This window comes from Typha angustifolia, chromosome 14, assembly GCF_048772165.1.
Source record: "Typha angustifolia cultivar Huaian chromosome 14, ASM4877216v1, whole genome shotgun sequence".
NCBI classification, from domain to species: domain Eukaryota; kingdom Viridiplantae; phylum Streptophyta; class Magnoliopsida; order Poales; family Typhaceae; genus Typha; species Typha angustifolia.
This window is the reverse complement of record NC_133252.1, coordinates 1458999-1516236: the sequence shown is the minus strand read 5'-3', so window position 1 is coordinate 1516236 and position 57238 is coordinate 1458999. Positions and strand designations below refer to the sequence as shown.

The 57238-nt window shown below is 38.0% G+C and overlaps 9 protein-coding genes across 10 annotated transcripts; 7 read left to right on the top strand and 2 right to left on the bottom strand.

The window, feature by feature from the left end:
- The first annotated feature begins 368 nt into the window (after positions 1–368).
- LOC140775902 (RING-H2 finger protein ATL2) lies at positions 369–1411 on the top strand. Its single transcript, XM_073119391.1, has one exon. It carries the CDS (start codon positions 423–425, stop codon positions 1257–1259), a length of 837 nt encoding a protein of 278 aa, XP_072975492.1. The 5' UTR covers positions 369–422; the 3' UTR covers positions 1260–1411.
- Positions 1412–2340: 929 nt separating this feature from the next.
- LOC140775872 (eukaryotic translation initiation factor 2 subunit gamma-like) lies at positions 2341–9476 on the top strand. The gene is made up of 9 exons (XM_073119348.1): positions 2341–2469; positions 3099–3235; positions 4168–4229; positions 5404–5516; positions 6222–6324; positions 7125–7352; positions 7439–7657; positions 7983–8243; positions 8950–9476. The coding sequence occupies exons 2-9, from the start codon at positions 3130–3132 to the stop codon at positions 9250–9252; spliced, it is 1395 nt and encodes a 464-aa protein (XP_072975449.1). The 5' UTR covers positions 2341–2469; positions 3099–3129; the 3' UTR covers positions 9253–9476.
- Positions 9442–11923, bottom strand: LOC140775871 (pectinesterase-like). The gene is made up of 2 exons (XM_073119347.1): positions 10888–11923; positions 9442–10263 (listed from the first exon to the last, which is right to left on the bottom strand). The coding sequence occupies exons 1-2, from the start codon at positions 11885–11887 to the stop codon at positions 9569–9571; spliced, it is 1695 nt and encodes a 564-aa protein (XP_072975448.1). The 5' UTR covers positions 11888–11923; the 3' UTR covers positions 9442–9568.
- A 5570-nt stretch (positions 11924–17493) lies between these two features.
- Positions 17494–21269, top strand: LOC140775384 (pectinesterase). The gene is made up of 2 exons (XM_073118648.1): positions 17494–18576; positions 20354–21269. The coding sequence occupies exons 1-2, from the start codon at positions 17568–17570 to the stop codon at positions 21043–21045; spliced, it is 1701 nt and encodes a 566-aa protein (XP_072974749.1). The 5' UTR covers positions 17494–17567; the 3' UTR covers positions 21046–21269.
- A 74-nt stretch (positions 21270–21343) lies between these two features.
- Positions 21344–27619, bottom strand: LOC140775382 (sucrose synthase 4). The gene is made up of 15 exons (XM_073118647.1): positions 27269–27619; positions 27052–27178; positions 26808–26959; positions 26521–26713; positions 26317–26435; positions 25751–25967; positions 25563–25658; positions 25185–25358; positions 24688–24804; positions 24447–24613; positions 23188–23412; positions 22407–22728; positions 22046–22290; positions 21799–21937; positions 21344–21649 (listed from the first exon to the last, which is right to left on the bottom strand). The coding sequence occupies exons 1-15, from the start codon at positions 27364–27366 to the stop codon at positions 21611–21613; spliced, it is 2430 nt and encodes an 809-aa protein (XP_072974748.1). The 5' UTR covers positions 27367–27619; the 3' UTR covers positions 21344–21610.
- A 4666-nt stretch (positions 27620–32285) lies between these two features.
- Positions 32286–36288, top strand: LOC140776209 (exopolygalacturonase-like). The gene is made up of 5 exons (XM_073119836.1): positions 32286–34701; positions 34761–35078; positions 35198–35487; positions 35585–35810; positions 35968–36288. Exons 1-5 carry the CDS (start codon positions 34558–34560, stop codon positions 36193–36195), a joined length of 1206 nt encoding a protein of 401 aa, XP_072975937.1. The 5' UTR covers positions 32286–34557; the 3' UTR covers positions 36196–36288.
- A 1235-nt stretch (positions 36289–37523) lies between these two features.
- LOC140776505 (uncharacterized) lies at positions 37524–39447 on the top strand. Its single transcript, XM_073120234.1, has 2 exons — positions 37524–39011; positions 39103–39447. The coding sequence occupies exons 1-2, from the start codon at positions 37701–37703 to the stop codon at positions 39274–39276; spliced, it is 1485 nt and encodes a 494-aa protein (XP_072976335.1). The 5' UTR covers positions 37524–37700; the 3' UTR covers positions 39277–39447.
- Positions 39448–42545: 3098 nt separating this feature from the next.
- Positions 42546–53274, top strand: LOC140775536 (putative GTP diphosphokinase RSH1, chloroplastic). 2 transcript variants are annotated; one of them, XM_073118891.1, is made up of 24 exons: positions 42546–42872; positions 42998–43191; positions 43879–44061; positions 45208–45273; positions 45413–45505; positions 45636–45767; positions 45866–45967; positions 46040–46117; positions 46192–46263; positions 47729–47836; positions 47941–48038; positions 49639–49699; positions 49804–49866; positions 49951–50007; positions 50360–50461; positions 50592–50750; positions 50869–51000; positions 51085–51171; positions 51244–51315; positions 51437–51523; positions 51617–52073; positions 52504–52565; positions 52651–52719; positions 52809–53274. In XM_073118891.1, the coding sequence occupies exons 1-24, from the start codon at positions 42848–42850 to the stop codon at positions 52911–52913; spliced, it is 2664 nt and encodes an 887-aa protein (XP_072974992.1). In that variant the 5' UTR covers positions 42546–42847; the 3' UTR covers positions 52914–53274. The 2 variants fall into 2 exon arrangements, with proteins under 2 accessions (XP_072974992.1, XP_072974991.1); XM_073118890.1 differs by having other exon boundaries at positions 42968–43191.
- Positions 53275–54468: 1194 nt separating this feature from the next.
- On the top strand, positions 54469–55404 carry LOC140776195 (ethylene-responsive transcription factor RAP2-3-like). The gene is made up of 2 exons (XM_073119817.1): positions 54469–54723; positions 54800–55404. The coding sequence occupies exons 1-2, from the start codon at positions 54618–54620 to the stop codon at positions 55195–55197; spliced, it is 504 nt and encodes a 167-aa protein (XP_072975918.1). The 5' UTR covers positions 54469–54617; the 3' UTR covers positions 55198–55404.
- The last annotated feature ends 1834 nt before the right edge of the window (positions 55405–57238 follow it).

The following is a 57238-nucleotide window of genomic DNA, read 5'->3' as shown; positions in this document are numbered from 1 at the left end:
TTTCCCATGATTTGTGTGATTTAAAACTTGTATTCGCAGCATTTGAATTCTCTACACATAATCCACTTTAGAAAGGGTAAGGTTGAATTTATTTCTGATGCTATTTGGTCAAACATGGTAGGTCAAAGGTCACTCACAAGTAACTGAGGAAGGCATGTTGGGAGGTCAAGTTTGGAAGAAAAATCCGAGATCATAAAATCAATAAATGTAAAGGTGTAATACGAAAATTTCCAAGATAATTACGGGAGCGTTGGACGAGTGCATTTTGGTAATTTGGAGGCACAAGAACGATAAGGCTACTCGGCTACGTTAAGAGCGCGTATCCGTATCCGTCCTGCTGCTTTATATAACTCGTATCCGCCCCCGTTTCCCAGACCGTCAACATTTGAAAGCAAAGGAGGAAGAAGAAGAAGAAGACTTACATGGATTCCAAGGGCGGCGCTGATCTGAACCCGGGGGATGGTGATGGTGGCGGCGCCACCGTTGCTCCGCCGCCAGGTTACGCCCTCAGCGGAAAGATCATGCTTATCGTCATCGTCGTCCTATTCGCCTCCGTCCTCCTCATCCTCTTCATCCACCTCTACCTCCGGTGGCGCCTCTTCCGCAGCCGCCGCTCCTCCTTCCGCCGTCGCCAACTTGTCTTCGCCGGCGAGGGCTCAACCCCTCCTACCGCCTCACGCGGCGTCGATCCTAAGGTGATCCGATCTCTCCCGGTGCTGGTCATCTCCGACTCCTCCGCCGCCAGTGACGACGCCGCCGTGGCGGAGTGCGCCGTCTGCCTGAGCGAGTTCGAGGCGGGGGAGAAGGTGCGCGGACTCCCGCGATGCGGTCACCGCTTCCATATCGATTGCATCGACATGTGGTTCCACTCCCACGCCACATGCCCCCTCTGCCGCGCCACCGTCGAGGCAGCGCCGGCGCCGGAGCAGGGACCCGCAGCACCATTGCCGGTTCCGGCGACGGAGAGCGCCGTCACCGCCGGAATCTTGGAGGGGAGCGGGCCGTCGTCGGCGTTGGATATCGATAGCGGAGAGCTCGCGATCGAGGTACCGATGCGGAGGGGATCGGAGGAGGAAGAGGTAGGGTTAAGGTTAGGTTTGGGAATGGGGTTGGGGTCACCGGCGGTGAAGTCACCGGGGAGCTGGTTGCTTCTCCTGAGGAGGCTTGTGAGTGGTAGGGATTTGAGGGTTAATCGAGGAAGCGAGCCGGATCTGGAAAGAGGGGAAGAGGCGGCGCCGGTGGTGGTGGTGGCTGTGTAGATCTGGGAGGAAAAGGACACGTGGCGGAATCGCAGACGTGGATTTGATCTGATTTTAGAAGATTGTATAGATTCTTTTGTAGTTGTCTTATACTGTTGATACTTGATATATATCGTTTTAAGACGATATAGAAAAGATTTTTATCTTAAAATCTATGGGTCGTTATCCAACTTGTTTAACTAAACGAGACCTTTCTTAAAAGAAAAAACAAAAACAAATAAATAAATAAAAATAGGAAATTTTATGCTTAACAATAAATTAATTTGCGCGTTAAGACAAAAGAGGTTAATCCCCACAGTTAAAGCGTCGAGAAAACGCAAAGAAAACAAAACAAATTAGTGAGGGTGAAAAAGAGATGGAGAAAAATAAATGAATTGCTTTAGACGAAGAGGAAAACTTCCAAAAAAAAAGAAGGAAGAAAAATAGCCCGAGTCTATGAATTCCTACGATGACATACTTAACACTGACAGACACTTCAAAGTATTTTTATTAGTTGGATAATGCGACGCATGCACAATGTATAGCATATTTAAAAGTTAAATTTATTTTTCTGGCCGCCCAAGTGCCGGGAGTTTTAATAATTTACCGTGCATATTTATTCACTAAAACTAGATTATGAAATATAGTTGTTCCTAACTCGAATTTTGGCGGAAGTTGGTTGAACTAGAATGTTTTATTTATTGGGGCACATTTATTTATGGTCTGATGGAAGTTGGAACAACCTGATAGGATTATTTCCCTTACCTAACAAGATAGCTATGTTATGTTGTTTTACACTTCAACGTGCTCACTTTCCCTTTTCCATTAGAACATATACCAAATTGTTTATCTATATAGGATATAGATACGGGATAGCATACGACTCGAATGCATATCCAAAACATTTATAGAGCATACAAAATAAAAATAATTAATTTTAATATTTGGATACGGGATAGCTGGATAGTGGATACTTTAGGGATACGTTTTGGGTCGGGCGGGTTTTATTTTTATAAACACTAACCCGTTCGTACCCGTTAACCCATTATCCGCCTTCCCATTTCGTTCTCCCTCTCTCTATAATAGACTCATGCCCTACCCACCCGCCTCTTTCGTTCTCCACCTCTCTCGACACTCGACAGCGACGACGCCGTTCTCCCCCTCTCTCTCGACACTCGACAGTAACGAGCCGAAGACGACGCCGATCTTCCTCTCTCACTCTCTGACGCTGGTATTTCTTCTCCCTCTTATTGTGTCTTTTTTTTTCTCAGTTTTCCTCAATTTCTTCTCTGAATTTTCTTCATCTGATTTCTTCCACTTTCCGCTTCTCAATTCTGTTTTCAGTTTTTTTTTTCTTTTTCTTTCCTCAGTTTTTCTCCCTTGTTCTCTAAATTTGTTTTTTTCTCTGAAATTGCGCAGATTTTCTTCTCAAATTTTCTGCATTTTGGTGGATTTACTTTATAAGCTTTAGTGCTATGAGCCTATCAGTTGCTCATGTTGAATGCAGTGATATCTACTACTCTTATTTTGGTCCATTAATTGTTGAATGTTGATGTATTCTTTGTCTAGTTGTCTTATATCTATTACTTTCATTTATGCTATTAAATGCTTATGTAGATAATTGATATATCGAATGCAATGTTGTGTGTAACTTGTCACTAGAATAAAAATTTTTGTGCACATAAACATGTATCGTTGTCATTAGAATGTAATTGTTTTATATATAATTTATTTATTTTCGTATCCTAGACATAACTTATTCTGTTTTTTGAGAATTTGCAGTATTCCTGTATCCATATTTGTATCCTGGCTTCATAGATAAGGATCTTTGGTTATAACCATTGTTATTTTCTCTTTCAGATTTCATTGGTGTATCACACTTCTACAGAAAATGTCTCGCAAAGGATTAATGGAGCAGGACCTAAGCAAGCTCGATGTGACAAAGCTGCATCCTTTGTCACCAGAAGTTATTTCCCGCCAGGCCACGATTAATATTGGTAAGTTTACTTTTTCGTAAAATCATTGTTTATCTTATTTCTGTCTAAGAGCATTATATACCTTTCTGAACTTTCTTGTGACTTGTCATTTGTCAAAGATTTCAAAATGTTAATTAAGAATTTGCCTGATTTTGATACCAGAGTATAAAAAATATTGGAAGCCATTTATGACTGATGCTAAAAAAGGATCCCACATTTTATCCGTGATGGTAATTTGAGAAACATTAGGAGGCCAAAATAGCGGTTATTCAGGATAATGACAATCTAATTCTTATCAAGTAAATATGCTCTCTTTTTTCTGTTATTTTTTATAATACCGATGTGCTAGCTCTCCAAATATGATTTGCGTATATCTATGCTTTGCCTAGATATCCACTCTGTATTTTTAACAATGTCACTTGGTAGAAAAGCAGTAGTTTATTTTTATTGATTTTATGTGAAATTAACTTCTGTAGCTATACTTCTATCTGTTTATTTCCGAACTGTCCTGGCTTCTAGGCCTTTGCCTAGGCACCCGCCTAGCGCTTGTGTATTAGATGTCCCTTTGCCCACCCGCCTATCACTTATAGTCTTTTATAATATGCTGCAAGATGAACTATTACAAAGGATATGTTTAAATTTTTTTAATGTTATTAAGTACATTTTTCTACTAATGGGCAACCCCAAAGGCCCAAACATAACATTTACATGTAATGGGGGAGTCATGTTGTCAAATCATATAAAGTTATTAGTTTTAGGCTACTTTTAGCATGTTTAGTTTCTCTAGATGCCGTTCTGTAGTGATTTCCAACAGTCCAACAACTTGTATCATGATTCATTTTTTTTAGTGGGTGAACAGTTGGTAAAACTATTTAATACTGTTCTTCTAACATCTATTGTGAGGCAGATAGTTTTGTGATTCCTTTGATTCACTGTATTTTCTTTATTTATAGGTACCATTGGTCATGTGGCCCATGGTAAATCAACTGTCGTGAAAGCAATATCTGGTGTTCAGGTATTATTTGAATTTAGATCTATATTGTTTGCAACCTTTTGATGCCTTTTCTAACCACTTAAGCATTTTGCTTCGAACATATCTGTGTCTTTGACAAACATTTTTGTTAGGTGCATGATAATGCTTCATACATAAGTGGTTTAGTGAGATTAATGAACAAAGTGCTTCTTTTATATTAGCTTTCTTCTGTTACATGCATCCATTTACAACCAGTAGGATGCAGTTATGAAGGTAGTATCATGTTCACGGAGGAGTTCAATATGTCTTGGTATTGCCTAGGTTCTCTACAAGGATTAGAATGGAGGGGAAGATCTAAGGAGCCATTTGGTTCCATGTGTTTCAAGATGGAGCATCTTTAATATTAAATGAGAAATCAATATAAACAAAGTCTTATGTCTTTCCTCTTTTTATCCTATTAAAAGTTGAGAAAATGCTTTTTAACATCCACTTAAATGAAGTGGATGTCAAGATGTTGCAGGTAAGCCCATCTTAGCCCTTGGAAAGGATATTTCATACGATCCATAATTTAAAACTGGTTCGTATATTACACTTTATATGTGTAGATGCAATTTTTCCAGATACATAAAGCCAAACGACCTATAAAGTCATTAGTCTAGGAAAGGATTTGGAAACTTATAGTGGTTGTGACAACAGATGTAGCCCTTGGAAGGATTTAGTGGCTAACACATCAATTTTAGGTTAAGAAACTGCTTGTTCTTTCAGCATATCTGATCTTGTTTAACCTCATTTTCTAGACTTTTACCTTCTTGCTTCCGGTCCTATCTTCTTATAAATTGCCAAATAAATCTACATATGAACATGTCTTCCTGCTATTATAAGTATTAAGTATCACATTTTCTCCAGATGAAGTGTTTTAAGATATCTTTACAGCTATTTGCTACAATGTTTCTCCTTGAAAATAAGTCTTCTCCTAGTGGATAAATTCTAGTTACTTAGTAAAACCAATCTGAAAGGTGAAAGCGATGAAATTTTTTGATGTTGTTAACTTCTGTCAATTATAATTTACTGTATACATGGAGAATAACATAATTATTTGCAGCCTGTTGCTCCATTTTATTTATAAGATCACGTATATTTGGATATATTACTGTTCTATTAGGTCATTATCTGAACAACATTTTTGTATTTTATTGAATCTTCTTTCTTGTTGCAGACTGTTCGCTTTAAAAATGAGTTGGAGCGTAATATCACTATAAAGTTGGGTTATGCCAACGCAAAAATATATAAATGTGAAGATGATAGATGCCCCCGACCTATGTGCTACAAGTATGATAATCTATCATAGCAAATGATTCTTTTTTTCTTCTTATGATACTCAAGTTCGCTGCAATAGTCAGTTTCTGTTGGTTTTTTTTTTTAAAAAAACTTTTTAGAGGCAGAAGATAAGTGCCTAACATCCCACTATGGTGCTGTTGTTAACCCCTTGCAGTTCTACAGGCTTTTAACATCATTAGATGCGCTCATAAAAATGTTACAATGTTTTATCATTATCTTATTCTCAGTTATTATGTATCACATTTGTGATTGTTTTATCTGATTCTGTATCATACTCTGGATAATATTTAGGAGAACTATATGTGTGACACCTCTTTTCATAAGTGTATTCTCCATTTGTCTACAACATATTATACCATGAAGACATCTATAAAGGGACAACATGGATATCCTTCTTTTATATGGTATGGTTCTGTCTCTCCAGGAGTGTAGATAAGCCTACATTTGGACTCACTGTAATTGTATCAGAGGAATTAAAGAGTCCTTATATGACTGGCTCTCACTTTTTGTAGGATGATTTTTTTAGAATAGTGTCATAACTGTAGGTTGATATGCTACAAAGCACAGACTATATTTCTACGAAATGTTTTGTTTCAGTCCATACTCCATAGCTAGCCATATGGTACTGACTAAAATTCTGTGGATTCACTTTCGAGGGTTGCTTTATCACTTTTGACAATCTTGATGACTATGCAGGGCTTATGGTAGTGGAAAAGAAGATAGTCCTCTCTGTGATGTCCCAGGGTTTGAAAATACAAGGATGAAGCTATTAAGACATGTTTCTTTTGTTGACTGTCCGGTATGATGCTTTATCTCTATGATGATCATCTTTTTTACTTGTAAGAATTTCTTTGGTATTTAAATGTGGGATATCAGCCCATATATTGGCAACTCTAGCTTTAGGGACAGCCCCAGTTCACATGCTTAACAGAGCCTGTATATTTTTCTCGAAAGAGGAAAATATTGAGAGGAAGGTGGCTCATTTTGATATCAAATCAGTGAAAGTAGTAGCTTTTGTTGCTATATCTGAGATGCTATATCCAAGTTTTGGCCTTTTAGTTCAAATATGCAGCTAGCGCATAATTCTGATATGGTAGGTCATATTTTAAAATGGGTTGTCCTGTAGGATAAATTGATTTAACCTTAACTTTTTAAACATAATATCTAACCCAAATATCCTTCATGAATGCATCTAGATTTAAGAGAGTACAGAATTGCCATCTTATGTTGATGGATGTATGTCATTTTATTGACATAGAAGGATATGATTATGATGGTTATAATGTTCTTTCATTCTTGTATCTCTGATTCTCCATATGAAGCATCAGTTGTAACATCAGCCATGGAATTCCTGCTCATTGACCTTCCGTTTGTGTGTCCTATATTATTGACGTTGGTCCTATGTTTTCCCATTATGAGCCTGCATATGGAATTGAAATTTTTTTGGGGGCAAGTTAGGAAGCATTAGAAACCTTGGTGGTTGTTGTAGGATCAGACACCTGGACACATCTCATTATTCATAATAGATCCGAAGTCCATGTGGCATAGATTTATCAGTGTTCCATTCTCCTTTCCTGACATAAGTGGCTGTATTAGTAGGGTCACGACATTCTTATGGCTACAATGCTAAATGGAGCTGCTATCATGGATGGAGCACTGCTGCTAATAGCTGGAAATGAAAGCTGCCCCCAGCCTCAGACATCTGAGCATCTGGCAGCTGTTGAAATCATGCGTCTCCAACACATTATCATACTACAAAATAAGATCGATCTTATTCAGGAAAGTGCAGCAATTAACCAACATGAAGCAATCCAGAAGTTTATCCAGGTCAGTATTCTTTTGCTGAGCGGTCCTTAGTTGTAGACGTCAATAGTATTTTACCTCATTTCTAACTCAGTGGGTTTCATGGACAGGGCACAATAGCTGACGGGGCTCCTGTGGTGCCAATATCTGCTCAACTGAAATATAATATCGATGTTGTTTGCGAGTATATTGTTAAGAAAATCCCTATTCCTGAAAGAAATTTTATTTCACCTCCAAACATGATCGTCATTCGTTCCTTTGATGTGAATAAGCCTGGTTCTGAAGTTGATGAAATAAAGGGTGGTGTTGCAGGCGGAAGCATCCTTAGGGTATGTATATCATGTGGATTTTCTTTTTTATCTGCATGCATAGTTCAAAGCTATGTACTTAATGATTGTCCTGCCTGCTTCCTTTGTAAATGCAGTTTTGCTGTATAAAAGCTTTACAGATACTTGGGTTATGCTTTCATTACATGTTAGTTTTTTCTTGCAGTTCCACATTGAATTGTGTCTAACTAAACCAGTTTTTGTTCCGAGGAACCTGTGGGTCTTATCCATTCTTTTTTCCCTCTATAAATTAGTCGAAAATTCTTGCAGTTGTGATCTATTGGTTTCACCATGGTGAAATAGCTAAAAACACCAATTTTCTGTGCAGGGAGTTTTAAAGGTGAACCAATTCATTGAAGTCCGGCCTGGAATCGTTACCAAAGATGAGAGTGGCAACATAAAGTGCACACCAATATATTCGAGGATAGTTTCACTATATGCTGAGCAAAATGAGCTCCAGTTTGCAGTACCTGGAGGGCTTATTGGGGTAGGGACTACAATGGATCCCACATTGACACGTGCTGATAGGCTTGTGGGTCAGGTCCTTGGGGAAGTTGGAACTCTGCCAGATGTTTTCGTGGAGCTCGAGGTTTGCTATATCTCTTAAATGATTTTCAGGTTGCATAATAGGGAATTAAGGATTAGAGTAGGAAAATTCAGCCCTTCATCAATTGCCATTATGATAAAAAATATGAATTCGTTGTAGTACAACTCAAGGTAGGAAGGCCAAGAATTACTGTTTCTCAGGGCTGGTCGTTTCATGCAATCCTATGGAAAACGGATTCAAATATTTCGACCAAAGAACCAGAAATTTAAGGACAAATAATGTTGCATTTTCGGTTCTTGCTACCCAGGAGTAACCCATCAAATATTCCTTTAGATAAGGAAAAGGTGAAATATTTTAGCTTTTATTTATGTACATTAAGTTACCATATTATAGGCACTCGGATTGCATATTGGTTTACTTACTACATGGTCTTGATGTTGGTCTTTTAGGATTTCACAGGTGGGTGCTCATTTTGTCTGTCAACCATATGAATCTTTAACTCAATTTACGTATATGCAAATGCAAATTGCGTTTTAAAAGTTTGTCCTAAAGCTAGAGTCTAGTTATCAAATTTAAAATACTTTCTTTCTGTTCTGGTAGTTTTAACTCCTGTTCATAATGGATTAAAGAGGAATAGTACGAAGGGGAGAACAAGGGATCATCCCTGCGAAAGAGCAAATTTTGCCTATCTAGTTGGTTCTACAATAATAAACATTATTTCAACATTACTTAGCTTTTGAGTTTACAGGTGAACTTCTTCCTTCTCCGGAGGCTTCTGGGTGTGAGAACAAAGGGCACTGAGAAGCAAGGGAAGGTCTCGAAGCTGACAAAGGCTGAGATCCTAATGCTTAACATAGGGTCCATGTCGACCGGGGCTCGGGTGGTCGCCGTGAAGAATGATCTTGCAAAGCTGCAGCTTACTGCACCAGTCTGCACAAGTAAAGGCGAGAAGGTTGCACTCAGTCGACGAGTCGAGAAGCATTGGCGCCTCATCGGTTGGGGCCAGATCCAAGCTGGTGTTACTCTGGAAGTCCCCCCCTGCCCAATCTAAATCCCATAAATCAAAAGACCCTTAAAAACACGGTATCATAGACAAAAGAGATTTGCGAGTGATCAATGTGGGTAGGTAGAGAATTTCTCGGAACAATCTTTCTCAAGTGGCGAAGAAAACTTTTGAACTTACTGTCCTTCAACTTCTTTCTTTGGACATGGAGGGTCATTTTTGGTGACATCTTGGAAATGATATGCTCTAATTTATTATTATCTTTTAATGCATCTCTTATTCTTGCTACAACTGCCTTTACACGCAAAGGCCAATAATAAATGATTAACAAATACATCTTATTCTTCCCAAATCCCCCTCTAATCTAATCCAATCCACTTGAATAAGGCACTCCAGTTTGCGGCAACCAGTTATCCCCAAAGACGAAGCTCGTCACCGTATAGTTAGCCACATCTGCCCCATTAGTAATTACGTGGTATCCAGGCCACGTAACTCTGTGACTAGTATCCGACCCAGGACCACTGTTATCATACTCCGCATAGTACAACGTACTCAATGCAAAATCCCCATCCCAAGGCATCCACCCCACCGGATCGATCAAATCATCCATAAAAGATTGCATGATAATCGTCCTCGAATAGTTCTTCCATGGCCTACCGAGGTACGTGACGGTGGACCCCTCACTTTGGGCTAGGTCCGGCGCGGCCAGGATGTTGCAATCTTGGATCGAGGTGCCCGTGTTCTGGTTCGGGTCGATTCGCCCCTGGGCCGTGATCGTGTTGCTCTGGCCCTTCATGGGGAGCCGTGAGTAGATGTTGCAGTTCTGGAACACCACCGCCGCGTTGCCGAATATGTAGTCTACGGTGCCGTATATGTCGCATTCCCGGTAGAACTGGCGCATGGAGTGGGTGTAGAGGGTGTCTTGGTATCCTTCGAAGCTGCAGCTGTAGAAGGTGGATAAGTCGGCGCCGTTTCGGAGGGCCACTGCTTGGTGCTTCGCGGGGCCTGCCGTGTTCTGGATTGTTATGTTTATCCCTACGAAGCCTTGACCAACCACAGCTGTGGGAATACATTTAAATGGATATTTTGTTAGTTATAATATATACGTTTTCTTTTTAAATTTATTAAACTAATTAAAGTGCCTATTTTTTATAATTGGTCGTTTGACTATCTTACCTCATGTCAAATTTTTTTTCTGGATGGTAGAATATTAATTAATCAGCACTAGCAAATGCTCCACAAGTGGTTGACACCGTTGAGATGATGTAAGATATTAATTAAGAGTGACCTTTTACTTTAAGCCACTTGATTAGCTATTAATTATTTTACCCGAGCTATAACCGGTAAAATAGCTACTAGTCATCACTATAAAAAATAATTGGTAAACTATGTTTGGTTGATAAGGAACACCTAAGTGATGGCGACTTCATAACAAAACAGCTATAGGACCATTGCTGACTAAATAAATATTTCAAAATTTCTTATATTTATTTTATTGTCTTTCTTACCCCACCATAGGTATAAGTAATTTTTAATACCTCTCCCAAATTAATTAATTTTAACTTAACAATAACTATACCTTAGAAATAATTATATGTATATAGTAGGATGTGAATAGTAATGATAAAGTCAAAACATAGGATGTTTATTAATAATAAACGAGATTAATTTAGCTAAACTTACCGAAGGTGGCCGAGTTGAAGGTGGTCCAGCCATCGACGAAGTTATGGCTACCAGTGATCACAGTCTGGTTGATCCCTTCCCCGATCATCATAATATATTTCTTATGCTTGGGAATAACGACGTATTCTTGATAAACCCCACTATCCACGTATATCAAGTAGTATCCACTGCTCCCATCCAAGTTATTCGGCGCCGCCGCTATGGCGTCTCCGATAGTCGTATAATTCCCACTCCCATCTTGGCTAACCACAACAATGTCGTTAACCATGACGGCATCGGAGTCCTGGAGAAGCTTCCTCCCACTCTTCCTCTCAAATAGCTCCCTCTTTGCCTTCTCCATTCTTAGAGCCAACTCTTTGCCTTCGTGGAATAGTAGGCTTCTCCTCATGGGGATTCTTGAGGAGGTGAAGCCTTTGTGGGTCTTTGGCTTCTTGGCTTTTGGGACCCAGGCTTTGTTGAAGAGAGCAAGGGAGACGCTATAAAGCTTGGTGCTGTTGGAGATGGGTAAGTAGAGGCCGTTCTTTACCGACCAAGCCGACGCGGCGGCTTGGAGGCCGTCGAGGCACGTCTGCTGGTTAGTGACGAGGGCGGAGAGGAGGGTTTGGGCCTTGTCGGCCTGCGGGTCGAGGAGGGTATTGGTCGAGTTCAATGTAGCGCTCGTGGAGGTTAAGAAATCTATGTTGAGACTCGACAGAAGCTGGCAGTCTTGGAGGGCGGCGACCGCGGCGGGCGATAGGGTTGAGCGGCGGGCGAGGTAGCGGTTGACGAGGGTGAGGAATTTGCCGGCGTTGGCGAGGGATTTGGCGAGGGAGAAGCGGCCGTAGAAGTAGAGGTTCTGGGAGCCGTGTGGTGGGAGGACTGACTTGCAAAAGGTGGGGTCGAGGGTGGCGTTGCATGCGGCGGCGGGGGGCACGGGGGACGACGGCGGGGGGTCGGAGAGGGAGGGAGTGAAGAAGAGGGTGCAGAAGAGGAGAAGGAGAGTAATGGTGGTGGAATTCATATTTGGCTAACTACTAATTAAGATAGAGATCTTGTGTTTGTGAGGAGTACTTAAAACTTAAAAAGAGGTGGCAAGTATTTATAGGGGTTACGAGGGCTTCATGGTCATATAATTTTTTCCACAATCTTGTCTGTGGAAGTCAACAAGTCAACCGAAATGAGAAAGAAACACATAAAAGCGCGTGGAAAAATAACCATCCTAATCACCTCTAGAAATTATTACTTGCGAAAATATTATCTATTACAGTAATCTAATCTCCTTTGGAAGAACTCTTTAAGAGTTGTGTGGTTTAGAGAGACAGAGAGAGATATATATCAATATCTAGTGCAATCGTTAGGCAATAGGGCTGCTGGAGTAGTTGTCTCTTTGAAGTTTGGTGGCTAGCAATAGTTATCTGATTGATATTTTGGCAAGTTGACATGAGCAGCCAACTGTTCCACGACTGTGTTCTCGATCTTTTGGCAATATTTAGATGGATTGCTTGCTAGAATCTGCGTTTCAATTTGACTTCTACTATATAGTTTGGCTCCAGTCATCCAGTGGTGCCGCTTTGACTGGAGAGCTTGGATTCTTTAATGCCATTAATTCTCTTGGGGAGAAGAGGAATTTATTACTGCCATATTTATCTAATTTGGACTATAACTGGAGATAATGGCAACGCAACTACGTATAACTAACATTAAATACACATTCTTGAGTAATATATGGGTAAAAACGAGAACACGATATTAGACTAAGATAAATGCACTCCACTTATGGATCTAACTTAATATACATGCTTCCTGATCACATCTTCACACTTAGATCTATTCCTCTAATAAAGAGAGTAAGTTTTTTTTAAACAAAAACTAAGTACGCTGTTTAGGATGTAACTTAATATAAAAAAGACAATATTTGACCACCGACGTTAGTGAGTCAGTCAGTCTAGCCATGCGAGAGCAAAGTCAAATCAAACACTGCTTGAACTAAGGAAGGCGTATGATAGATGTATGATGAAATGCCAAACCGGAAGCAAACTATTGTCTTTATTTAAAATGCTCACCTTTTTGACTTTGATGCACTAAACACAGCCTACCATGGCTGCCAGATCTGGATTTAAGTCTTAGAAATTTAGAATAAAACGTCCTATCTTAATTAACATTTCATGTGGGACCCATTTGGTTCCAATGAATTTTCGCCAAACATCTCTAAAATAGGGTCATGTTACTCATGTATGAAAAGACCCTATTTTTAATTACTCATGTATGAAACGCCCAATAGGACATATAAAAGATAAATAATTCAAAATGTAAATTACATAAGATTGGGCGAGGTTTGAACTCTAATACTGTGCTAGCTAAATATATAAGACTGTGGTGCAGCTCCAATTGGTTTGGGTTAGTCCATTCTCATGTATCGATTGCACGTATTTATTAAATTTGTTCGGACTAGATTTTTGTACTTGATGCGTCGATACATATCTGATAATTTATTTGAGCTTATTTGACTAAGTTTGCCAATATGAAATCTCTGCCTTGTTGCCTTGTTCGATAACTAGTTAATGCAAAAAACTTGTGTTGTTAAATTAATAGATGATAAGATTAATAGGGTTTACAATCCAAAGATCCAATAGTTCCATAACTTTTTATTCTATATATTCAAATGTTTAAACAACCACATTCACTCTATAGATCTACTTCTTCATCATCACCTCCAAAGTATTTTCTACAAAGTCTCTTTCCATGCTTCATTTCCTATAAAAATTCAAACAACAGTTATAAAAATACTAAACAGCACTAGCTACCAAATTGCCAGCAGATCATTCTTCTTCTAGGTCCCTAACTCATCAATTAAAACCATCAAAGATCTTTCAAGTCACACCAAAGACCCCATACATGCATAGGAGTATATTCCAAATCAATATAAGATGGAGTTCTGCTAATTGGGTCAAAATCTAGAGGTGGGTGCATGAATGGTACTTAAAATTATTGGATGCTTGACGCGGTTTGAGGAAAAAGAGAAGGATTGGTGGGAGAGAGAGAGAGAGAGAGAGAGAGAGAGAGAGGGATGAAGAGGTGGTGTTTGGAATTATATGTTTATGTTTGGTAGTTCATGACTTTGAAGGTCTTTGGGTACAACAAGACAATGCAGGGGGGGAGATAGAAGAAGATTTGCTGCCAGAATTTGACTCCAGAATTAATGTAAGATGAGTTGCCAAACCTTGGAATTGGATGCAGACCATCCAAGCATTTAAATTGCTTAGAAATGGAGGAAAGAATTTGATTTGAGCTTATAGTCTATAGATTAAACAATTAGGCTAATTATTCTAAGATATGAAAATTTATTAAATATTGACCTTAATCTCATTATGTAATGTAAAGTTGAATGAGGTTAATACTCTTCCCTGGACCGGCCCAAAAGCTTCATTTTAAGGCCCAATAAGGAGGGGCTCCACTGACCACTTAGGCCCATTATCAGTGTTAATCTAAGTTTAGGAAATCCCCATTGAAATTATTGCAATTTTAACATAAAGATCTTCTTAATTTTACCTCATTTCGAGAGATCATATAATTATTTATCTTTAACCAAACATTTTCTTATATTACATAAAGACCAATAAAACATAATTCACGATAACATCTTTTACAACCAAAAGGTAACGTCAAAGCATTTACTTAGTGGGCATAAAAGGACAAATGGAATAGTAATTAAATTAAAGCTTTCAAGAATGCAATTAATTACTAAGATACTCTACGTGTCCACATTAACTTTGAGAAGAACTTTTTAAAAAAGCCAGAAAGTACAACCTACTATATATCCAAATCATCCTTTTGGTACAACAAATAAATACAAAAAAACTTGGAACACCCACCTTTTTACTCCCACATCTCGTCTGTTTCCTTCTCTAATTTCACGATTAAAATATTAAAAATTAAAATTAAAATTAAAAAAAGCCTTTGATGTCGGTGATCCGTGAGTAGTGTGCGTCTGACCTCCAGTTGTAACGCGTCTTTGGATTATATAATAATAATAACAATATTTATATGTTAATTTTATGGGGAAAAAGTATAAAAATTAGCAGTTCAAAAGTATTCAGTAATTTTCATAAGTTAATATAGAGGGGAGAAAATAAAAAGGGGTGGATATAAAGTCAAACAGGGGAGGAATACACATAGATAGATCTAGGACTAGGAGTCCCCACACGGTGAACTCTTGTATATGATCCAATGAATAGTTGCCAAAGAAATTTAATTTAGTATTGGAAAGACCAACATACCACGTTCTCGTTGGTGTACCTTTTATTTTGGCATGGATGACTCTAGAGCTCTCAGCTTTCGTCTACGAAAAGGTGAAGCCAAGGCAGGCATGTTTGGTTTCGAACACCTACTGCTACTCTTCTGCTCAGGATTAGTAATCTCTGCTCTTTCTCTGTTTCTCTGTTTTATCTATCAGCCGGGTACTGAATATGGCCCGCATAAAATGTCAAACTTTTCCTCTGAATAAAGAGACACTTAGATTTTATCAAGCTCTAATTAATATAGTAAATTGACTAGTTGCTCCGAACAAAATACTACTGAGATATGTTCTAAGCCGTCGCGCTACCAAGTTACTCCTTTTGCTAACTGCATCGTTGAGTCATTAATCAAACCGAGTCATTAAATCAAACTACTAAATAATTTTTTTTATAATAATTATTTGAGATTAGAGTCGACCTCCTAAATTTATACTCTTTAATTTACCAACAAGATGAGAATTATTTTTAATAACTAATTAGTTAGCATCGACTCATTGCTCATAAATTTATACACAGTGGATTAGTTAGAGAGAGAATACACTACCAAAAGAAAAAAAAAGAAGATCCTGTCGATTTCTAATTGGAAGATGGATATAATAACATGGAGGGACCCATGTCACAACTCTAGTCAACCCCACAAGGATTGGTCCTCCTCTCCTTTAATCTATCTACTTTAATTCTTCTCATTAAGATCTCGTGGATCCTGGGGACCATGGCAAATAAACCGAGGCAATATAAGAGTCACAAGAGTGTCGGTTCTGTTCATTGATATGATTTGGATTCCATTATGTTAGATTTAGATTAATTTAAAGCTGTCTGGGGTTCGTGAAAAAATATATATATATATATATTTTCTGATCCTTTGCCATGTTATAATACTGTTGGTGATTATTTACTTAAAAAGGGTGGATTTGGCCAAATCACTCTGCTAATATGTTTGCTAATAAGTTTTGCTAACAAGGGTGATGGTTTCCTTTGGTTCTCAAAGTGTCAATTGGCCTCCTTCATCAATGGTATTAGATCTATCCTCAACAGCTTCGCTCTAGCTCATGAGTTCAGCTTTTCTGCATGGCAATCTATGCCTTCTTATTATGCTATATTTTGCCACGGTGTTCGATTGTGTTGCCTTTCAAGCGAGACCTTATTTTTAAGGAGTTCAAAATAATTCATGTACCTAATGAGTGTAATAGGGCAGCCGATTGAGCGGCTCATCAGGGCAAGATCTCGTCGATCACCTGTGTGCTGGGATCGGTATGACGATACCCTTCCCACGGAGTAGTGTAACCTTTTGAGAACTGATGCTACTCTTGCTATTGAGGATAGCTCAAGACCTTTGCCTAATTTCTTTCTAAGCTACAACTCTTGTCAATGCAATTCCTTCCAATTTCTTCAACTTTCAATTTTTTTATTATTGATTCGAGGCAATTCAATCGCTACTACCTCTCGACTAAGTAGCGGTGGAAGTTTCTAAATTTTTCTTAAATTTTTTTTTGTGGCAAAGCTAGACTTTCGGCATATTAATTGTAAAAAATATAAATTATATTATTTTCTTACGGCATAAGTTTTTAGAATAGTAATACTAAAACTAAAATTTCTGAGTTTAAATCATGTTAGATTTATCTATCATTTGAAAATATAAAATCTAACCCTCATTTAAATCGACTCTATTTCTTACGCTGATCCAGTATTTTACCTATAGCATATTATAAAAATAAAGACGAGGGACTAATATGAAAACAAACTGAACATAATTAACGATCCTTTTCTTATCTTCCCATGGATTGTATTTAAGCTCCTATTACGTAGGCTTGTATATATAGTCATCGGCGCTATTAAAAGAGATCAACGTTAATATTATACTAGATATCATGAATCGATCCACTCCCCTAATTAGCTACCAACCGCAAGCTTCCAACTTCATATATATATATATATAAAGTTCATTATAGAGGAGGTGTCAGGGAACCAGGTGCATGAATTGAAGCTGACCAAGAAGTCAAACGAATCAGCAAATATACCTCTCTGATTACACCAATCAATTTGCGTGCATCGATCACGGAAATTGATTGGATAGAATAAAGACTAGTTAAATGTACTCCGGTATAAATTTACCATGTAGTCATGCTTTTATTTATTAATTTTTGGTCTCACGTAGTCCATCTTACTCGTTGGCAGTACTATGAAGTATACTACGAATGATAAAAGGAAGAGAATCTTAAAAGCAGCTCAAGGCTAGCTTATGGCCAAGAATAACCACAATCATTTCCTCTCAAATGCTAATTTTTCTCACCACCAAACCCCACATCCTTATCTCTCCCCAATTTAATATTCTAACACTCCTCACTTATATAACTCTCTCTCCTCCCTCCCCTATGCATCTCCATCTCCATCTCAATCTCAATCACAATGCCACCTCTAACCAACAAAAGCAAGCTCTTGCTCTTCTCTCCATTGCTCCTCCTTTTACTAGTACTCCTCTCCACTATACCTTTTAGAATAACTCCCCAGAAAGCTCACCAGGTGTTGCTCCACCACCACTCCCACTTCCAGAAAGTCGCTGCTTCCCGGCACTGCGACGGTACTCTCTACCCGGACCTCTGCGTCTCTACCCTCCTCTCCATCCCGAACTTGGCCAAGAAGACACTACCCGAGGTCATATGCTCCGCGGTCCACCGCACCGCCTCCGCCGTACGATCATCGGCCTCCAACTGCACCTCCTACCTCCGCCACGTGTCCCTCGACGGACGTGAGCGCCTCGCCCTCCTCGACTGCCTCGACCTCTTCGACCAGTCCCTCGACGAGCTCCAGTCCGCCATTGTGGATCTCGGGGGGACCAACTCCTCCTCCTACTCCTACTCCTCTGCCGCGGCCTCGAGATCCGTGGCCCACGTGGTCACAGTGCTCTCCGCCGCCATGACGAATCAGTACACGTGCCTCGATGGCTTCACCACCGCCGCCTCGGCGAACGTGCGGCCGTACATCCAGGGGCGGCTCCACCACGTGGTGCACCTCGTCAGCAACTCGCTCGCCATGGTCAAGCGCCTGCCGCGCCGTTTCCGGGGGAGGGAGGCCCTCGAAGGGTACGGCGGCCTCGCGGGGGGTTTCCCGAGGTGGGTGTCGGGCGGCGACCGCAAACTCCTGCAGTCGGCGGCGAATATCACGAAGGTAGATCTGGTGGTTGCGAAGGACGGGAGCGGTAACTTTACCACGGTCTCGGCGGCGGTGGCGGCCGCGCCGAACAACAGCGACACGAGGTTCATCATATACATCAAAGCCGGGGGTTATTTCGAAAATGTGGAGGTGGGGAAAAGCAAAACGAATTTAATGTTCATTGGGGATGGGATCGGGAAAACGGTCATCAAGGCGAGCAGGAACGTCGTCGATGGCTGGACCACCTTCAGATCGGCTACTCTAGGTCAGTTATTTTTTCGCTTTCATCCCTACAATCTATTTCCTTTGCAAGAAAACCACCTCGCTTTATAAATCACCTAATCTTCTCTAAAATATTCGCGATAAGGGTCAAATTAAGGTAGGTGCGTCTTACTAGTTTTAACGCGAATGGATAATAGTGCATTGTTGCATTAATAGTTCTAGTGGACGATGGTCTAAATCTTAGCGAAGAATCTTGCTAAGATCGAGCAATGATGGAGCTCCTGTTTTCTTCAAGTCCTTTATCTCATCTAATCAATGCTTGTAAAGAGCCGCACCAAGTAAGGCATTAAGGCTAGCTGGAAGCCTGTGGTATATATTGGAGAAAAGTGGAGTGGGTGCAAAATGCAAAATAGCTAGGTAGTACCGTAGTAATTAGTAATATATATATATATATACTTTCATAACGTGCATGAGGTAAGCAGGATGAGAGAGAAGAGTCTCTATCGTGATGCATGTGTTTAGTACTACTTTGTTAGCTCGCTGTAACGAAATAACGCTTATTTAAAGTTCTAAAACCCCCCAAATTGGAGTATAATAATATGATACGTGATTGCCTTTTTTGCTCTTGAGCCCGACGGTGCGAGTCCGACTCGATCCAGCGATAGCTGTCGGTCGTGTGGCTGCAGGAATTTCCTGCGGTTGGGGTACTTGGCCGCCTGTGATAGGCACCAAACTAATTTGTCTTGTTTCGCGTCTTAAGTATATATATATATATATATAATGTTTAAGGGAAAAATTAACGCTGCACACCCTCTGGTTTTGAATTATTAAGCATAGGGAGGTAAACGTAATTAAAGTTAAGATTACTCTAAGCAGCACGCTCGACCTGTCTCAAATCAGACCGTACGATAAACCTTTGTCCTGGAGGTCACGCGAGTCCTACTCGCTTTTTGCCTTAGTATGCTGTCGGCCTCGATTACCGTGCTAGCCCCTCATATGTCTTTTTTGCCCTCAATTCGCTAATAAATTTCTTTTTTAAAAAATAAAATAAAATAGAATGGATATAATGAAAGATTGCTTGGATTAGGATAAGAGATCGTGATTGATCTGTTGGTAGCCGTGTGATCTGATTGATATGGCCAAGTCCGTCCGTGACACAAAAGGAAAGAGAGCAATAAAATTTGGCATGCATGCTTTTAATGCACACCGCCTCCCAACTACTTCAAGGATAAGGAATTTGGTAAACCGTTATAAGTGTGATTTTGAGTCAGTTGGGGTACGTCATTAAGATTAGATGATGTATTGCTCTTTTGTACATATAAGCTGCAGTGGGAAACAAAAGGAGACACAGGTGATTGGAGAGTTAGCTAGCTCGCTCTTCTTGAATGAGTAAATCATGCATAGTGTTTTCATCTGTTTGATGATAGAAAAGCTGTGTAGTAGTAGGTAAGTGTTGGATGGTAGTAATAGTGAGCATAGGAACAAATTATGAGGAAGCAAAAGTTAGTTGAGTAGTGCTGCTGTTTCTGTGAAAAGGATCAGTGATGAGTAGTAGGTAGTTGTTGGAGAGTAGCAGGTAGTAGTACTGTAATGAGACTAGAAACAGCCTAGAGATGCACAAGTGGACAGACATTCTCCACTGTATTTGGAATAAGACCAATCATATGAAATACTCATAGACTCAGTCTATGAATTTATGAATGCCTAATCTTTTCAAAATTTACTAGTTATTCGCTAAAGAATACCATGCACTCTTATTTTAGAAAAAAAGAAGAAAAAAAAAACAAAGGTTTGATAATAGATTTTGTGCATCTTTGCAGCTGTGGTTGGGAATGGTTTCCTAGCCCGAGACATAACAATCGAGAACTCGGCTGGGGCAAGCAAGCACCAAGCTGTAGCCCTAAGAACCGGTTCAGATCTGTCAGCCTTCTATAGATGCAGTTTTGTGGGGTACCAAGACACACTATACGTGCATTCCCTTCGCCAATTCTACCGAGAATGCGATATTTATGGAACCGTCGACTTCGTCTTTGGGGACGCAGCGGTTGTGCTCCAGAACTGCAACTTATACGCCCGTAAACCCGACCCGAACCAGAAGAACGTCTTCACTGCTCAGGGGAGAGAAGACCCTAACCAGAACACCGGCATTGTGATCCAGAAATGCAAAGTTACGGCAGCTGCTGACCTTATTCCAGTGCAGTCGAATTTCCCGACGTTCCTCGGTAGGCCGTGGAAGCAATACTCAAGGACGGTGTACATGCAATCTTTCCTTGATAGCCTCATAGATCCTAAAGGATGGTTAGAATGGAATGGTAATTTTGCGTTAGATACGCTGTATTATGGGGAGTATATGAACCGAGGACCGGGTTCCAATACCGCGGACCGGGTGACTTGGCCCGGGTATCATGTCATCAACAGCTCCGTCGATGCGAGTAACTTCACGGTGGCGGCGTTCATACAAGGTGATCAGTGGTTGGGAGCAACCTCCTTTCCTTTTACTGCAGGGCTGTAGGTTAAGAGTGGAGTTGATTTGATTCAATAGCGTCTTTGATCAACCGAATAAAGAGTTTTCATTGGAGTAGAGTGTGGAATATTTATTTCGTGAATGAGTGCAAGAATTGCACTCTTAAAAAGATTACTTCCAAGCTCTGGTTCCGAAAAGGAATTGGTGATTGATGTAAAATGAAGTGCTTCGAAGATGGAAATTGTTACTAATATTTTTCAATACCAAAACAACCACCAGGCTCTCTTGATTTTATTCTCTTTGAACTCATGTACAGAAAGATATCAATACAGATAGATACACATGATTAGGGACAAAACATATCTGGAATTGATGAGAGGTAGGCAATCTATCTCTTGATGGAATACCCAACCAATCTTATTACAACATCACTGGAAGCATAAGAAGATCATTATTGAGATCACTGGAGCACCAAGATGGTAAGCAAAGTTCTGGAAAACTCAACAAAGCGTAACATAAGGTGTACTCTGGAATCTGCTGCACCGCTGGGAACGATACTAGGTATATATACATTTGGTTCTGCAGACTCTGAAATGTCGTTAGAACTTCGCAGTCAGTGTGCATCGTCGACAGCAAGAGGAACTTCCTTCACCTGAGATTGCAAGAAATTAAGAAGGTTAATGAGACATGGTATAACAAAGGAAAGGCTGCTAGTGAATCACTGATCACTAATTTTGTTATGTCGACGGGGGATTCTCATTAAAATAAATTTTCACAGAAAACATGGCAGTTGATACCCACCAGGTCCCGGAACTTTAGTATGTAGAACATCTCAAGATAACGTCGTGTCTCGCGCCTTTCAAGTTTTGATACATACTTCCAGAAGCCATAAACTCCGGCCAAAGTCATTAACCTTTCAGAATAGATCTTCCATGTATACCTACCAAATGGCAAACAGAAACATAAGTATTCATAAAATAGTGAGGGCTGTAACATGAAAACAAGAAAGAAGCCAGAAAGACACTCAAGAACTACATCAAATACTGACCTCTCATAAATTCGACTTAGCCCCCCTTCAGATATCTTATTCCAATGGCTACCGTCTTCCTTGCATTGTTCAAAAAAGTCAACAATGAGAGCAGCAGCCTGATCAGGATGATATGGGTCGATGTGAAAACCTGATACCCCATGCTCAATAATTTCTGCTGGACCTCCATGACAAGTTGCAAATGTCGGGAGACCGCAAGTCATAGCCTCCACAACAGTAAGACCAAAGGCTTCATAAAACGCAGGCTGCAGTGAAGAGAAGAGACTAGTTATGATACAGTAAGTAGGAAAGAGAGGAAAAATTTACAATATGTGGTAAGAAAAGGTATCATAGAATTTACAAGAATAAATCAAGACTATACCTGCACAAAGACACCTCGAGTATCAGCTATGTAGCGATACAGCTCGCCGTTTTGTGCCCTGTTTGTCTGGGAAGAAAGCCAGCGGAACTGGCCAAACAAGTTATATGTCTTTATAAGCTGGTGCATCTTCTCAATTTCTTGAATTTCTTCTCTGTCGCTAGATTTCTTCACATCATTGTAACCAGCAACAACAACAAGGTTTGCTAACTCTCTTAGTTTAGCGCATTTACCAAATAACTCAACCAGCCCTGTTATATTTTTCACCCGGTCGAGTCTTGCCATGGAGAAGATAATGGGCTTAGACCGGTCATCCAGCATACCACTGTAAAAAGCAACATAATAGAAATCGTCAAATATGCATTAGTAGTTTAGTACCAGTATATAGTGGAAACAGCAAGATAATGCAATTACTACTTGCTCCTTTGTCAAAAGCTATTTGTTTAGCCAAAACTGCAATCCAACCTTGTGTCTGATTCTAAATATTTAGATATTCAAAATTGGAAAAAGGTTATCTAGATATATAGAGATTCCAACCTGACAGTGGGCATTTGCAAAATAACAACTGAGTTAACTGGTGCTAAACTTTAATCTATCAGCACAATCAGGTGCAATACCAAAGGTATCTACCCGAAAGAATTGGTAACTATAGCTCCTGATGTGTGCTAGTATTAAAAGAATAACTACATAATCTTAAGGTACACAAATTGAAAAATGATAAATATTTACATCCAATACCAATACCAGATAGCTAGCAATTAAATGGTCTTTATAGAGTACTCACATGTGCTCATTAGTTTGCTCCGGATCATAAAGCAGCTTTTCAATTGAACCATGAAGAGAAGTGAGCCTTTTTTCCTTTTCGGAGTGTGGAAAATATATAGACATATCTGCCCCAGGGGATACTATATTGAACTTGGGATCAAAAACATCAATTCCATGAACAACACGGTACAGACCAGGTAGAGTGAAAGCAGTGTGGCTTTCATATTGTCCAACGGTATTCTTGCTGAGAAAAAGAACATAATTACCTTTAGTTCCACTGTAGTTTTGAACATCAAAGAGTCGGAGCAGATATTTAGCTTGTCAAGTTGAGGATTTATAATAAGAAAATTATTCCAACTTATTTTCAAAAATAAAGGTTTAAAGTGCTTTACCGAAACTGGTGCTAGGTTCTTGTCATTTGGTCCTTAAATATATACAGCTTCCCTGTTGTCAAGACTACATTAATTTTTCCACAATCAAAGGTACATTTCTTCCTCTCTTATTGCCTTCCTAGTAATGTTAATTTTGTAAGTCATGGGGTATGAAACAATGCATTAATTACCACTAGGTGATGTGATGACAACCATACTGTGCGGTGAATGATTAAAAGAAGAATATCAAGTCACCTAATATAGATCTAAAAGTCTAAATGGAGCTAGGAACTAACTAGTTGTTTATCTATAATTAGTCCATGTTTCTCTGGGATCCTGCAAGATTAAGATGAGCTCATTTCTTCTGCAGTAAGTATGGCACAGCAAACTAGTTCATAGATGTGAGTGGACATATAATGACAACTAGAAAAATAGCTAACTTATCATGCTCAGGTGCAAACACGCATCTCATTAGCCAAAAGCAAACCTAACACTCAACCAAAAGAAAACATAATGATTTTCCATCTATTCCTAATGTGAGCATACAGGATATCTATAAACTCGGAAAACAAGAAAAATTGCGATTTAATATATGCCAGAAAATTATGCAGCTTCATCAGAATCGAAACTATATAAATGAGAATAATAGCTCTGCCCAAAAAAAAAAAAAAAAAATCATGTAGCAACTTGAATAAATTGGAAAAGGTAATCTACTTGACTGTAAAAGACAGCATGGTAATGGGAAAACAAAAGGATAAAAATGGCTACTAATACACTAACATAAAACATGGATAACTCAACTGACCTACACGAATTAAAAGAAATAAATTAATTATCCAGCAAAAAAAGCTACAGCTGATTAAGTAAATCATAAACTAAAATACTCAATATGGCAGCAAGGAAGAACCTTCCAGCAATTTCCTGGTAGGTGCTAGTGATTATAAAATCAGCATTGTTCATAGCAAGTACATCAGCAGTGAACTGGCACGAGAAGTGGTACTTCTCCTCAAACTTCTTCCAGTATATATCAGAATCTGGATATTTTGTTTTCTCTAGAGCATGAGCTATATTGCACTGTACAGAGTTTATAAATTGGATCAGTGAAACTGATACAGAACATATAGTGACGATTCAAGTCCAGAGCATGCCTGTGTAATTCCTAGTTTGTGAGATAGCAAAGATGCAACAAGATTTCCGTCGCTGTAGTTTCCAATAATTAGATCTGGAGCGCCTTGTAACTCTGCTGCAATTTCACTTGCTGCATCCTAAAGATAGAATTAAACTCATTAAGTGCCAACATAGTAACCACGTTGATATGGTAAATAGCAATGTCAAAGAGAGTAATACTAAGTGACCTCTCATCATAAATCTAGCTAAACAGTATGTCCTGAAATTAAACAAAATTTTCTAGTGCTATCTAAGAGAACTATCAACAGCTGAAACCAACTATATGAAAGAATAAATAGCAGGAGCAGCAGTAAGAAAGAATTATCGCTACTGTAATGCCATGTTCAAAGATTCTAAGGGCAAGCAATCCAGGAACATCTTAGGAATCCAAATTTTTGGCATACCAGGCACAATTGTAACAATCAACAAGTAAAAAATTGCTTCCTATAGAAATATGAAAAAGCAAAAAAAGAATCACCTCAGTAAATGTCTCAAGGTAAGGCCATACATCAAATCTTGAAATCCATTTCCGGAGAATTCCCTTATCATTTCTGAAAGGCACACGCAAGATGTAGGTATTCTGTGTCCCGGTGATTCTTTCAAGACGTTGATTGCATGTTGTCCCTTTTGCATCAGGTATCAACCTAGTCACCTTCAGAAAGAGTAACTTTAATTAGGAAGGAAATTTGAGACCGGCATAAAGTAAATGTAACAGATGAGATGTCCACGGTGGTGAAAAGTGAAAACTCGCTAAGGATTAAGGAAAGCATATCTGGAGTCAGAGTTTGAATAATGTCTAAATGGGCATCTTAATCAAGAATAAGAAGGTGAGAAAAGAAAGTTGAACTACACTTACTATCAGAATCTTGGGAACAATATCAAGCCCCTGTTTTTGCATCCTCAGAGCCATCTCATTTTCTAGAGCACGAACTTGGTCCAATATATAGACAATCTGTAAATCACATATACAAAGTAAAAGTACTGCCGCTAACTATTAGCATAATTTCCAGACAATAACTTAGTGATGATCTCCACTTCTCATACCTGCCCTCCAGTGTCCGGCAAACCTAATACATTAGCTTGGCCGAAGTAACCGTGCGGAGACACTATCACAACATTGAACACCATTGGTATCCTTCCTAAGAATTTCTCCAAAGTAGAAGGATCAGGCGCTTGAAGAATGTCCAGAAGGAGATGAATCATATCTAATACATGTTCAGCTGTATCGCCCCAACCTTTCTCCAAACCCATCTCTTGGAACCTGTAAATTTATCAAAATCAAGATTACCAACAGTCTCAATAGTGCCCTTTGAGGAAAAATCTAAAATATCAGCAACATCAAAAACTTATGCTTAGACTGGCTTGAAGTATATCTTGATGCAGAAGAACAACGTAGTTTCGTGGAATACATATGTGATAAATTAAGGTTAAAATCATGTTCTGCTACAATGGTCACATTATCTATTGCCAAACTCTATCCAAAAGATATTAACTCCTCTCCTTCGAATGACGTGACACACCAGAACTAGCAGTCAGCAGAGATGGAAAACGGGTTCTTATCATGATATTAGAGGGTTTCTTTGTGAAAAGAGACAGTCTAGAATTCTTACGTATATGCAAACTGCGAGAACGGCATCTCAGGTGGAAGCTTAGATAAATACTCCTCAGCCTTCACCAACACAGATTGAAGCCTGGACAGGCTCTGAATTCTATCATTCAGCATCATCACCTGCCCGTCACAGAGATCAAAGATTTATTATCACTGCATTTCAATTAAACCCAAGAATCCCAGATAAACCGTATTCTAGACTTACGTGGCCCTTGTACTTGTGAGCCCGGAGGAAATCAAGCAGGGGTTCCAAGCAATCCTTGTTCCGAAACATGATAGAAGACAAATGCCTGTTCAAGAACTGCACCCCATTCCCAATCGACGACGACCGGTTCGGCCTTGGGAAGGAAGAATTGAATGGCTCGAAATCCAGCTCCAGAACATACTGATCATTGAAGCTGTCAATTTTATCACCACACAACCACTTCCAGTCAAGTTAAAATCACCAAATCTTATATCTAAAGAAGTGGGTCCAGTTATATAAATCATTACTGTCCATTGACGAGTTCTTCCTTGAATCGAAGGTACTCGGACACGCTCAATTGCTCGACGCTAAGCTCGTAGACGTTAACCCGCACGTATTCCCACACTCCCGGCCTTGGCCGGATTGCTATGGCCACAAATGGAGGAATAACTATCGCTTCCTAATCCCAAAACCGTAAAATTAAGCATCAAGAACCATTAGAAACCCAAAAAGATCCTGTCTTTCCTATGAAAATCGGTTGTGGGTCGGAACCTGGGCGGATTTGATGACTTCCAAGAAGGGCCCCTCGGAAAGTTTCTGGCGTCCGTGGTCTTCCACGCTCTCGAGGCCGTCGAGGAGGTGGTGCGGCTGGAGAATTCCCTTCCCCTGGCCCACGTACCTACAAAAGACGAGAATTCGGTTAGTTGGCACTTCTCGTACTGATGCATAGATTTGGGTTTTGAGAGAGAGAGAGAGAGAGAGATAGTGCCTGGAGAGGAGTGAGACGAGTTCGTTGCGGTAGGCGCTGAGGGTTTCTTCCACCCTATCTCGCATGCTCGGGATGCGTCCAAGCTTGGGAGTCGCCATGGTTTCTCTTGTGTGTTATTGCGAGTGGTTCAGAGAGAGAGAGGAGAGAGAAGAGAGAAGAGAAGATGTAGGAGAGTTCGTTAGAGAAGAAAGGAAAAGGAGAGAGCTTTGGTTTCTTATAAGGAAGGCAGTGGGTCACTTGAGTGGTATGCGGTATTGGAATTCGGTGCGGTGCCATGGTTTTCAGGAGGCAAAGCTTGGTGCGGCAACCCAACGTCGAAGACCTACCGCACCAAATAATCCACCAAATAACGCCCCCAAAATAGAGGAAAACAGAGAGTTTTTTGATACAGAGTGACTCGGTGAAAACTTTTTATTGTCGAAGGAGAAGATATATTAAAGAGAACAATTTTGTAAATCACATTTACATTTAATTTACAAATAATTACTTACCTTGACAATCTGTTGGTAATTAAGGCCTACGTGTCCAAAATATGGCAAAATATCTATTATAAATACGTGTCCAAAACATCCAAAATATCTATCTCTTAAAATTATATTCATGAATAAAAAAAAGAGGACCTACGTGTAACAAAGCATCCAAAATATCTTATCTATAGATTTACATCCGATCCCGTGCAACTCACCGGTTCATCTACTCGGTGGGACTTTCATTTGGTGTCGATACTCCATAGCGTTAGAGGCTATAGATTTTAGATTCGTTTGCTTCCGTGTGAAGAGGAAGACTAGTTTGTGTCAAACGATAAAAGCAAAAGCTTATCCATTGGTAGGATTGTTAGGGAGAAGGTGACCAGGGGTTTAAGGCTTATCTCTTCTCTCTCTGATTGCGAAAGAACTGTGAAGACTTCAACAACTTTGATGCAATTTCATCAGAGTGGTCCATCATGCATGTTATAATATTATTAAATAAATATAAAAAATGTTTGGGCGATGGAACATAGTTTCATAAAGACAAGACCCGGGAGGAAGAGGGTGAGGAGGACCTCCATTCCCTTCTAGATGTTGGACAGGGGAGTCTTGCAGGCCAGCAGCCATTCAGGTTCCCTCTTTAAGACCTTTGGGCTCCTCTCGTTTCACAAAAGCCACCAGAACAAGCCGAAGGGGGCAGTTTGTGGCCCGTCAGAGCCTCGAGTGCAGTGACATTATCTACCAAGAAAGAAGATTTAATAACTCTAGACTAGCAAGGAAGGTGTCTCATGAGGGTCTAATAAAATTGCATTAATTCAAGAAGAAGATGTTGAAGGAATTCTGGCATCTCATATTTGACGAGGAAAAGGGCTTGAAAACTCCTCCTTTGTTAGGAGGAGAGGAGGTCCTCCATATGAATCTATGAAAGGCAAAGAGTTGAGGGTGGTCAAGTGGAAGGCTAGGGGAGCCAAAATCTCATTATTATTTATACATTATCAAATGGATATTTGTTATTCCATCTTTCTATTAGCTATCGTTATGTTGAAAATATTCTATTACTCTTTAAAAAATATATAAATTTAAAATACCTTCACCTCAAATTTTAAAAACTTATTTGCACCTATAGTTAACTTAACTCATTGATGTGCTAACTCGCCATTAAGAAAACTAATGATGAGATAATTTTAGGCATTACAAGTAATACATAGGGGTAAAATAATAACTATCCATATGGTAGAGTGTTAAAAGGGTAATAAAAGCAAAATATTGGTCGTTTTTGGTAAATTTTCTTTTATTTATTATTAATCTGGAAGAATTCTTATCCCTCGTTTCAGGCATCCAGAAAGGTCTATTGCAGCAATTACTTGGCAGCATCTGATTGGCTCAAATTCCAATTTAAATACACGCCACAAGTCATTTGTTTACAGATGGCGACATCTTAATCGCTAGAGCTGTCTTAGGTATACAACCCATAAAATATTATGGTGCTTGCCACGTGTCGCTTTTTAAAATAGTAGTCTGGTTGTTTTCATAGAACTTTAAGGTTTGTAGTTATTAGAATGCATTAAATACCTTATCAGGTGGTTTAGTATGATTCCATATTATATATATATATATATATACTCCAATAAAGCTCATTATTTGCTTATACACCCCTCCAAATTTTGCATTTATTCTTTTACTATTAAATAAAATTTAACTGTTAGTTAACCTTTATAAAGTTTTAAGGAGCACCTATACAAAACCAAATTAGAGAAGGATATACATAATTAAGAAATTTAGAAGGGTATATATGAAAAAAATTCCTAATTTATGTGAATTTCTAATGCTTCTTTTTTCCTCTAAGAATATATGTATGGAATCTGATCTATATTTATAAGTGAATGTAGTAGATCTCCAATTACGAGACAATTAGTTGTCTAAATCCTACCACCTCAGCTCATAGATTTTTGTATTTAATAATTTTTTTTATTGGCCCATGGTTTTGCATTTAAGAAGAGTAGTGTCCACATATGAGAGAATCTATCTAGAGATTTGGATAATTCATAGCATATGCTCTCTTTTTCTACAATTATGTGCATGATGACCACATCACTGTACCATGTAATAGCCTAATTAAGAAGCCAACCCTTCCTAAATAAATGATAAAAAAATTCATCCTACTGTTAAATTCCACTTAAAACACTTCCAACTATCACTGTTTTCTACTGGTTATTCTCTAGAATTATCCATTCATTCATAAGTATTACTAATCTTTGTAGTGTATTAAAACTCGAACCTCAAAACACTGAGTATAATATGAGTTATTTTAAGTATTCAATTACTATCTTATTGACGTTGATTAGTTATTTTTATAGTTGATTTTTTTTCTAAAAGGTCATGGTATTAGCGAGTATACTAGTGCTCGCAATTCATCTGAGTCAATTAGGGTGAGCGTATCAATGTATCAACTGCATGAATCTAATAATCAAGTTTGTAAGAGTAATTAAGCACTATTAGAATCCTCAGATACAAGACCGATATACGTCTCTGACCTGATGCGCATCGGATCGGATCGGATCAGATCAGATCGACTTGCACCAAACTTAGTAACCTTAATTTATCCTTTTTTTTCCTTTGTTTATTCTCTCATGTGGATACAAATCTTTTCCTATGTGCAACTTTGCTGTCCAACGTTGGAATCATTTGATGCCTTGGATAAGGGGAGTTTATATCTAATAAGGCCCCATTGCTTTCACGTTCGGATTCGGCGATAACTAGTTGGATAAGCATCCGAATATTTCTTTGTAAGCTTTTAATTATTGAAGACACTTGGATCGTTTTGGGTCCAGGAAGTAAGTTCGCTTTTTGAATAAGGATTTTGGAATGCTACAATTGCGTAGGTGCAACGAAACTATCATGACATCTATTTACATTTCAATTGCTCCTATTTTGTTATAATATTCTTTTTCATAAAAGATCCTATTTTATAATAAACAAGATTTAAACCCCTCTCAACTATGAGACTTTTTTCTTTAATTATTATCTTTTCCCGAGTTATTTACGTGCAAATCAAGTGAGCAGCTATATAAAAAAAAATTAGTTTATCAAAATATCATTAAGTAACCTTCTTAGTAAGCTTTTAATATCACAATATCGGGTCGGCATTTTTAATAGTTCAGAAGTCTCTGTCGAAAAAGAGTTCAAATTGAGCTATAAAAAAAAGAGATAGTTCAGAGGTCTAGGTATAACTATTTTTTAGTACGACGATAATATAATCAGAGCCCAGTCCAATAACAAGCCCAAATAGAGGACATGAATAATAGATAGCTACCAAAAATTAAAATTGAAGTTAAAAATTTGATATTTTTCAGAAAATTCTAACTAATATATATAAATTCGATGATGCTTGAATTTAAACTTAGAAATAGTCATTATTCTATTTACATAATGGAAACCGATATTTACAAAGCGACCATAAGTAAAGTAACTATTACAAGTGTACTTTAACTTTTATAAGAGTACTCCATTCCTTTTAATTAGTTAACATGTGAGTTTTCCATGGTAAAAGATACATGGAGATTATATCTTGACCGAATATGATCTTTAAGGCCACTATCCCCATTATTCTTGAAAAATATCTCAATCATCTTTGAATTATTACTTTCTCTTAAAAGCTATGTTTTCTTTGTAGATATTACTTAAACAAATTAATCTATCTAATCAGATTGTTAAACGAGTTATATTCATATTTATTATCTCGACCCAATAATGAGTTCTGCTTACAAATTTTAAAAAACTTATTTACAACCCTAATAAACTAGTTTAAATAAGTATACATCCGATAACCCATTTATGATTCTTAAATCTAACTCAATTTTAGGCAGTCATCTCAATAGCTTAACTATTCAGCCGGCCAGTCTACGTGGCATGTAGGTGTGATGAATAATATTAGGCTTTTTCATAATGCAGTATGGGATTCCCCAACATTTGTTAGAAAAGAAAAGAGAGAAATATTCTTGAAGGCATCTCTACCGGCCCTATCCACTCCACAAACTACCAAGACGAAGACGAAGACGAAGACGAAGACGGAGAAGCAACTGCAGCGTTGGAAGATGGAATCGGAGAGGGAGAAGGGATTTTTGCGTATTACCCCTTGGATTATTAGATTTTTACTAAGATTCGACTGACACTTGATTCTTTCTCCCTTAGATTTTATTATATTTCATAAACTTAAGGGTGTTCTTGTCATTATAAAAGTATTGGTCAGTCGATAGAATTTCTTTACGTATTAATTATGATTAGTTAGTTTAAAGTAATGAGAGACAGTACTTTTGAGAGAGCACAATAATTATGTTTAAAAACTTAATTGCGGATAATGGCTGGTGATTTGTGAAAAAGGACCCTACAATAGTGGTGATGTGCAAAAAGAACCCTTGAAGAGAATCAAGGAGGGTGGGTGGTGGTGGGTCCACAGATGGATAATATCGAGAAAATGGTGGTGAGAAGAATCACCAGACGGTTGACCTGAGTCAACAAATCAACTTGGTAACCACCCAGGCCTCTCCACTCCACACCACCACTATAAGAAGCCATGCCCTTCCACAAAGCTCTCTGCAACCAAACTCACAACCTCTCAATTAATGAGCTCTCGTTTTCACTTTAACCTCTCTTCTTCTCCCATCCTTCCCTCAACCATGGCGCCCGCGCCCAAAAAGAAACCTGTGGACCTCGAGAAGGAGGGCAGAGTCATCTTCAACATGCTCGACGAGCACTTCCCACGTAAAGGAAGGAGACAGCCATCCCCTCCTGTTTTCCCGTACTACTACCCACCAATATTTGTGCCAAGCAACCACTCCACCGAGGAAGAAGAAACTCTTGATTGCATTCAAGCAGCCAGAGTTCACGGTGGAGTCGTCTTTGTAACACATCGGAAGAAGGTTGATAACAAGCGTCCAAATGAGTCAAGTTTTTACCTTCGCCCAGCTTGATCTCTCTCTCTCTCTCTCTCTCTCTCTATATATATATATATATATACTTGGTAGTTTTAGTGGTTCTACTTGGGTTTTAGCTATGTATCCTACTGTGTGAGATAGGCAAAGCCCTTACGCTTTATACCCATGTAAGAACTTCTATGATAGTTTTAGATATATATATATATATATATGTATGTATATAGTGTAATAATATATCTATAAGCTTTGGTGTCGAATACTTTCATTAACTTTTCTTTTCCAGGAATATACTAATTTAATGGTTAATTTATCAAAAAAACACTTCACGTTTCAGCGGAACCTTACAGAAGTGAGAGAGGAACCTAGGCGCCTAGCCCCCCTTAATTTGGTAAAATTGATAGCTTTTTTTTTTTTTTTGCATATATCCTTTTTTACACAAAATCCCCTATCTTTTCGATTTGTTTGCCAAGTAGCCAAGTAGGCTTCATAAGAAATATTCTCAATAGATATCTTGAGAATATTTAATTGTGAAAGTAAATAACAAATTTTGGAGGGGTATACAGGTAAATAACCAAAAGTTCCGGAGTAAAAGGATACAAGATTATTAAGTTAGGTCTAGGACCACTTAATTACTGTACTTTGAGTACCTAATTCTTTGGTTATAAATGTTTGGAAACCCATGCATGGATCTTGTTAGACTAATTAAATCAGATTCTTAGGGGGAGAGTATCAGAGTATGACGACATGGTAGTAGAATATTCGATCGTAATTAACACGTAAATTAATAAGAAGCCTGTGAAACATGGTTAAGGGTCGATAAATAAACACAATATCATATTCCCAATTATATATATTTGGCGTATCTCTAGCTTCCATGATCTCATCTACAGTGCTCGAACTAAAATTAAGTTAAATTTTAAATTGCAGAGTCACCAAAAATAGCCATTCGACACCATAATTAGAAATTGCAGCAGGAGAAACAACATGATCTTAATTAGTATATTTTACTAAATAGGAGGCTCTATTCATAATAATAATAATAAAAAAAGGACTTTGTTTATCATATAGTTAAAAATAAGGTAAGACTAGTATTTAATTTATGATCTCATATTTTGATTCTATGTTAACTCATATTAAACAGGTTTTTAGGTATATAACCCTTAAAAGCTTCATATTTGTTTGAATATCCTTCCAAACCTATTGTTTTTATATGGATGCCCTTTCAGTTACTTTTTGATAACTATATATTAAGATATAAAGCATTTAATAGAGTAAAATGACAAAGATGCCTTGATTTAAAGCATGTATAAGAAAAGAAAGAATAATTTTGTCTTACTACTGTTAAACTGAACAAATTTATCTTTTGCTTAACTTTTATAAAGATCTACCTAGAAATAAGGATTTTAAGGAAACTCATTCAGAACCAAGTTGTTTAAAGGGTATACATGTAAATATATATATATATATAAGGGTTTTAGAATCCTTTTATATATATAAAAGAGTCCTATTTTAAAAGCTTATGTAGTTATAAAATAATTTTGTGTATGGCCGGTTGGCCGCGACAAATGGTGATTACAATCTCTCATAAGAGAAAACATCTTTATTCGCTAACTTGCTAAAAATAAATGTTTCGCACCATAATTAGAAGAAGATGTACGTGGTTGTAAGAGTATCTTCTACTAAGGTATATATAACCGCTAACAACCTCTCTACTGTCATTCACTATAGTTAGAACCTAAGTTGTTACTGTCATGAGGTATATATACGCAATGTAATCTGTTCACTCTTGCTCCAACTTCCAACTTTTCTTCTCCTCTTTCTTCCTCCATTTGCTTCCTGGATCTCTTCCTAGCTAGTCTTTGAGAAGACAAGTTTAATTGCCGTAGCCATGGCTTCAAGAGTCACCCTCAAGCTAGCGTGCCTTGCTTGCTTGGTTATGTGCATGGCTAGATATGTACATGGTACAAAAAAGGTGTTCGACGTGACGAAATATGCCGCCTCGTCTGATGGCAGCGCAGAAGATAATAGTAAGGTAATTAACTTCAATATTGAGAGGTAATTAAGTACATCCATAATTCGATCCAATTTCAGGCCTTCTCGGATGCTTGGAATGCAGCATGCCACTATGATGGAGCTGCAACTTTGGTGATTCCTAAAAAAACTTTTTTGGTTGGCCCATTAGATTTCAAGGGCCCTTGTGTTAGCGACCCATCTCCAAGTGTTCAAATTCTTGGAGAACTCAAGGCTCCAACGAGTGTCGCCACTTTCTCTGGGCGTTCTAGTTGGATTGAGTTTAGCAATCTACATAAATTTGTGCTTAATGGAGGTGGTATAATTGACGGCCAAGGTGCTGAAGCTTGGAAGGATACTAATTGTCAGCATCAAAAGAAATGCAAGCACCCTCCAATTGTACGTAATGTATCATAAAATTTACTAAGAGAATGGTTTAATTTATCCACGAAATTGATGTGATCATAATCTTCGGATGTGTTATCTCTGACTTACGTCATTATTGTTACTGCATGCAGTCAGTAAGATTCATGAAAACTGTGGGTGGTAAGATCTCTAACCTCACACTACGTGATAGCAAGGGATTCCATGTTGCCTTCCACCATTGCTCATCAATAACCATCAATCACCTCAACATTTCTGCCCCTGGTGATAGCCCTAACACCGACGGTATCCACATCAGCAGCACTAAGAACATCAAGGTCACTAACATCTTCGTCGGCACTGGCGACGATTGCATCTCTATTGGCCCTGGATCCATCAATGTCTCCATTTCAGATGTTACTTGCGGCCCAGGACATGGCATCAGGTCTAAGACTAATAGGTTTACGATTCAAGATTTAGGATATTCACATCTAGTGTCATTTCTTTTTAGATTGATCTAATAGGCTTTTTATTATTTACAGTGTGGGTAGCCTAGGGAAGTACGAGAATGAGGAGAACGTCGTCGGGGTGAAGGTGAAGAATTGTACATTGTCTGATACGACAAATGGGCTCCGAATTAAAACGTGGCCAGCATCACCACCCAGTGAGGCTTCTAACATTACTTTTGAAGACATTACTCTAAAGAATGTTTCCAAACCTATTATCATAGATCAAGATTACTGCCCAATTCACCATTGCAGTGATGAGGTAATCATGGATTTTTACTAATTACATTTCCAGCTCCTCTATAGGTGACAAAAATGTTAAAATGGAAGAATATTTTGTTAGTTTTTCTTTTTCAAAACAAAATAAAGCTTCTCCTATACAAACATATATAAGGCTCACAATTTTGATTTACATGCAGCCATCTCGTGTGAAGATCCGCAATGTGGTATTTAGTCGGGTGACAGGAACTACAAATAGCCCAATTGCAGTTACTTTGTCATGCAGCAGCTCTGTGCCATGCAAGAATGTTCAACTTCGAGATATCAACATAGATTTTGTGAGCTCGAGTATTTATGAGATTACTTCATCGTGCTCCAATGTTGCGGGGAAGGCTTTAGGGACCCAAAACCCTGAACCATGCCTTTGATGCTATTCTAATTAATGTCATTCACATACACTCATCTAGCTTAAAGTATCTCATTAGATACTACTTGGTGCATCCCAATATAAGGTACCTACCAATAAAAAGGGAATCGAGTTAACAAACAAAATATAATAGAATATCCCTGCTCCCGCCCTAGATTTCCTAAAGCGGTGAGAGGAGGCAGAATTAAACAACTTGAGGAGGCTAAGAATATAGTGGATGGGTCTTGTGTTGAAGAAGGGGTTTAATTCATGCTGAAAGTTACACTATACTTTCGTTTTGTATTGGAGATTAATAATGGAAGAATGTTTCTTTCTTTTATTTGCTTCTGTAGATGGAAATAAGAGAGCCCTACTTTTATTAAGTTATTGTATCCAAAGAAGAATAAAATTGATTACTTATTTGAAATGCTCCAACTAAATTAAAGAAAAGCTAATGCTAATTGAACAAGAAAGCTGATATCTAATGTGAAATGTTCAGTTATTTCATATGATCATACTGCACGTATGTGCCAAAGTTAGAGCTTAGTTGATCATCCCTCAATCAGGCCTACTACAACTGAATTTTATATAGGAAAATAGAAAATTTTCAAGAAAGTGCTCATTATATGTCTAGGAACTCAAAATTCCTCCTCTTTACATTAATATTTGTAAAGAAAATTCAACTTTTATATCATTTGGATTAGCAATACAAACTATTTTCCTCCTCCACTCATCTCTATTTAATTTAAAAACCATTAATTAAACAGTCGTGTAGAATAGATAAGAGAAAAAAATGTAAATATTAAAATATAAAATATAAAACATATTATTCTTTAATAATTCAAGCTTTTAAAATATACTAAATTATCTGGTAAGTTAACTATCAACCTTAGAATTCTCCCAAACTTATTTGTTATTTATAATATAAAATCTCGGTTCGTTATCTAAGAGTTATGATTTAAATAGAAAGGATAAAAGAAATTGAATTATTGAACTTACTTCACTTTGTTGGTTATGTACGTAGGAGAACAATTCGAATTTATGATTTAAGTGGAACGCACTAATTGCTATTGATTATACCAACCCAACGAGTAAAACAAGATAAACAATTTATATTGTTGCAGAGACAAATGTTATGATAGAAAACAACTCAAAATAATAAGAAGTAATTGTTGAATAATTCGCATCATCATTCATATAAACAGCTACTTTGGCTTGAGATATGTTATAGTTTTGATTGGGTTCATGTAAATAATATTATATATATATGAAAGCTTGAATTATATTTTATTATGAAAAATATAATAAGATTATGAGATATACTTGTGCAGTATAACTGTATAAGGTCGGCTCGAATGGAAGAGGAGGAATCAGTAAGCAATTCTTGACCCGAAGCACGTCGTTTTAAGTGGCGCCTCACCTGCCATCTCTCTCTTCCCTTCGCCCTCAATTTGGACCTCTTCAGATCTTCGCTTCCTCCTCCAATTTCCACCGTGGTGAGGTGACGAGATCCCCGGCTCCGCCTCGATGAATTCCTCATACTCCGGCAACCGTCCCCAAAGAACCGCCACCTCTTCCGCCGCCGCCGCCTCCTCCTATGAGTCCTACCAATTCGACTTTGGTCTCGGCTCTAATCGCAACTCCTCCTCGTCCCGCCCCTTGAGAGACCAGAAGCCGAGTCTCGGCACCGCACCAACGCCTTCCACGAAACCGTCGGTCCCATGGACTCACCAACCGTCGAAACCCTCGTGGACCCACCAGCCCGTCGCCGGAGCGGCGGCCGGATACGGATCTGGATCCGGATCCGCCGCTGCCGCTTCCATGGTCGGGGATATCTTTGGCAAGAGCTGGGGCTCCGCCGCTCCGGCGGCTTCCTCCTCTCGCCTCGGGATCCCTGAATCGAACCCTAATCTCTTCGGCGATCTCCTCGGATCTGCCCTTGGATCGGGGCGTAACGCTGGCAATGTTCCCCTCAAAGCCGCAGCTCCTGCTTCCAAGAATTCCTTCTCGATGGGTAAGCTTTCCGACTCCCTCCCCAAATCCACCGCTTCCGGCATTGGTAGTAACCCTGCGATGGGAACCACTTGGGGATCGGCGGATACCGTTGGAAAAGTTTCATCTTTTGGTCAAGGAACCGGCAGAATTGGGAATCCGATGGCCAGTGGTGGTCAGCCGATGAAATCGGCATCTGGGATGGCTGGATCAACCCCGATGAATAGTAAAAAAGATCCATTTGGGTCGTTGATGGACTTCGGGTCGAAACCTGCAACAAAGCCACCGTCAGTTTCGTCTAATTCTGCCAAATCGAGCAGCAGCGGCGGTGTTGATTCCACTTTCGGGTCGTTCCATAATGCTAATTCCACTAAAATTGATGATTTTGGAATGCCATCCCAGAGCTTTACATCTCGGCAGCCATCGCAGCAGCCAGATCCGGTTAAATCCGGGGTGGATCCATTGGATATGCTCTTCTCTTCGACGACCACACCTGCCCCTGCGCCTGCGAATGCTAAGGGTGTATCGGAAAGCGAGATGTTTTCTGAGATGAATGATTGGGATATGGGTGCTGAATTCGGGGGGCATGATGACGGTGGCACGACCACGGAGCTTGAAGGACTCCCGCCACCTCCTGCCGGCGTGACGGTTTCTGCAGCCAAAACTAAAGGGATGGATAACTATAAACAAGGGCAGTTTGCTGATGCTATAAAGTGGCTGTCTTGGGCTGTTGTTCTCTTGGGGAAATCTGGAGATAATGCTGCCACTACTGAGGTCTTGTCCTGCAGGGCTTCTTCTTACAAGGAAGTTGGCGAGTATAAGAAGGCTATTGCTGATTGTTCCAAGGTATTAGATAGAATGCTTATATAATCTCTTTATTTCTCTTGTAATATGTTGTCTAGTGGTTTTTAATATATAGACGCTTTCCGGTGTACAGGTACTGGAATATGATAAGGAGAATGTTTCAGTGCTATTGCAGCGGGCTCTTCTTTATGAGAGCACAGAGAAGTACAGACTGGGGGCTGATGATCTGCGGATGGTTTTGAAGTTTGATCCTGGTAACAGACTTGCAAGAAGTACCATTCACCGTTTGAATAAATTGGCGGATTAGAGATCTTTTGGCATTCTTGCTCTGGATTATTGCCTTCTCATCTTAGATGTAAGCATTGATAAATACTCTGGTTTGTCTGCTTATTTCTTATATATTGGGGAATAATTATGAACTTGTAATATCAAAATGTGCGGTTATGTATGTTAAACTTGATTTCTGATGATTCTTTGATATGTATTATTTCATGCTGTTGTCAAACCTTTTAAACTTTATCAATTGATTGTTCTGCTGCATGTTTTTTTAAATCATGCTGCCGCGGCCGCATTGTCTTGGCTTTGTTATACCACCAAATTGATGTGGTTCAGATTGTTTACCAAGATCCAGAGTGCTTAAGTCTTTTTGTTTTCGCTCTTGCTGATAGTTTTCCTGGCGTTTTCTTCCAGTTGATTATTCATTTGCTTATTTCTCTTGAATATGGTTTCTTATATGAACTTTTGTTAATTGTTGCTAACTATGGTTTCTATGAATATTTATCTCCGGGTTTATCTAGTGATTCTGAATGTGCTTATCCAAAATTTTGGCTTCTTTGTAAAAGTTGATCTTAGTAACCTTTATGTCAACTCTTTTCATGCCATGCAGATAGATCATACATCGTGACTAATCTTGACATTATGTTACATTTTGCATTCTCTCTTGTAATCTACAGAAGCCTTTTAGTTCTCAATCATCGATGAGGACATTAATGAAATAAAACATTGAAACCAATTTTTGGAATCAATAACACGTAAACATCTCATGGGAAGAGATTTTTCTAATTTTTTCTTCCTTCTTGTCACTGTGAGAGCTTATCCTTTTATTGGTTTAGAGGACGATATTGATTACTGAAATGCATTATAAATGCAAATGCAAAGTATATTTATCGAAGAAATAACTTTCCAACTAATATACCATGTTGGAGTTGAAACTTTTTGGTTGTCAAAGGAGAAATTTAAACTTTTGCATGTAATGAAAGGTTATATTGCTTGAATTTTCCTTTTTAACTTTTTTAGTTCTAAGTAACAGAATAGCTAAAGCCCCGTGTAAGCCACCACCCTTATATTATTGAACAGATCTGGTCTTTCTCCTCTGAGGCCATGACAGGAACTTTTATGAGATTCTTGGAAGGATCCCAATATTTTTGTTCAAACCATTGGCAGTTAAGCTTAGGATATTTGTGAGATTTCTGACATATATCTTTAAGTAAATTGTTATAATGAAGAACTAGGTCTTACTCATGACTTGTGATTCAGATTTCAGTAGAGATTGCATTTGATTGTGCAATATTTTAACCATGGTTATAGTTCATCAGTTCATTGATCATCCAGCAATAGCAGATGATTTGTCCTCCAAATGCAGCTCGACCTACTTGATGATGTTATTACAACGAGTGATTTAAAGGAATGATCAAAATGTCAACTTGAATAAAGAAGAGATGTTTCAAGGTAATATAATTGCCTTCTTTATATCAAATAGGTAAAGAAGGATTGTTTCAAGAGCATGTTGATTCTCTAAAGCTGTTTGTTGGATCATGGGGCTTGGCAGTAGGTAGACAATATGTTTTCTGTCGCAAGTAATTCAATTTTTCTTTCATTCTTTGTAAGAAGTACAACCAATTGACAACTTCGATCTAAAAATGTATACAAATAGAGCAGTGTACGTAGAGAAAAGTAATAGGGTGTGTAAGTAAGACTCCCAAGCCCCAGGTGAGCACTTTCGTAATCGTGACGGTTAATTAATTAAAATTTTTAATTTTCTAAGTCGGCCTCATTAAGATATTGAAATTTGTGGAGTAAGGTTGTTACTCAGATGCGTGTCTTTGTTTAGACCTGGACAAACTGCGTAGTTGTGTTCAATTTGACTAATGCTATCTTTGTGACTTTGTTATTATCAATTTAATTCCTATGTATCATTATCTCCCTTGGAATTGCTGAGGTGCCCCCAGTGAGTTGGAGGTTTCACATACGGTGGAATTTGAATTAAGATTTCTCCCTTTGTTCGTGAAAAGGATACTTAAATTAAATGCGTAAAGCCAAAAAATAGAGAAGAAGAAAGGCATGGATTACTTCCGACGTACGACACTACATCTCTCTCTCTCTCTCTCTCTCTCTCTATATATATATATATATATATATATGTATATATGTATGCCAGGTTAAAATTGGATTAATTTTGGGTTAATTAAAATCCAGTGCTACCACTAAGTAGATCCGAAATAGATAGCCTTTATTCTTAGGGCTTGGTCATTGTCTTATCGGGTCAGATTTGGATCCGTGTTGGACTTGAACCGAATCTAATCCACTTCAGACAATAGAATCAATATGAGCCCGTTCGATCTCCGGACGACGTGCTAAACTTTTAATAGAATCCACCGTGCGATGCCGGACACGTCACAGATCCTTCCCTGAAACCTTTTTGTCTTTTTCTAGTTGGCGCCTCTTTTGCGTATCGCCGCCTGTATTTTAACCTTTTAAACCTCCACTTTATATATATATCTACAAGTGGACTCCTCGTCTTGATGGAGATTTGCAGAAAGGTACTCAAATTTTTTTTTCTTCTTCATAGTTTTGGATTTTTTTAGAAGAGATGGAACACTTAGCTAAGTGCAGATTGTAGCAGCATTAAAAGATTTATAAAGAGAATCTGGAGTAAATGAATTATACAAGTGTCAATAAAGTGACTCATTTTTATTTCCAACATATCTGTTTTTAATTTGTTAAATTAAATTATCATTGAGTATATGAATTATACATTGTTCGATTAAATTGTCGTTGCATGCAACCGTATCACGTTTTCTGTTTAAGCGTTATTTTTTTTAATACTTTTAATTAGATTGCCGTTACATACTAACGTATCATAAAAGTTGTTTAAATGTGTAGATAAAAAAATGTGTAGCCTTTGTCCTTTAATGATACAAAAGATCTTTATTAGTTAGAAGACAATACACGTGATTCATGCTCAAATTAATATTTTATAATAACTAATCTCGATTTCTTTCAGCATATTTATTAGAAATTAGAGTAATAGACCGGTGATAACTTAATAAAAACAAAGAATATACTGAAAATATTCTTACTAATAGAACACTTGCAATAAAGCTAAAAAGAGGCTTTAATTTAAAATAAAAAAAAGTGACAAAGAGGCTTTTGCGATAAGATGAAAATGTAGGTGGTGGTATGCAAAAAGCCGTTATATGTGCAACAAGAAAAAAGAAAAGGGAAGGAAATTAGAGTCAGAAATATTTGCCCTTCGTACAAAAGAAAAAGAAGGAAAGTAATATAATGAAAATAAAATCTTCCGAGCTGCGGGCTTTGTGTGGCCTCTCGTACCTCGTTATCTCTTACTTCTTCCCTTCCATTTCTCTCCTCTCTTCTCCCCTCCCTCTCTAGAATTCTCGATCGTATTCAATCTCGCTCGTTGGCTTCTTTCTCCAGTCGCCCATTGGATTGGAGTTCTTCAAGAGTTATCGACGCGCTTTGCCCGAATCGGAGGCGGAATTCTTGAGCTATTCGATTGGTTCTGCTTCGAGTAACTGCGGTAGCTTCTGATTCTCGGGTGTCGATGAGATTGATCGACACCCAACTCGAGGGGAGAGATGGCTTCGTCGCCGTCCATGTCCGGTAGGGTTTATAGCAAAAAGAAAGAAAAGACCTCTTTTTTTTAAAAATAATAATAATAATTAAGCTTAGTTTCTTGATTTTTTGGGGGTGGCTAGGGTTTAAAGGGGTTTCTTTGGAATGCGCAGTGTCTGTGGAGTGCGTGAATCTTTGTAATCTTTCTAAAGGGGAAGGGAGCGGGCGATACGAATGCAGCGTGCTTTCGTGTGCTTGGAAGGCGCCGAGGGTTCTCACTGGGTCCCTCGCCAGCACAATGCAGTGCTCGTCTCACCACCATGAGGGAAACGCCAGATGGAGGAGGAGGAGCTGGTCGCGGTGCCCGGTGAGTTCTTGGTCACGTCACGACTACTGGCTTGTTGCTTTCTTGGGACATGGGTATTGGGCTTTACTTGCTCCTAAATTTATCTCTACAATTGGATTTGTAGCTAATGAAAGATTGGTAGGAAAGATTGAATCTAGGATTGTAAATATAACAATTTTGGCTTCTCCTGATGTTTGTACGAAATTTTCAATTGATTGGAATTAGAGGAAATTTACTGTTTTGGGAAAGTGCTGCTTATCTTTAGCTCAGTATTATTTAATTTGTGCTAAGAGCATTATTAGAATTACTAATTTGTCTTCATAAAATTGGTTTAGTTCATAATCCTATCATGTGTACCAAGATGCAGATAAAGTTGTATGTGCCATGATTTAAGGGTTTTATCTGATAGGCAAATTGGTTTTCTGCAAGATCTATGTATATATGGCATGAGAGACATTTTTCAATGAAAACCTAAAAAACAGCCTCAACAAGATTGAGCTCCGTAATATTTTTTATTTCCACATACATGTTGCCATTTTTATTAGAAGTTAGTATTGTTAGCCGATTATCATAGTCATGAGAGATTGTTGTGGGTATTCATTGCCTCTAATTAAGACGGTAGAAACAAATAGTGTCAAGACAGTTTTCTTCTAATATCGACTTTTCAATGGTGATATTGGCTATCATAGTTTATGTTTATTATTACAGGCTACCTGGAGAGATGAAGACTTCAACCATAGAAAATTGACTTTCAGACGAACAACTGATCTTTTTTCTTCTGAAAGGTTTGTTAGGTCAGAAATTCTTGTAAATGAAAAATGGACACTTTATTGCTCTTCTCCATCCTCTAGCAGCCCTCCTGATGCCATTTCCCCTGAATCACTATGGGAGGTATGGAGAAGTCCTTCATTTTGCTCTTTTCCTTTTCTATCGGCTGGTTATCCTGTTTCTGTTATAATGCTAGTGACACCTTACTAGTTACTATTCAATGCTGACATATGCAGGAGACATATCACACAATGATATGCTACTTTCGTAATTAATAAAAATATTTATTTTGTTATTGGAATAGTTGGGACAAAATTGATGCATAAAGTACCTCCCTTTTACTTTCCAAGGAGATCTTCCAGCATTCAATATGGCTGGTGATGTGTACTTGTAGATGTGAATATGGAATGCTTGCCTCACTATGCATAGGACTTATGCTTACCTGTGCTACTAAGTACTGACTTATATATATAAATGATGAAACGTACAAAGCTAAATTCTCATGGTGGGTATAGCATATCTACTGGAGTCATTTAGTGACAATCTTTTTGCACTCTTTGAGCATCTTAGTATCTTGCAGTGCCACATGTCTGGACATAAGATGTTATATTATATATTATGATCCAACTTATTAATGTCAAAATTTTAATGAAAGTGGATTAGAGAGCAAGGATCTAATGAATATATAGAGCAGGAAATATTTAGTCCTTCAATAGCAATAGTTTTCCCTATCTTGGGTCTGAATGGGATCAAAACCCCTAACTAGAAGAGCTGAATTTGGTGGCATTCTTTTACATGTCGTTAAACCATTTGTCAACCCAGTTAAGGAGCAAAAGAATTGAAAGGAGGGGACATTTTAACAATAAAATAATGCAGCAGTTGGAGTGGAACTACCTTTATCTGCTATTATAGCTTCACATTTCTTTTGGATATGCAAGGACTAGTAGATATAGAGGACTAGAAAGATCTTGGAAACAGCTGCAACTGATATCTGGAACCAATTCCGTGTTACAGTGGAATATGTGTTCTTACCATTCAATCTTGCAGGTCTGTCGTTGGAATTTATTCTTGCAAGCTAGTTATGTGCTTGTGTTCTGTGCTTCCAACCTCAACTATTATTATATCCTCTAACATATGACGGCAGTACAATACAATTGCCAATTTTTGATCCTTTTGTTATGATTTGAGTTATTGACTTCCCATTAAGGTTGAGACTGCTGATATGAATAGTAGCTTATATCATTCTTTGTTTACTATAATTAATATCAGGATCTGAAGCCAGCTATTTCATATCTTGCACCAGAGGAGTTGAAGCTCGTGCATGATGCTTTAAAGGTAAAAGTTATCCAAAGGCTTAGTAATTTTTCCTTCTCTTTGGTTTTAATCAAATTTTTGCTGACTTTAAAGTAATTATATTTGAGAACATTCGTGGAAGAGAATGATGACATTATGATGAGCTTGTTCGTCAGTGCAGCTGGCTTTTGAAGCACATGATGGTCAAAAAAGGCGAAGCGGGGAACCCTTTATCATTCATCCGGTTGAAGTTGCTCGCATTCTTGGAGAACTTGTAAGTGATAAAGCACATAACTGACTTGATATTAAATACTGTTATCTTCAGGTGAATTTACTAAAATTGTCAGGCATATGAGCATTTATTAAGTGTCTTGCATAGGTTGAACTTGCTGTTTACTGTTCAGGAACTTGATTGGGAATCAGTTGCTGCTGGTTTATTACATGACACGGTTGAAGATACAGATGAAGTTACCTTTGAAAGAATAGAAAAGGAGTTTGGTGCAACTGTCCGGCACATTGTTGAGGGAGAGACTAAGGTACAATTCTGCTCTATTCATCATCATGTGTGCTTTGTTTTTCTGTAATCCACAATTCCACATGTAATTTAGGTTTTCTTTTATCTAAAAAAAACTAGGTGTCAAAGCTGGGAAAGCTCCAATGCAAAAATGTTGACAATTCAGGACAGGATGTAAAAGCTGATGATCTAAGACAGATGTTTCTTGCGATGACAGAGGAGGTATTTCCTTATTTGTCTTCTAAAACATATTTTATCACCATCATGCAAAGTTAACTGAAAATGTTTATTCAGGTTCGTGTAATTATTGTCAAATTGGCCGATCGATTACATAATATGCGTACTCTTTCACATATGCCCCAGCACAAGCAGGTACCATAGTTGTGCTTGTTTTAGGCTAAATGTGCAAAACAATTCACCTTATTTAAGAATTGGTCCATATGCAGTCGACCATTGCTTTGGAGACGCTGCAGGTGTTTGCTCCTTTGGCAAAGCTTCTTGGAATGTATGAAATAAAGGTATCTCTTGGTGCAATTAATCTGGGAAGTGAATGTTGTTTTTACAAATTCTATGGAAGCATTGCTTAACAATGTAATTCTTGTTTGTTGTCAGAACTACCTTACAGTGCTTCTAGTCTGGTGCTAAACATGTGATTCTGAATTATTGATGTAGGATAATTTCTGGATGTTATGTCAATTACTTAATTTAGCAACCATATAGATCCAGCAAGTAATATCCTTCAATGGATGGCCAGACTAAGGTCAGTTCTGTCCTGAATCTAATGTTAGAGATAGAAATAGACTACTTGAGAATTGAGATAGAATTGGAGCACTTTGTACTTATGTAGGCAAGAGACGAGAGGAACCTTCTAGTTAATTTTGGGAACTACCTTGAGTGTCTGCAATATAATGAAATCCATTGTTTCATTTTTTCTGGATCACTCAAAAGCTTGAAGTGAATTTGATTTTCTCAATTGCTCTTGTAAAGTATGTATTATTACCTGAGTTTTAGGGAAACCTACATATATATCCCTCCAATTACTGAAGTGGCTTAAAGCAAATGGCACAATTAGTCATCCCTAGAAAGCATTTTATTAGACAAGTACTACTTGAATAACCTAATGCAATGATGCATATGAAGGTAGAGTATTGCTATGATTGATCACCTCTGCAATAAAAGCAACTTTCTGTTCTAGGTGGTCATCCTATTATTTAGAATGGTTTTATTGATTGGGAAAGGTTTGTGTTTATGCATGATTAATTGCTTCATTCATCCTGTTTCCCATAAACCCTGGATGTCCCTCCTGCTTCCCCTGCACCTCCCTTGGCTATAGTGCTACGTCATTTTTGCATCAAGCCACAACAGTTGATTGAACTTGATGGCTTTAAACTGAGGAAACTTTACATGTGTTTTATCCATTATTGTGAGTATTGCTATCAAATTCTTTACTTCAATTATTTCCTCTTTCTTTACCACATCCTACCCCTAGTGGGATTTAGTTTCAGATTACTTGATGCACTTTTAAATGTCTCTACCAGCAAGTTATGCTGCCAACTTATTGTCAAAATTATTTAAGCTGTTATGTGGTGTGCATCTTCAATCCTAAGTAGCTTCCTTTCTTTCTTGTTCTTGAAGCATGAAGCAAGTACCTCAATATGGACGTTCTTTTACTTCATCTTCTCCATTACTATAATTATGTGCAGTAGATATAATCATTATTCGGAAAGGTTCTGACTACAACATGTAATTCCTTTGAGAGGATTCCAATTTAGAGGTGCAATCTTCTCTGTCAGTGTATCCATTAGTTAAGCCTACAATCCTGGGTTACTTTGATATTATAAAGGGGTTGATAACTTGATATATTATTGGAAAGCTGCATGCATGTAATGTTTGAGACAGTTAGCAGGGTGCTCTTCTTCTTGAATCTTATACTATTTGTCAATCTCAGTTCTTCCATTTCATTAATATGGATCTTCTCTGCAGTCAGAGCTGGAGTATCTGTCCTTCATGTACACAAACCCCAGTGATTTTAATGAGCTCCGGAAAAGAGTTGAAGATCTTTACAGAGATCATGAGAAAGAGCTAGAAGAGGTATTTGCTTTTCTACAAAGAAATTACTTTAACAAAAACCTTAATTTCATAATAAGATAATATCCAATTTTTGAAAGTACATATGTTTTATGCCCTTTATCTAGGCAAAGAAAATTTTGAGACAAAAGATCGAGGAGGATCAGTTTCTAGATCTTGTCACCATAGAAACAGAAGTACGTCCTGTATGCAAGGAACTTTACAGGTGAAACATCAACTCCTCTTAATATAAATTTATTAGCTTTGACCCTTGTAATCTGGTGGCATGCTGGTCACCTATACCATGTGCATATGCATAATATGGGATACATTAATTATTATAGTGAGATTAAGGAAGATTGTAGGAAATCATTTTTAAACATTTATGTTTTATTTGTACTTTTATGGTTGGCACATTTATTAATAATTCTTATAGAAGTGTGTAAATATTTAGTTCTGGTGTCATGGATCTAGAGTTCAAATGAATATGATTTAGATTCTGTTAGTACACTTCTGGGTGAGCACATGCAACTGAGCTATGTCAAAGTATATATACTGAAAGCTCATTGAACTGCTTCACTTTCTGTATCTATGGTTCTCTTGAATATCAATTTCCTGCTCAGGAAATTTTCATAGAATTACCTCAATTTTGAGGTGTTCCTTGCTGACACTATTTGTTATTGCTCATAATGCACATGTTCATGTCATTGTTTTTCATGCAGGACCTTGTTTTTTTATGTGATAAAATTTTGTTAATTGAGATAATTTAATGATGCTATTATTGAATTATACAGGAAGAGAAATAGCAGATTCTTTGCACTATAAGAAAATGTGCTTAAACTTTTTTGGGGAAGCTTGATTAGTGGGAAACAACTTGCTTTACTTATATTGTCTCTAAAGTGCATTGCTTGAAGGTTGACATATTACTAGACCATCACCATCCTGCTTTATACTGAAGCATGATTAGTGAAAAAACAACTTGTTTTGACTTTTATTGTCTCTAAAGTGCATCGCTTGAAAGTTGACATATTACTAGACCATCACCATCCTGCTTTATATTGAAATTTGATAATCTTTAATATCTCTTGTTTGGATTTTAATATTATCAAGCTGTCCGTTAATAGTAATGATTGATCCCATATCTTCCATATCTTGTTAGTACTTTCAATCAGCTTTCTCTTTAGTATCCCTGTTTTGGCTCTGTTCCCTGCAACATTTGTATCACATAGCATGCTTAGGTTTTGCTGATGAGTGGTGCGCCCTTCTTCAAACATATAGAATCCTGCATGTGAAGTGAGCACTAAAATCCTTGGTGCTCACTGTTCTGTGCATCTCTCTCAGTGATACATCATTTGACTATTTGCCTGCTTCCTCTTTGATTAATCTTAAGGATGGTTTGCTGATAGCTTGCAATTCTTTGATTACTGAAATTTGCTTCTTATAAGCGTGCTAGAGATTAACTTATTATTACTAAATTAGAAGCATCTTGACGAGCATGACTTGCTTTGCTTTACTAGATGGTAGAATCCTATGCTTCCATAGTAGAGCCGTCTTTGTAGACCATAAGGTATGCAGATATTGGAGAACCTTAGTTGATGGGAAGCCACAAACATATTATCAGAAGAATCAGATTACATGGATTTCATCAGAACAGATACTTTCTTTTTCTTTCTATGATCAAATTTTGTGAGTGAAGTTTCAATTGCATTCTTCAAGTTTGCAATTGAGTGACTACCCTTTGGTCATTTGAATGTAAATATTGTAGTGCATGTTATATTTCCTCTTTTCTTCTCTTATTAATTATTCAATTTTTGAATCACTTTCAGCATTTACAAAGCTGTGCTGAAATCCAAGAGCTCAATAAATGAGGTCAACCAAATAGCACAGGTTTGTCTTCTGATAATTTCAGTAAATAGCAGATTGTGTCTATAGACTCTATCCTACTCTTTCCCCTTAATTTTAAGCAAATTTCATTGTACATATGTGTCCAGCTTCGGATCATTGTAAAACCCAAAACCTGCGTTGGTGTTGGGCCTCTATGTAGCGCACAACAGGTGACATAATTTCTACCAATTTTCTTTCTTTTGTTATTGCTTCATTCATCATCATTGATACTCTTCATTCTCACATTTTCGTAGATCTGCTATCATGTTCTTGGCCTTGTTCATGGCATCTGGACCCCTATACCACGAGCGGTTAGTTATCTACATTTGCATCTCTTGTCATGTTCTTTATCTACCTGCTAGCAATTTCTTTGCACATAAGACTATGAACCCTAAACTGCAGCCAAGAAGGTAGATTATTCTGCCCACAACCAGCCTTATAGCTTTTATAGGAACTTAGGAAGGTCCTCTATTGTCTGATTTTGCTTTGCCTGAGAACTTGGCAAAAATCTACAGAGGTTGATGTCATGTTGGCATAGAGCCCTAGAGTAGTATCAGACTGTCTATTCTTTTGAAACTTTCCCATATGTGATTTGTTCTATACTTCTGTGCTTGGGTGATGATAAGTTGCTACCATTCCTAACATGATATTACTGCAAAGCAGATGAAAGATTATATTGCAACTCCAAAACCTAATGGCTATCAAAGTCTTCATACAACAGTGATACCTTTTCTGTATGAGAGCATGTTTCGCTTGGAAGTTCAGGTTTGTGCCTAGACATTGTGAATATTGGAAGTTCAAATTTTCAGTATGCAACCACTAATAGAAGAAATATTGTTATTTTGTTATGCTGAATCTTTTACTAATTTCTTTTTCCTATTGTTAATGTTGGCAGATAAGAACAGATGATATGGACTTAATAGCTCAAAGAGGCATTGCTGCTCACTACAGTGGAAGAGGAGAGGTTTCTGGTATTGTGGGGTATGGAGTGTCTAGTGGAAGAAATTCAAAAGGAAAAACAACAGGCTTGAACACCACTGGCATTGCACTCAGGGTATATAAATTATTCCAAATTACACAAGCTTTTCAAGTTAAAGTTGTTATTCTTATTTATGGTTATTCCATGTCAACTTGAAACTTTCTTCCATACAGTAATATCTGAACTCTTGTAGATTGGTTGGCTCAATGCAATTCGAGAATGGCAAGAAGAATTTGTTGGTAACATGAGTTCTAGGGAATTTGTAGATACAATCATGCGAGATCTGCTGGGCAGCCGAGTCTTTGTGTTTACACCAAAAGGAGAGGTAATTTAATGCGAGGAATAACATAAATTATACCAGCAATTTAATACCATTTTTTTCCCAGAAAGTAACATCTTCCTTTTGCAGATTAAAAACCTGCCTAAGGGTGCTACTGTAATTGATTATGCTTATTTGATACACACTGAAATTGGTAACAAAATGGTGGCAGCGAAAGTAAGTTCTAGAGTTTATGTTATACATTTAGCTGATACAATGGAGAAAAGAATTCATCTTCCCCCTTTGCAGGTCAATGGTAATCTTGTTTCGCCAATCCATGTTCTTTCAAATGCTGAAGTTGTAGAGATCATCACATACAATGTTAGTATATTCTGTAATTCAACTTTTCTTAACTGCTTTCTCTGGACCTGACAAGCAACTTATTAGAACAATTTTGGGTTAAAAGTTACTTGTTGATGTAATCTCTTCCTCACTCTCTCAGGCACTATCAAGCAAATCTGCTTTCCAGAGGCATCAACAGTGGTTACAGCATGCTAAAACTCGTAGTGCCAGGCACAAAATTATGAAGGTAGGCTCTTTTGACATGATATATTAAGTTATTAACTTTTTCTCTTCCGTCATCTGATTATTACAGTAACATGATATTTATTTGTTCATTCAGTTCTTGAGAGAGCAAGCAGCACTTTCTGCTGCTGAAATAACTGCTGATACAGTAAATAATTTTGTTGCTGATCTCGATGATGAAAGCACCTATGAGCAGATGCTCCCGCGCATGCCCAAAAAGGAAAGGAAATCCATATGGGAGAAAATACTGAATATTGAAGATTTATCCTTTGCAAAGAGAAAGCACAGAGATCTTGTACATGTTCAAAATACTGTCGGTATGCCGAAGATTAATGGGAAGCACAATAAAAATGTTCAGAAAATGAGTCTGAAAGTTAATGGCAGTTCAGTGATTCTACGTGATGGCTTTGCTGAATTCATGCATGCTAATATTCCTACATATAAGGAGGTTTTACCTGGTTTAGAAAGCTGGAAAGCCGGTAAAATTGCTGCATGGCATAACGTGGAAGCCACTTCTGTTCAATGGTTTTGTGTGATATGTATTGACCGAAGAGGTAAGCTTTATTTTCCATCACAAGTCAGATCTCATGTGGCGAGTTATTCTTCTTTCATTTTCTTTTAGCATAGGCCTCAATATGCGGGATAATTGGAGTCCTACATTTAGAGTCAATATTCCTTTTATCCTGGATCAGCTTTGGTTCAGTCTACAGTCTTCATAATCACTTGTCAAAATTGGCTATAGATCGCTCATTGCATAGTCCAATAGCTGTTGACAGACTCATCTTAGTATGCATATAGTGGATGCACTGTTTCATCCAAAATTTAAGTTCATGCTCCAACATCTAAGCCCTAACTTCGAACTTTTGAAGTTCTCCTTGTAAATTATTCCCCCTTCTCATTTCTTGTTGTATGGTTAAACAGACCTTAGTTCTAGAGAAAAGTACATTCAGTTCTTTCTCATGTTCAAATTCTTTCCAATCACAGGGATGATGGCTGAAGTAACCTCAGCATTAACAGCTTGTGGGATTACGATATGTTCTTGTGTGGTGGGTCCCGTTAAACTTATATAGACTTATTTACCAGATGTGTATCATAATTTTAACCTTTTCTGTTCATATGTTGATTAAGCAGGCAGAAATTGATAGAAGAAAGGGAATGGGTGTCATGTTGTTTCATTATGAGGGAAGCGATGACAATCTGGTATGTCTTCATGGTGAATTCGTCTCTTCTTTTTTTTTTGTGTTCTTCAGTAAACAGAATTTTCTATATGATTAAATTTGCAAATGCAGGTAAGTGCTTGCTTAAGTGTGGATGTGATACTTGGTGTTCTTGGCTGGTCTGCTGGTTGTAGCTGGACTAGTCCCTTGGATAATCACAGCTTTCTTGAATGCTAATGTGGATAAAGCCTTGCAAATTTGTACAAGCAATGATATCAGAGTATTCCTGCAGGCAATAGTAGCTGTAAGTACTAAATTTTGTGAACAAATAAGATACAATTGAAAAGGTTCAAGGAGTTCTCAATTGATTTATCAAAGACCATGAAATAAAGCCAGCAGCAGCTGATTGAGCTCATCGGTGGTAAACGAGGGGAATGTACATAGTTAAAGAGTAGCTAGGGAATTTCTGAAAATATACAAGCCTCTATGATTGTAAAGGCTTTCTTTTTGCCAGGGTGGAATAAGTTATTTACCAGAGTATGTCTTGTTACAATGTTCTCCGAGTTATACAATCAATATACCTTAGCTCATGTTATCAGTAGTCTGTCCTTGTATGTTAAAATTTTGGTATGGGTTGTTTCACTCTAATTAATTTCTAGTAACAAATGAGTATATAGATGAAAAGCTTGGGATCTCCACTGCATATATTCATTAGGCTTGGATTTTGAACAGCTATCTAGACTTTGGATATATATATATATATATATATATATTCCTCATCCAATGGGATTTGGTATTGGAATTGGCATGTGGATTTGTTCTAATCTATTCGGCTGATCAACAGTTGTGTTTCTCCGGTAGATGAGAAACTATAGATTATAAACTTTTAACTCGTTCTAATAACTTCGATCAACATGCAGCACAGATTTTGAGGCAAAAGCTACGCCGATCATCACACTCGACACCTCCACGTGGAGTCATCGAATCCGATGGCCGACAGCCCCCCACCGTCCATATCTCCTGTTCCTAGAACCAGCACTAATCTCGGAAAACAATAATTCCAACCCTTAAAACTAGCTGATTACTTCCACAGTGACAAGACCGTGATTCCAGTGGCATTACGGGGTATTTAGGGAAATCAGTTAAAGTAGGACGTTATTTGGTGGAGTGGACCGTGCACGGGTTCGCTTGGTACGACGGCTGTCTCCTATTGGATGGACAGCACGTGACGCACAAAATTCTCCCTCTCTTTTACGTCCTTTATTTTATTTCATTTTGAAATAATTCCACTACTCGATCGATCGTCTGCAGCCTCCATTGCAGCACTCTCTCCTACAATTGGTTTTTATTTTGAAATAAAACAGCAGATGAACTGTTCACATAGTTCAGTCCAAAGCGGTCCCGGGAATACGAACGAACAAAGTCCTCCCAAGTGGTTTTGGGCATCCTCCGCAGTTCTCCTACTTCCATCCACTTACTTTTTGCTTATTATTCGCATCTTACTACATAAATGTCTCAAAAAATATTATTTCGAGTTCAAGTTACCTTAAAAGCATGATAATATAATAGAAAAATATTTTATTGCTTTTTTAAAAGCAACGAAATAGAAAATAAACTTATTCAAATTATTTGAGGATGTTAAGGTCATTTTTGAGTATATGTGAGTAATAAATATCAACATGGCCATGGTAGTGTCGGAATGATAGGGAAAATAAAATATAGTGCGTGAATGATAAATTCGCCAAAAAAATAAAAATAAAAATAAAAATCGAATAGTAAAATGCTTCCTGAAGGCTATAAAAAGCGAAGAATAGAGTGGGAGAAGGGATACTCTTATCCTTCGTCCTTTGAGCTATCCTTGTAATAACGTGTGCGCTATCCCTGGTGTTATCCTTACTCTTATCCTCCTCCTCTTCCTCCAAATAAACAAGCAAGGCAAACATGTGCGGCGGCGCGATCATCTCCGACTTCCTCGCCACCTCCACGGACGGCAGAGATCTCTCGTCACCCAATCTCTGGCCGTCGAAATCCGCAACGCTACCCATCGGTAAACTATACGAGCTTTAATTTGAACCCCACCCTTGGGAGAAATTATATTTTCCTCCCTCTGCTTTTTGTACCAGGGAAGGAGAAGACGAAAATGCCCTCGAACGGTGAGGCGACGGGGAGCGAGGGGAAGGGCAGAGGGAGGAAGAGCGCGTACCGCGGGATCCGGCGGCGGCCGTGGGGGAAGTGGGCGGCGGAGATACGAGATCCGAGGAAGGGGACACGCGTGTGGCTGGGGACGTACGCCACCGCCGAGGCGGCGGCAAGGGCGTACGACGTGGCGGCGAGGGAGATACGTGGCAGCAAGGCCAAACTCAACTTCCCCACCGCTACCACCACCGTCGCCACCGGACCGGCTTCGTCGCCGATGGATTGTGGATTAAAGGAGCGGCTTTCGAGCTTGGAGTCGTTCCTCCTTCACGAGCACGATCGGGTCGCCGGAGGAGTCCACGTGAACGTCCGCGATGGGTTCTAGGCTTTAGATGAAGGGCTAGGATGGTCTCTCTCTCTCTCTCTCTCTCTCTCTCTCTCTGAGCTCATCTTGTAAAGTTTCCCAAGTTCCATATACTTGCATATTTGATGATGATGATATGGGGCCATGGGGGGCATGAATTTGCAAACTAGTTCCACTGTTTTTTGTTTCTAGAAATGGTCTATATTTGCTAATGTGCTTATGAAAATGGAATTAACTTGCAAATAATTCCCCATGCTCCAAGAGATAATCTTCTGAATAATACTTCCTCCTTCGTTAATATGAGAATAAAGTAATAAAAAGTGGAGTAGGTAATATTGCACCCATTCTAAAACCATTAGAGAGTAATTTTAACTGGGCATGACAATTAAAGATAGCCCATAGATTTGGAAGGCAGAGAGTTCGATAATCACATCTTTTGCGTCTTCTTTCTTCTTTCATCTTCTTTAGGTGCTGCAAAACCTCTGACTTGCTTCCAATGTGGATGGAAACTTCAGAGGTAGTCAGTCACTGTAAGCCTCTTTTTGGGCGTAAGTTTGTACTTTTGGCCATCATGTGAAACCATTAGCCTTGTACAAAAACTAGCCCATAGATTGAGAAAGGAAGACTGCAAATAGTTTTCTAGCACTTCCTTTTTTTTAATAAAAAATTGGATTTCAGTTGAGGAAGAAGTGTTTTTCCCAAGAAAATTTTATAAATCACAACTTGTATTTTAATTATTTTGTGATATATATTAAGTACATTTAAACGAATCATTAATAAATGTTTTATTATAATATATTAAATAATTTATATAATATATAAATGAGTGTTGTCTTTTCCGTGCTTTTTTTCTCTCATCTTTTCTATCATTCTCATCACCTCGTTATGCTCAATCCGAGTATTTTGATCCCTAAATCAGAGTCAATTAAAATAGTAAAGAGGAAAGAAGAGGAAAAAAAGACGTGGAGGAGAAAAAAGATGAATGGGAAAGATAAGAGAATGTAGTGGGAGCTACCACAATGAGTGAATGGTTAGTGGTACTTTTATTTTGTTTTATTTTTACAATAATACTATTACCTCTTTTACTAAAAGAATAAAGAAAAAGAGATATTGACTTAATAGTTGTCAAGAGGTTTAACCTGTTCTCTTTTAAAAATTTTAAAAATTCAAATTTATGAAAATTTTCTTTTAAAAGTTACTCAGATTGGAGATATACCTCAAAAGAATTCCTCTCTTCTTTATTTTTATTAACATAGATCCCTTAATTCATAAGGACATCTTTTCCAAGTTAGCTAGATAATTTTAAACTCTTTATTATGTTTTTTATATTAAAATTTCAATGGTCGTAGAGAAGAATGTAATTTTGTGTTAAATATATTGTAGTATTTATAACAAAAATTATTTTATTCTATATATTTTAAAAAGTTTTAAGTCAGTTATTATATTTACGACTAAAGTGATACTATTAATCTCTTTTGTTAAATTTAATTGAGCATCATAACTATTTTAATTATTTAAAAATATTATCTTAAAAATTTGTATGTCTTATCTAAAATATGAGATAAGAGTATTCTAGTTATTTTAGCGCTGTTTAATTAAATTTCACAAAAAAACTGACGTTATTATTTAAATCATAAGTACACAAACTAATTTAAAACTGTTTAAAGTATGGAGTGATAGAATAATTTTGTTACAAGATATAGTTAACAGTAAAATTTTATAACCAATCTGGGAGTAATTATCCAGTAAGTTTGGAGCAAACATTCTACTCTTCCCATGCGATCCACGTGATAATAACATGCGTTGACCTAATAAAATTCTTCCAATAACACCTTTTATTCGTCACGTACCATGATTTTCTATTACTGTTGCTTAATTTGGCATCCCAATAATCTCTTTCATAAGTCAACCTTTAGTTTGGAATGTTTTCTTATTCATTATTAACTGCTTAAGCTTCTTAATCAACTAATTATCTAACGTATTATATCAAATCTATTTTTTTTTTAAATCTTCTAGTATTGCAGTATGGTAACGTGCGGCATCAAAGACAATCTTATGACGA

What these genes read in the sequence shown, in the direction of transcription:
- LOC140775902 (XM_073119391.1), top strand. Translation starts at nt 423, where the DNA reads ATGGATTCCAAGGGCGGCGCTGATCTGAACCCGGGGGATGGTGATGGT.
- LOC140775872 (XM_073119348.1), top strand. Translation starts at nt 3,130, where the DNA reads ATGTCTCGCAAAGGATTAATGGAGCAGGACCTAAGCAAGCTCGATGTG. An exon ending in TTTCTTTTGTTGACTGTCCG is followed by an intron (nt 6,325 to 7,124) that starts GTATGATGCTTT and finishes CTGTATTAGTAG; the next exon opens with GGTCACGACATTCTTATGGC. An exon ending in CAGGCGGAAGCATCCTTAGG is followed by an intron (nt 7,658 to 7,982) that starts GTATGTATATCA and finishes TTTTCTGTGCAG; the next exon opens with GGAGTTTTAAAGGTGAACCA.
- LOC140775871 (XM_073119347.1), bottom strand. Translation starts at nt 11,887, where the DNA reads ATGAATTCCACCACCATTACTCTCCTTCTCCTCTTCTGCACCCTCTTC. An exon ending in CTTCAACTCGGCCACCTTCG is followed by an intron (nt 10,264 to 10,887) that starts GTAAGTTTAGCT and finishes GTATTCCCACAG; the next exon opens with CTGTGGTTGGTCAAGGCTTC.
- LOC140775384 (XM_073118648.1), top strand. Translation starts at nt 17,568, where the DNA reads ATGCCACCTCTAACCAACAAAAGCAAGCTCTTGCTCTTCTCTCCATTG. An exon ending in CTTCAGATCGGCTACTCTAG is followed by an intron (nt 18,577 to 20,353) that starts GTCAGTTATTTT and finishes GCATCTTTGCAG; the next exon opens with CTGTGGTTGGGAATGGTTTC.
- LOC140775382 (XM_073118647.1), bottom strand. Translation starts at nt 27,366, where the DNA reads ATGGCGACTCCCAAGCTTGGACGCATCCCGAGCATGCGAGATAGGGTG. An exon ending in CTCGTCTCACTCCTCTCCAG is followed by an intron (nt 27,179 to 27,268) that starts GCACTATCTCTC and finishes CGTCTTTTGTAG; the next exon opens with GTACGTGGGCCAGGGGAAGG. An exon ending in CTAAGTCGAATTTATGAGAG is followed by an intron (nt 21,938 to 22,045) that starts GTCAGTATTTGA and finishes GCCATTTGGTAG; the next exon opens with GTATACATGGAAGATCTATT.
- LOC140776209 (XM_073119836.1), top strand. Translation starts at nt 34,558, where the DNA reads ATGGCTTCAAGAGTCACCCTCAAGCTAGCGTGCCTTGCTTGCTTGGTT. An exon ending in AATGCAAGCACCCTCCAATT is followed by an intron (nt 35,079 to 35,197) that starts GTACGTAATGTA and finishes TACTGCATGCAG; the next exon opens with TCAGTAAGATTCATGAAAAC. An exon ending in TTCACCATTGCAGTGATGAG is followed by an intron (nt 35,811 to 35,967) that starts GTAATCATGGAT and finishes ATTTACATGCAG; the next exon opens with CCATCTCGTGTGAAGATCCG.
- LOC140776505 (XM_073120234.1), top strand. Translation starts at nt 37,701, where the DNA reads ATGAATTCCTCATACTCCGGCAACCGTCCCCAAAGAACCGCCACCTCT. An exon ending in CTATTGCTGATTGTTCCAAG is followed by an intron (nt 39,012 to 39,102) that starts GTATTAGATAGA and finishes TCCGGTGTACAG; the next exon opens with GTACTGGAATATGATAAGGA.
- LOC140775536 (XM_073118890.1), top strand. Translation starts at nt 42,848, where the DNA reads ATGGCTTCGTCGCCGTCCATGTCCG. An exon ending in TGTTTCGCTTGGAAGTTCAG is followed by an intron (nt 50,462 to 50,591) that starts GTTTGTGCCTAG and finishes TAATGTTGGCAG; the next exon opens with ATAAGAACAGATGATATGGA. An exon ending in CCAGGCACAAAATTATGAAG is followed by an intron (nt 51,524 to 51,616) that starts GTAGGCTCTTTT and finishes TTGTTCATTCAG; the next exon opens with TTCTTGAGAGAGCAAGCAGC.
- LOC140776195 (XM_073119817.1), top strand. Translation starts at nt 54,618, where the DNA reads ATGTGCGGCGGCGCGATCATCTCCGACTTCCTCGCCACCTCCACGGAC. An exon ending in ATCCGCAACGCTACCCATCG is followed by an intron (nt 54,724 to 54,799) that starts GTAAACTATACG and finishes TTTTTGTACCAG; the next exon opens with GGAAGGAGAAGACGAAAATG.